The sequence below is a fragment of the Alosa sapidissima genome, chromosome 23 (assembly GCF_018492685.1).
Source record: "Alosa sapidissima isolate fAloSap1 chromosome 23, fAloSap1.pri, whole genome shotgun sequence".
Classification (NCBI taxonomy): domain Eukaryota; kingdom Metazoa; phylum Chordata; class Actinopteri; order Clupeiformes; family Clupeidae; genus Alosa; species Alosa sapidissima.
This window is the reverse complement of record NC_055979.1, coordinates 2,009,193-2,081,281: the sequence shown is the minus strand read 5'-3', so window position 1 is coordinate 2,081,281 and position 72,089 is coordinate 2,009,193. Positions and strand designations below refer to the sequence as shown.

Here is a 72,089-nt window from a genome sequence, read left to right as displayed (position 1 = left end):
AAGAAGAGACAGCGGGATGATGCTCACGCTTCGCTTGCCGTTAAGACAATGTTTTAAATAAATTTAAAAAAAAGGTTTGTAGCCCTTGCGTGTATGCATGTCTATGCTTATGCCAGGTAATACTACTACCGTCAATACACTTTGTAACGTAAACTCCTACTAGCCATGTTCATGTTCAAGTGTTAGGCCTACATTGCAAATGATTTGATGCTGGCTAGCTAGTTATTTTACATTGTGGATATGGATATGGATTATGTGTTTTTGAATGCAATTCAACACTTTCCTTTAACGTTAGCAATCGGTGCATAAGACTAGCAGTCCTTCCTCAGGTTGCTAGCTAGCAATGCTATTTCTGATTATGCTTAATCTGGGTTTGCTATTTCTTTGAGCCATCAGAGATATAGTCAGGTAACGTTAGCCTATTAGCCTAGTTTGTTTTGCATTTCAGGACACTTTTTTGGCGTTTGTTATCAATTATGATCAAACGATCTAATTGTGTACAAGTGACACTTTCACAACGTAATGAAATGATGATTGGGAACAACTCTTGGTAAGGTGAACTTTGGAAAAACCTTGCAACTGAACATGATATGATTTTGCCAAATTAGACAGCTTTAGATAAATTTACTAGTTGTTGTTCTATGCGGTCATTTCCAAGAGGTTCATACTAGGCCAAGGGCGACATCTGTTGGTGAAACTGCAATTAGAAAAAAAAACTAACTAAGAAATTCTGAATGGTTGGAATGGATGGAAGCACAAATGCCACCAAGCATTTGTGCTTAGGGCACGCCCTGGGCCTAAGAGTAAGTGGGCATTTCTGTTGCAGTGCGTTCTCTGTGGGAAATCGCAGGAAATTTACTCTTCTCTTCCAATTGACCGAAGTGCTGATTATGATTTTGTCAAGTCTGCAATTCTGCGAGACTATCAGTTGATTCCAGAAGCCTATAGGCAAAAATTTTGCAACCTCAAGAAGCTAGACGGTCAAACTTTCGTCGAGTTCTGCAGGGTGAAGGAGTCTCTGTTCGATCGCTGGTGTGCTGCGCTGCAGGTGAACAGCATGGCAAAAATGCGCAATTTAATCCTTTTGGAGGAATTTGTTAATTGTCTGCCATCTTCTATTGCGACGTACATCAACGAGCATAAACCCGAGACTATATCCGCCGCTGGTGTTATAGCTGACGAGTATGCGATAATTCATCACGTTACTAAGGACACTTCTCGTGTTAGGCCTCGCCCTGTAGCGCCTAACTTTGACCAAAAGCGAAATGGCACTAAACAGTCATCAGCTAAAAAGGAAGAGCGAGGTTGTTTTTACTGCAATAAACCTGGACATGTAATTTCCGAATGTTTTAAGTTGAAAAGAAAACAGACTAAGCAGGATACCGCCAAAGATGTCGCTTTAATAAAACCAGTGTCATCTCTGCAACATCGTTATGCACACGCTGAAAAAAAGAGCGACATGTCTCTTTATGACCCGTTTCTGTTGAATGGGACCGTTTCTGTGCCTGGCGCGCAACCTGTGCCAGTGCGCATTTTGCGTGACACCGGTGCAAATCAGTCCATTCTCCTCCAGGGGATCCTGCCCTTGTCGTCGAACACTGCCACAGGCAGCAGCGTTCTTGTTCGTGGCATTGAAGAGGGTATATCTGAGATGCCTCTTCACCGCATTTCTCTGCAGTCCGATCTCGCCAGTGGGGAAGTGGTTGTAGCCGTACGTCTCTGCCTGTCCCAAACGTAACACTTGCTGGGAAATGATGCCGGTCGTGGGAAAGTGTTCCGCGGCGATTCGCCATTAGAGGTTGTGGCAGAGCCTCTGGTGTCCGAGAGCCCGGATGAGTGTGAGCGTGCGTTTCCATGTAGTTACTCGTGCACAAGCGAGTAGCACAGTCGGAGGTCATGCCGGACGTGAGTTTAAATGACACGTTCATCGCTAAGCCTGAAGTGTGTGATAGGCTTTTTGAAGTTGAGGCACAACGACACAAAACTGCATTCGATTCTATGTTGCCACAAATATTGCCTGATCGTCCTGATTTTGCATTGTCTCAGTCAGAGTTAATAAGCATGCAAAAATCCGACCCAAGTTTATCGCCTTGTTTTAAATCTTTGTGCTTCAACGAGGAAATAAATGCAACCTCTCAGGGTTACTTCTTAAACAATGAAGTGCTTATGCGGAAATGGAAGCCCCATGGCCAATCCGATGAGTGAGATTGTGTGCACCAAATTGTAGTCCCTTCCAAATAATGAGCCTGGCTCATGATGGTCTTGCCGGGCATTGTGTGGTGACACCTCCACTCGTCACCCTGAGGCCATTCCCTTACGGAAAATCACTATGTAAGGAGGACTCCTTACAACTACAAGATCAATTGTTAAAGCGCTGCTTAAGTTTTTTTCCTTTGTGGGTCTACCCAGAGAAATTCAAAGTGACCAAGGCACTAACTTCACTTCCAAAGTGTTTTCCACAAGTCGCTCCAGGTTAGCCACCGTGTATCCTCCGCTTTCCATCCAGCTAGCCAAGGCGCTTTGGAGAGATACCACCAGTCGTTTAAACGGTTGCTTCGTGCGTATTGCTTGGAGACTGGTTCGACTTGGGAGGACGCGGTGCCGTGGTTGCTGTTTGCTTCTCGTGAAGTAGTCCAGGAATCAACCGGTTTCAGTCCGGCGGAGTTGGTGTTTGTGCACCGGTTACACATGCCGTTAACTGTGCTGAGTGAGCGATGGGTTGGTGTTGCCCAACCCCAAAACCTTTTGCAGTTCGTGAGTGATTTCCGCACTCGTTTATATAGAGCCCGTGCTATGGCAAGGGAAAATCTAGAGGGTGCCCAATTTAAGATGAAAACGTGATACGAACGCACAGCGAGGAATCATAGTTTCTGCCCTGGAGATAAAGTCCTCGTATTAATGCCGATTCCAGAAGCAGTTTTCCAAGCCAAGTACCGCGGCCCCTACAGCATTGAGAAGAAATTGTCTGACGTTGATTATTTGATATCCACTCCCAATAAGCGTTTCAGCTCTCGCGTTTGCCATATAAACATGCTGAAACCGTATCATACTCGTGAACCACAGTGTCAAGGCGGCTCTCCAGCCGAGTCCGCTGTTCTTCTGTCCTCTATGGTGGAGGGCGATGACGCTGAATCCTGTAAGAAATATATTTTTGTACCCTGCGAGGCAATTCGTGTGCGCCTTCCCTCTTTATGTTACTTTGGTTCATAACATGGTCTTATAACAGAGGTTTCAAGGAAACGTAGTTGTGCTGATGACAGAAAAAAATATAAATATCTAATGATGTTTCTTTGCTGTTGATTGATAAGAGCTCTATGGTGAATGGCCTGCCATAATCTTCCAAAAGCACACAAGGTTTCCCGTTACTCACACCTGTGAGTTTGATGGCTTTCCACAGGAACCCCCTTTTGTTGTGCTGGTTAAGGAGCCCAGGTAGTTACTGTACACTCCTTCAGTGTGGTGTGTGTACAGTATGTGTGTGTGTGTGTGTGTGAACAGACCTGGGTGTTAAATGTGTTTTTGAGTGACATAAGGCCTAGTAAGGTGCCTGTGGCACAGATACAGGAGGTTTATGTCATAACCATATTGTCATAACCCCCCCCCCCCACACACACACACACACACACACACACACACACCACTGCTCCACACTCCCTGACCCATCCCTTGCTGTGCTGAGACAGCCGTGGAGATGAGCAGTAGATGGTCAGAAACAAACACATGGCACATGGCCTTGCATGGTCACTTCCACATGACTGAGATTCTGAATGCACACACATGTGTTTTAAGTTTGAATGTGACAGTGATACATGCATGAACGCCACGGCGATTGACGGGAGAAGGAGGTGCAGCTGGCAGAGAGCACAAGGTGAAACGAGGTCAAGTGCGTGTGTTTTTCCCCTCCTCATCTTCCTTAAAGTGCACGCTTAGAATATCACTCTTTAATTTAGGTCTTACCTGGAGCAATGCAACTAACCAGAGTTAATATGCCGAGCAATTATCCTCATTATCACTTTGATTCAATCTGCAAGCTTGTTTTTGCCTGGAAATAAAGGCAAAGCCTCTGGTGAATCTGGGCAATTATAATAAGCAGAGTCTCTTCCTCTCCCTTTCGAGAGGAGCACTGCAGATGACACGTGAACGCAATGCTACAGAGGATTAGGCAGCCAGCCTGGCCTATTTGACTTTTTTTTCAGCGGTAATTTCCCATTGCCATTTGCGGGTGCCCAGTGGCCAGATATTGTAAAGATGTAGATTCACTTTTTTAATTTTCAGGTCTGAAGGTAACCGACGCACTCTCGCTGATGGCCTCCTGTGCTCAGAGGCAGTGACACTGCACAAAGGAATTATTCATCGAAAGATTATCTGCTCCTTCAAGGATATTAGTCGAGGTCCACTTGGTCTGAGCGGCAGGAAGGGCAAGTATAAATTCAACTGAGGCAGGCAGGCAAATGAAAATATGCGGATAGTTACAGAGATGGCTGTGCAACATAACATATGTGAGAGGATGCACGCGTATACAGAACTGTGCACACATACATGAGCACACGTACACACACACACGCATATACATGCATGCCATAAATCAATGAGCTAAGAGGTCAGAACACAAGGTGAGTTGACTTTATCCTTGAATATCTCACTGACATACTGCAGGGTCAAAAACATCAGAGATGCATTTTTTTCTCTCCCATTCAGTGGCACCGCAGTAGGTGAAGTATTGGGCTTGGTGCTGTCCTCGCACCAGCGGTAGAGGTTACACTGCCTCCAGACAATCAGACATGCACACACTTAGGACGGCCATAAATCCTTCGGCCCCACAGACACGCAAGGCAACACGGAGTGCAAATCAGTATAATGTCAACTCATGCAAAGTGAGTCACACCCTCTCCTCAAGTGCGCATCACACCTTCCTGTCACCTTCTCCCTCTCTTCTCTCTTCTCCTCCTCTTATTTTTCAACTCTCATCTCGTTTTTCCTATTCTTTCCTTTTCTTTTACTCTTTTCCTTCTCAGAGTATCTTTTTTTTTTTTTTTTTCGTTCTATTCTTTATTTATTTTTTTGCTCAGGGATGCAATTCCAAGGTGGTCAGTGAGGTCGGTGTAAGTTCAGGATCCCATATCACTACCAATCCTCCAGAGACCTTGGGGTAACCACAGCCAGCTGGGCCCACTGTAAATAGAGTTGAAGATATGTGTCAGTCCCTTAGCCCTCCCCAGCCCCCTACTTCCCCTCCAACCTCCACTTCCCCTCACCTCTGTCCACATAGCTCAACCTACCCTGCCACCCCCACCTCCTCCAACCACACACGTCGTCACCTACAACCACAAAGATGAAGTCACGCATTCAGTCATCAAGCATTAAAGGCTTTCTTTCTTTCCTGCCTAAAAAGAAGACGTAGAAGAAAAAAAAATACATCAGTGGATGTTTATTGTCACAAAATTTCTCCTAGCCGGATTCCATTAGTATTCCGGGAAAGCATTGCCAGTGACATGCAATACATCACCATCAGGAGGAGGCACTTCCCTGCAGCAGTACTGCCCTGGAAAATATGGAGAGCAGGACTTCTCTTCTTCTTCTTTTCTTGTGCAACCCCCTCTATGCCATCGCAAAACTAATCGGTGCAACAAGACAAGGCATGGATGACCCTTCCCCACCGAACCATCGTTACCCCAGGAGTTAAGGTGGCGTGATAGGTGGAATGACAAAGGTGCACCACAGGGATATTTTGGAGAAAGGGGTGGGTGGGAGGTGTGGGGTTGGCTCTCGTGAAGTCGGGCTGGTTGTCTGGCAGAGAGAGTGCCCTTGCCTCACCTTGGAGGCTTTATGTTGCTTTTATGGTGGGCATAAATTATGGTGATGGGTTTCCTCCCACCCAAAAAAGAAAAGATGAAAAAAATGCTGGTCTGTTTCACCTTTTTTAAGCTGGACCGACAAAGGAAATGCTTTGTGATGACTTTGAGGATGGACACTGACACCAACGTACACCACCGACTATAAATAACGCCAATATTCTCGTGCCAACCGGTGCCCGGAAGAAAAGATAACCCCAGTCACAATAACACATGGGGCAAAACAGCCATTGAAAGCAAGACAGCACTTGCACTGTGGTACTACATGGTCATCATGTTCCGACCAAAACACAAATTACCATATTTATGACATTTTCCTGCTGATGTGCTGAGGATTTATCCCAGAGAGGTCTGAGAATGAGGAAAACAAACACAACTTGGGGTCAGATGGGTGAATACATTTCATTCACACTGAGACGCAAGGCCAGTTGTCATGCCCACTAGTCTGGCACCCTCACACATCACAAAATGTTACACAAATAAACAAAATCATTTGTGAAAGAAATGCAAAAGATAAGTTTGTACCATTTATGATTGTAAAGCTTAACCCCCATGTTTAACTGTCCCCTTATACAAGTTGTTGTTTTCTTTTCTTATTATCCTATAAGCAAACTTGTAAAACTAAAATCACCGCACCTCTCATTCACAAAAGACACAGGACACCTCCCTCATAAACATGGAGGCTGAGCATAGAAAAAGTCCCCTACTTAACACTCCTCAACCCAGCGCTGAGACCCATCACCTGATAGGCACTAAGCAGCTCTGGAATAGTGCCTGTGGCCCAAACACCAGACGTGTGTGTCTGCCGTAGCACGTGCAGCTGTGAGTGAATGTGTGTGTGTGTGTGTGTGAGAGAGAGAGAGAAAGAGAGAGAGAGAGACGTTGGCCCAGTTAGTGCGTGCAGGCAGAGGAGGACACGTTGGACTGGAGGCAGGGGATGAAGCCTGGGTGAGTAAGAGGAGACCCAAAGGAGGAGGGGAGGGTAGTTAGGCAGGTGTAAAATCTGAAATGAGGGCAAAGCTTAATCATCCAGCACACATGCAGAGGTTTGTGTCTGTGTGTGTGTGTGTGTGTGTGTGTGTGTGTTTTTGTGTGTGAGTATGTGTGTGTGTGTGTGTGTGTGTGTGTAGTTCAGTGCATTTCAACAGCCATTCAAATCTCTCATATCTTAACAAATCCAGGCCCTTGGGAGGTTTTTTCTCACTGCGACCTGAGACCTTTACTCCCCTGACCAACAAGGTCACAATCCATCAGGCAGGGGGATGGCATGTCAATAGGGTATGACCGAGTAAACATCCACGACCCAGGGAGAAGGTTGAACCACTCGTCTGATCATCCTTCACTGAGTCGGCCTAGGATCACCTTGCGGAGATTAGGAGATTCTGCTGTATGCTTATGGATCAGTGGCAAATGTCCAGAGCAAGAGACTCCAAGGTCATCAGCTCCCGTTGCAGAAGATCCACCTCTGAAATAGCTCACCGCGATCGCAGAGTATTACAAGCGCAGCTCCGGGTAAGCAAGTGCTAAGCGCGGGAAATGCAAATTATATTTGATCGTCTCAGCGGATTGCCCTGTCTGTTTTGAAAATGCTTGTGCATTCGGGGTGTTTAAACCAGCTTTGGGAAGAAGCAACAAAAGAGCCCCTGAAAACGTGTATTTACACACAAGCCTGCAGGAAGGGAGAAAATCGGCAAACACACACACACACACACACACACACACACACACACACACACACACACATACAAAACAGGGACATGAGAAGAGAGAAACAAAACACAGTGAAGATGTGAACAGAGGGAAAATAGAGAGGGAGAAGAGAGAAGAGAGAGGGAGAGGAAGAGGTGTGTGTGCATGTGGGGGATGGGGGGAGGGCAGAGAGAGACAAAGAGCCCCTACAGCTGAGCAGTCTGTGGCGTGTGTGCGAGGCATTAGCGAGCCCCACTCTTCTTCATTCCTCTTCTCTCTGTAGCTCATCTCTGGCTCTGTGTTTGTCTCCTCCTCCTGTGTCCCATGCTTCTTGGCGGCCACTAGTGGGCACTGTCACCCCACTGAGCAAGGACCCGAGGAGGTGTCTGCTGCCTCCTGTGCAGAGGAGATGAGACACACCAACGCCACGCTACTTGCTCCACCGATGGAGAGAGACAGACAGAGAGAGAGAGAGAGAGAGAGAGAATAGAGAGGGAGAAAGAGCCAAGAGTGAGAGGAATAGTGAGAGACAGACAGTAGAGAGAGAAGGGTAAAGAAAGAAAGAGAGCAGAGTGTAATAAAGAGAGAGAGAGATGGAGAGAAAGAGAGATGCAGAGCAAGGGACAGAGTAGAGCCGTCAAGATGGTAGGAGGGGGTGTTGGGTTGTGTGTATGTGTGTGTGTGTGTGTGTGTGTGTGGGGGGGGGGTGTATGAAGAATTGTCATCCTGATGAAGGTTGCGAGGTGGTGGCATAATTAATTAATGTTTTGATTCGGTGGCATCTCACTTTGGTGGAGTGGGAGAGAGTGGCATTTAAAACGGCTCTGGTCATTAATGGCTGCAGGACTGTCATTAAAAGTGTTGTGTGTATTAATAAAGACATAGCCAGAGGAGAGAGAGGGAGATGGAGAGCGAGAGAGAGGGAGATGGAGAGAGAGAGAGAGGGAGATGGAGAGAGAGAGAAAGAGGCAGGGTTGATGAACAAAGAGACTTTTGGGAATGCTTTTAGGTTGTTCAAAATAGGGTTGAGGAAGTGACCAGAAAAAAAGCAGTCTGGGGAGCATGAAGAAGGAGGAGAAAAAGGGTAGGATGAGGACGGAGAGAGAGAAAGAAAGAGAAGAGAGAGGAAGAAGGATGAGTTCAGATGGAAATTATTCCCTTTCCCGTCATTCTGCGGTGACCCAGGATCCCCTGCATGAGAAAGTGTGGGCTCCGATTTAAATTCCCCCGTCCCTAATCTGTTATGTGTTTATCACTGCGCCTTCCGCTCTTTATTTATATTCTGCCGTGAAGTATCGGGGATAACTCAGTAGCCATCCTAAATTCATGGCTCATAAAAACAATTTATTACTCACATTTTATAACAAGAAAACATGTATTTCTTCCTGTTGCAGGCAAGTCACATGTTTCTTACATGTAAATCAGCAAATGACTTGCATCTGTGTTTCAGTCAGTGAGGTTTTCTCACTGTTTCAATATTTATTCCATAATTATCGCTGAGGCTTTCAAAATAATATGTAGTTTTCATTATATTGAACATTTTACATGTGCATAGCCTCCGTAATACACAGGTAAGAAGTTAAATTATATTACAGTATATCTTTGCATAGATTTGTCATCAAACGCCACATACATTTCTGGCAGAGGTGGAAAAAGTACGAAAATATTGTACTCAAGTAAAAGTACCAATACCTTGATGAAATATTACTCAAGTATGTTAAATATTACTCAAGTAAGTTAAAATACCGATCTGAAAATGTACTCAAGTAAAAGTAAAAAGTAGTTCATTTAAAATGTACTTTAAGTAAAAGTTACTTAGTTACTTTTTTTGGGGGGGAGGGTACCAGAACAACCAGTTTTACCAGAGACTTTCTAATGAGGAGATACAGCACTCAAAAAATCCTCCATAGTAATGCATGGGGTTAGTTTGTAACGCAGTTGTCTACACATATCACAACCCTTCCGCGGCAAAACGTCGACATGTGAATACATTGAGCCAATCATGTGGTGTGTTGTGAATACATTGAGCCAATCATGTGGTGTGCTGTGAAGACATCGTGCCAATCATCTGTTGTGACCTTGCCGCTGGAGCAAGATTGGTGTCGTGAAGCCTTACGAACATGCATTTCTGTCGAAATACTGTAGGTGCACGACAAGTGCCCAAAAAGCATTGCAATATGGCCACTGAGTATAGGTACTTGCCTAAAAGGACTTTGGTTCTAGCTCGAGTTGCTGCAGCCAGTGTGTAGCGCTGTAGCTGCAGCAACTCGAGCTAGGTAAAACCGATTGTTTCAGTTTTGTTCATACCGACAGTACTCGGTGACGTTGAGAAATGGAGATCTATGTGAAAAATCACTGGAGTTCTCCTTTAAGTTTAAGCAGTAATTGATTTTCAAAGTTAGTTGCACTCATCAGTGGGTCGCTTTGCAGTGAACAGTAATCCAGCACAACTGAAAAGCCCCTCAGGCAGCTGAGGCAGGCAGGCCAATGTTGAGTTGCAGAGAGTTTTTTTTATATTTGTATCGAACTGGGGGGGAAAGTGGGAAGTATACAGTAGGGCCCCAAAGGAGGAGAGGGCCCTTGAAAAGTGGAATACAGGGGGCACAAAATTTTAGCTCAGGTAATCCACACATAAAAAATCCAAACAACTCTATAAGTAGAGTCATGTGTAATGAAGTGGAATAACACAGGGAAAAAGTATTAAACACGCTAAGAAAAAGCATAAGGCAAGGAAAGGGAAGGAACGAGCTGGAATCTGTAAGTAGTTAGAGAGTAGTTATCCTTTCTATCTGTGCAAATTAATATAGGTTAGTAGCCTACATATTGATGGGCTATAAAAAGGTTTTTTATTACCAAGGTGTCACACAAGAAACATTTCATGATGGATAAAAGCACAAAGCTCTCCCAAGACCTTTGCAACGTTATTGTTGCAAAACATATCAATGAAACTGGTTACAGATGCACTTCAAAACTTCAGAATCTTCCAGTAAGCAGCATGGGAGCCATTATCTGCAAGTGGAAGGAACACCACTGCATCATCAACCGGCCATGCACAGGATCTCCTCGCAATATTTCTGACCAGGGAGTCAGAGGGATAGTCAATTCCAAGAGCCAGGGACCACTCGGAGAAAGCTCCAGAAAGACTTGAAGGCAGCCAATTCAATTAAATTCAATTAAACAGTTCTGGAAGTAACTAAAGATCAGGATTCACAAGAGGGACCCCTGGAATCTGTTTAGAACAATGGGCCAAAATCACACCTGATACTGCGACTAATAAGTTTTGTCATACAGGAAATGTCTTGAAGCTGTCTTTACAAACAAAGACTTATCCACAAAGTATTGAAGAAATTTCAGTTGACGCGTTTAATACTTTTTTCCTGTGTCATTCCACTTTAATATAACTCTTATGTTTGGATTTTTTATATGTGTTTCAATATAATGTGTCGTGAAAATTTTGAATAGACTCACTGGAAGTTTAGGCTAATTACTGGGGGGAAAAATTAAGCGTTCAATACTTATTTCCACCATATATTTATTTTACCTGAATATTTTAACTTCCAAATTAAATGTCAAAATGAATGTCAGACGAAATTTAAAGTTTGACTGACTGGATTTTGTATACAAAACATAGTGAAAACTGTCTAAGGTCACTCTCACTCTCCCTTGCTAAAGAGCTAAATGGTTTAGTCCGCCTGCACGATTCATAAGGTAGTCTATTGTTTATTTAGTTGAGCATCGCTAGTAGTGGACCGCTAATTGTTGTGCTGCTGGTGCAATGTCTTTCTCCAAGAAAGCCAGGTTACTAAAAACAAAGGCCAAAACAGGAAAAAGAGACATTAAAATGAGTGGAAACAACTGCTAATAAACTTCAAAACACGAAATCCCATGGTGTTTGCTTGAATATCTCCGCAAACATCAGTGCTAAAAACGAACTGAGACAACCCATTGAAATAGCGGAAAATACACTTTCATAGGTTAGGCTACACATGTAATCTGATGCATCTCGTGATCCAGCTCCATCTCCATCACTTTCTGAAAGATTGCATGGCGCCAGCTTGATTCATGTCCTGTTGTAGGCTACATGCTGATCATTATCACTAGGCTAATGGTTTAGGGCACGATTTTTTTTCTCTCCCTTTCTGTTTTCGTTAGTCTTAACTTTTTTTTTTACTCAATTAACGGATGGGATTTTTGATGTAGCGAAGTACAATACTTCACTCAAAATGTAATCAAGTACATTTTAAGATACCGATTTTATAAACTACTTAAAAAATACAAAATACACAGAAAAACTACTCAATACAGTAACGTGAGTAAATGTATTTTGTTACTTTCCACCTCTGATTTCTGGTTATGCCTTTTCAAAGTATGATCTATTTATGGTCTTCTGTCTGCAACATGCAACCCTGACTCTCCAAGAAAACGCGCTCCACTCCAAACATGGGCTAAATAAATCATTAGGGGACAAGAATCCTCTGGATTTCGGCAGTGTTTGATTTCATCACTTGGAGCCTAAAAGATAATGGCTGTTAACAAGGGCCTTGTTAAATGAGTGATAAGGGCTCTCCGTCATCCCTCTCCCACCCTCTCTCTTTTTCACTCTTTTCTCTCTCTCTCTCTTACTCTTTCTCTCTCTCTCTCTCTCTCTCTATGTGTCTCTCTCACACACACTGGTTGTATTGCAGTTCTCTCACTTCTCTGCCTGCAGTGCTCTGGGCTCTGGCAGCCGTGTTCACTCTGACTGGTAAATGTCTGCTGGGCTCTTCCGCAGTCTCAATTACCAGCCGAGGCAATCTGCTCCCGCAACCACAGGCCTCTCCAGGTGTCTCCCCCGAGGAACAATCTGGAGCATCTGTCCTGCTCATGTGTACTGTATGTGAGTGCATGTGTGTGTGTGTATGCGTGTGTGTGTGTGAGCGGGGGTTGGGGGAGAAGTGTGTTTCGAGTCATGTGTGAAGACAGTGTCTTATGGAGTGTGTTTGTGAGAAAGTGTCTTGCTTGACTTCAGTGCTTCAGGGTGTCTCTTTACGTATATAAGTGTGTGTATGTGAGTGTGTGCGCATATTGAATATGTGCAAAAGAGTGTGTGTGTATGTGAGAGATAGGAAAGCATTGCTGGTTTGGAAGACATTTGGCTTGTCAACACGGTTAGAGGATGCTGCAGGTATTTGTAAGAGCCTTCATTTTCTTTATAAGGATTTTGTGTATGTGTGTGTGTGTGTGTGTGTGTGTGTGTCTGTTTCTGTGTATATGTGTGTGTGTATGTGGGGACAGTGAAAAAAAGAAAAAGAAGATAAGATTGAGGATGCTCAGCCAGTGTGCCATAACGCGTTTGCAAGAGATTATCTCAATGTATGTCAGCCCGTGGGCATACGTGTGTGACTGCATGCACACAGCCACTGTATAGGCGAGTGCATCCACAAAGTGTCTCTGTCTCTGCGTGTGCATACCTGTGTGTGTACATGTGAGTGACCGTGTTTGTATCTGGGTGTGTATATGTATGTGTGCGCATGTATGTTTCTACTTTTGAAAGCTGTATATGTACGTGTATACATGTGTATTTGTGTGTCTGCATCTGTATGTGTGTGTGTGCATGTGTATGATTGTGCATGTCTGTGTGTGTCCACGTGTGTGTCTTTGTTGCTACCACACAGCTCTGCCAAGCAGTTGCTTCCCCCTCCTTGGGTCAAAAAACAGGCCCCACTTTTGGCCGGGCCACCTGTGGGTGCTCGGAAAATTGCTCCGTTGCCGGTTCGGCAGGTCAACACCGCCGGCTGTTCCCACGTGGCCGCGGCTCCCCTATCCTGCCCGTATTTGTGAAACACAGCGGTGTTAGCGGGGCCAGATGAAAAAAAGCACCAGGACGCCGGGCCGGCTTGGTTTCCACGTGAAAAATGTCATTATCGGCCTGGAGATGAAGGGGCCAGGGGCTCGCAACACCTGTGCTTACTGCCCACATACTTCCTCACTAAAAGGCTCAAGCATGAAAAGTCTTGTGTAAAAATGAAAAGGAAAAATCTACTGGAAAAACAACCTTGTTAAAGGGAAAGGCCTGGGACATATATATATATATATATATATACATTTCTTTGGTTGCTATATGCGCTGTGATATTTATTTGAATATTTGAATACACCACTGCCTTGTTTTGAGTAATTGTAATTCCATTGCAATTGATTGTTCAAATGACACAAACATACAATTGCTCGCTTTTATTAAAATCACAGAATTGTTCTTTTCCTATCTGTTAAAAAGTGCAAGTTGTTCTCAGATAACATTCTGGCATACTAACATGCTACGACTTCCTCTTTTCCCAGTAGTCAGGCTGTTTTCTTCCACTGAGATGCATTTCCTATTTCCATGCAATAATCTGGGTAAAAAAGAGCCCACTCTGGCTTCCATCGTTATCCGGTCTTGTTTGAGGGCACCAATCGATGTGAATCCTCCGAGCATTTCCACTCCGGCTGAAGAGATTGAAAAGCTGTGATCTCATTAGACTAAAACAGAGTTATGCATTTTCCGGCCTTACATCTAATGATCCTCACACACCCGAGGCAGTATTGGAGGGGATAGGTGAAAATGGGGAAGTTGTGGACATTGTGTACAAAGGGAAACGTGACAGCAGATCTCCGTGGCAACCAGACAAGTTTTGTGTTATCACCTTTCATACTTTTTTCGTCATTAAATCCATCTTCATAAATGTAACACTTGACATGGAATGTGTGGAGAATGATTTTATATTATGCGGCGCTTCATATCTGATTCAAGACGTTTTTTTTTTTCTCTCTCCACCTCAATTTGTTCAAAACGAAAGCTCTACCCTTAATGACTGTCATGTAACAAAAAGCTACAAAGACGCATGGGCATGTCGCCCCTCATTCGGTGGCAGAAACAGAATTTATGAGTCTGTGTGAATTTCAGCCTTCAGCACAGTCTGCGTATGATGCATGAACTAACTTTCGCACGCGGCACGCAGCACACTGTCTGCATGACTGAGGCTCAGAAAATAAATAAAAAGCCTCGACATGGGGGCCAAGAGTGGAAGCGTGATCCGCACGACTGTTCACATGCTGCGCTGTAATTGATTTCCGAGAGATGACAAGTTATCCATAAACGTTATTATGAGAACATGCAGTGTTTTTTCCTAAAGGGCTTGGAAAAGAGATGACATATTCTTTGCAGACAATAGCAGGTGAACATTAATTGGACAACAGACCAGTGAGCACCATGCTTCAGCCCAATGAATAATAAATAAAGGATTGATTTATAGGGTCTGGAAAATGTATGTGGCATATGTATGGATTTGATATATGATACACAGTACAACTGAGTTCAATTATAAAGATTTTCTGTATCCTGACCGCCACTGTCCTGCTGGAATATCCAAGAAAGATGATGTCTGTAATGGATTTATGTTTATTGGTAAGGGTTGTTTGAAAGCTATTTGCAGTATCCTCATCTTTCAATTTTGCATCATAGCTCATATTTTAGTTGCTGGTTGCATATAATGATACTGACACAGGAAATAAATAAGATGAAAGAAACACCAGAGACTTTGGATGATTGTAAGCTGCACTTTATCTGGATACATCCATGGTATGCTGGAGACATGAACCAAACCATAAACCAAACTAGCATACTATCCCCTTAAGTCAGACTCATCCGTCATCAAACTTGATTACAATTTGAAAGGCGACAAATTAGTCATTGGGTGAAAAGAACAGAAAAGGTTAGACCACATTATGGACTTAACTTTTATTCCAGACTCCTTCTAGCATAGATTCACTAATTCTTCTCAATTATCCCAAATATTGGCAGGTTCTCTGAACTTTGAGTTTGATAGCCAGACATATCAATTCAAATTTCAGAACGTTTTCAGACAATTTAAAAACCCATTTATTTTGCTGACAACAAGACATATGGCCCAACTATCACTGACTGCTCATGACCGACCCAAGGCACCTTGAATGAAGAACAGTCAGTCATCCACTATCATTTTGAATCACAGGACAAACAACACTAGTGGAAGAATCACTATGTTCACAATGAATTTCTTGGTTGTTTTGATGGAGTTATTTTTTTAATTCTTTTTTGTATTTGTTTGTTTTTGTGTCCTCATGTTTGACATTTTGACAAGCGCCTGACACATTTATTGATTCGATGATGGATGCCTAATGATTTCCTTTCAACTATGAAATCTTCCATCAGAACATGAATGCCTACTGAGAAGCTCCTCACTTCTGTATAGATGCTTTCTCTATCAACTTCAATCCTGCAGATTCAAAACCTGAACTCATTTAAGACATTGACTGGTCACATTCAAAACAAAACTGTATTCATGTGAAAGTCTGACAACAACTCCTTTGGTCATCATTGGCGGTGTGACACCATTAAGTCAAGTCAAGTCAAGTCAAGTCAAGTTTATTTACATTATATAGCGCATTTCATACACAGAGGTCATTCAATGTGTTTTACATAAACAAAACCAAACAATAATAACAAATAAAAGCGTAGAAGGGCAATATAGTCAAAGAATAGTTCAAAAGGTAAAGATCATAATAAAAAGAAAAAAGAAAACACAAAAGGTAAAATCATTTAAAAATAATAATAATTAGTAAGCAAAAAAAAATAAATAAGGAATACTATACATAAAAGTGGGTTTGGTTGGTATGACACAGATACATTAATTGTACCTATTATTTCCTTTGTTGGACAACCTTCACCAAATCATCGCTTTCTTTCAAGAACTTCAACCCATAATCTTTATATTTTTGCATCAACCCTCCATATAACGTATACCTATCCACATCAGTGCCAAATAAACACAAAGATACCGTATAAAAAGCATAAGGACAGATCTACTTTAGGGTGAGATATATCCAAGTTTCATTCCTGAAAAAAATCAAAGATTTGAACATTACCTTTTATTGCAGAACTTGGGACCAGCAAAGATGAAGAGTGGGAAGCTGTTGACTGCCGAGGTGAAAGTACATTTGACAGGGTCATATGCAATGTAGGCTGTGAAGGAAGACTGGGAACTCTTTGTGTCCTTAAACCTACATATTGGAATATTCTTTTTTCAGCATGTTATTGCAAGGGGGAAAACAAAACAAATATTTGTAATATTCTTTTTTCATCAAGCATGTTATTGCAAGGGGGAAAACAAAACAAATATTTTGAACAATATGGTTGACTAGTGTTGGTGTAGCGCTCCCCATCAATAATGGTTAATGAAATTATTTGTAAATCTGCCCATTTTGTGTTTCTTTGACAATAAGAACTACTTGATTTGTCTGGTGATTCATCAGGTGAGTTTTTTTTTTGTATCTGAAAATGAAACATGATAAACTGCAGATAAACACTTGTTAAATGAATTGGCTAATGTGACCACGTTGAATGCCACCTGTAGGGAGGTGCAACATCTGTGTCCCCTCCCCCATACAATTTGACAAGCAAGTCAGATAGCATTACAGTACTGTACATCTGTACAAATGTAAGTATGTTTACACAGAATCATCATGGCAACACCATTCCACCATTGTGTTACAATTTGCAATGTGCATGTGTTGAATGTGTTGAAGCTTTAGTTAATTGGGATGGCCTTTCCAAGTAATGAATGTCACGGTGAATGTTAATAAGAGTGCCACATAAGTATCTATTGTGCTATTTTTCCTTCTGATTTTGTGAGGACTCCCTTTCCATCTATCCACCCAGACCTCCTGCTCACCCACCAACACCCACCCACCCACACACACACACACACACACACAAACTCAGACAGATATTCACACACAGTGTTGGTCCCACCCCTGCTGGAATCTATTCCCAGCATCCTTTCCTTTTCCTCCATGTTGATGTGCTTCAGCACTAATGCACCGAGGCGCACAGGGCGGGCGAATGAGATCAGCATCCGCATCCTATAATCACTTTGCCAACAAAGAGAAAATTATACACGGATTATTAAAGAGGCTCACAATCAGCCAACCACACAGACACATTTTCACCTCAGTCAATCCAAGCCACATGCACCTCCAAGTGAGTAGAATCTCAACATGTTCTGCGGGGGCAAATGAAAAAGAAAAAAGAAAAGGAAGAAAGACTTTTTACCACAAACACATGCAGAGGGAAAGAAAAGAGAAAGGAGGGGGGCGACACAGCACCAAGTCGACCATGAAAGCAGATTATCTGAAAGAAAGAGCTACAGTAGAGTATGAAAACACTACCTTCGACAATGGTGATGGGAGTTTTTGCAAACAATCCAATGAATAACCGCTCTGAGATGAACTGAAGGAGGAGATTGAGCCCTCTGACTGAGACATTGATTACTGTCAGATGCAGTCTCTACCACAGTAATTCTTGGAGAACCATGGACAGCATCTCAAACCATATGTGAATATAGCACAGAAGACACGTATTCATTTACAACATATACGGTGTACCATAGCTATATATGTCATTGTGATATACTGTATTATAGCCTACTGTGTATTCTAATTTTAATTTAATTTCACTTATAGAGTGCCAAAACGTTACACATGTCTCATGGCAAGACATGAGTGTTAAAACAAACTATTCTATTACAGATCTGAAGAATAATACTGAATCAAGAGGAAAGTGGCTCTTTCCATATTGTTCTGTGTGACTTATTATGACCGCCGCGCAGCGAAGCGGAGGTCATATAGGTTTAGTCAGAATTATTAATTATTATTATTATTATTTTTTTTTTTCCGCATGCCCAAATTTCCGTCAATGATTCCCGGGACACTGAAAGACCGGGGTACACGAAACTTGGTGGGCATGTAACCCCACATGGATAGCATGGAACCATCGTTTTTCGTTTTGATCTGTAACCCCCCCGCTGGACTGGACCCCCCGAAAGGAGGGTAGGGCAGACACAGTTTTCTGTGAATATCTCGAAAACCGTAGGGTTTAGGAGGACCATTTTTTTTTGTATGTTGATCTCAAGGGGCCATGTCAACCCATTCCATAACCACTCATTTCATGTATAGCGCCACCTAGTTAAACACAAAAAAGTACAAATGAGGTGTTGTAATTGAAGGTATCTGTGACCTAACATAGTCAAAACTGCACGAAATTGTAAGTGTATGATCATTATGACACCCTCTGTATGCACGCCAAGTTTTGTGGAATTCCGTTCATGGGGGGCCACACAATAAATTAATTTATGTTACTATACACCAACTGGCCTGTAGGTGGCCGGAGACAGTTTTCTGTGAATATCTCGAGAACCGTAGGGCCTAGGAGGTCCACCTATTTTAGGTATGTTGGTCTTAAGGGGGCATGTCAACCCATCCCATTACCACTTATTTCATGTATAGTGCCACCTATTTAAAAATGAAAAAGCAAAAAATTAGGTGTTTTCATCACAATATCTCTGGCTGACAAGGTCAAAACTGCACGAAATTAAAAGTGTAGGATCATTATGACACCCTCCGAATGCATGCCAAGTTTTGTGTACTTTCGTTCATGGGGAGCCTTACAATAAAATAATTTATGTGTACATTTAGTGACGTACACCAACAAGGATTCCCGGGACACTGAAAGACCGGGGTACACAAAACTTGGTGGGCATGTACCCCCACATGGATAGCATGGAACCGTCATTTTTCGCTTTGATCTGTAGCCCCCCCGCTGGACTGGACCCCCCGAAAGGAGGGTAGGGCAGACACAGTTCTCTGTGAATATCTTGAGAACTGTAGGGCCTAGGATGACCAATTTTTTCCGTATGTTTGCCTCCAGGGGTCATGTTAACCCATTGCATGTGCACACATGTGCACAAACAGATACACACACACACACACACACACATACATTCACAGTAATCATACGTATGACACATACTCACACAGTAGACATTTGTACGCTTGCATGCACAGGCACATACGCAGGCACACACACAAGCACGCACGCACGCACACACACACACACACACACACACACACACACACACACACACACACACACACATAACATAACACAAACAATCAAGAATTTCTCAGAATTATGAACAGGCAAGATGGAGGTGGGGTTGTATAAAATTAATTTTATATGTGAAATCTATGAACTAATCATGTTTTGGTACTTGTTGTCTAGCAGATACCAGTGAGAATTGAGTGTGGATAATGCAATTTAGTGAGACAGTTAGAATCATATAGGCCTTTCAGCGTGATTTCTTTTTGTGGAAAAAATGTGCTGGACTGGGCGGCGGTCATATTTTGTACCGCTCTGCGGTACATCTAGTTTAAATAAGATTTAATTCTGAAAATGGTCCTTAAAAACAACTTGCTTGACCAGATTTGTGTAGTGCCTATTAGACAGAGCAAGAGGCACTTTCATTTGATGTGGAACAAGATGGCTGCCCTCAATGACTTGGGAGAATTTCACTCTAAATACATCATTTTAAGTAGTACAATTAAAAGTTAAAAGGATTGGACCTGTTCCTATTTGAAATAAGGTTCTATCTGCATTCCTATCAATCCAATACCAATCCCATATTCAAGTCCATGATCAGGATATGATGCCTTTTTAAAGCTAGTTTGAGAGGCCTGATAGGCTAAATTATTCACTGCTGAAAATCTTAGTGGATGTTCTGGAAAGTGTACAAAGTATTCAAACGATAGGGCTTCTTTCCTGGCAAGCAATGCGGACAGTTTGAGTTTGTTAGAGGCTGAAAAGAAATGCAGTAGCTCAGAGAGAAGCTACATGTAGCAAACTCTTGCTCTTGCCTAGCCTTCTAGGAGGAACACCTGCCTTTCATCTGATGTAGTGAATTAGCTCTGCAGCTCAAAACAGGTTATGTTTTGCCTTTTCCCCAATCTGGTTTCCACTTTCTTTCCCAACATCTGTTGTGCTACCCCAGAGGTCAGTTCGCTGGGGTTGGAGCTAGTCTTGCAGCTATACCTGCCATGACGTATTACTTCAGCAGTGTGTTTCTCAACTGCTGCAGAACAATCCTCATGTTTTGCCAGGTTTCATTCACTCTTGGTGGAGGCAAAAATGGCTGGAATTTCAGGGTGATTAAGACTGTGCAGTGATAGCTTTAATTAACCTAATATGAATTCAGAGTCATTTCTAAGGCAAGGCAAGTTTATTTATTTAGCACATTGCATACACAGGGGTAATTCAATGTGCTTTATATAAAGAAAAAAAAAGTAATAGTACATAAAAGCATAAAAGGGCAATAGTCTAAACGTGTTTAAAAAGTAAAAGACATAAAAAATACTTAAAAACAACAACACATTACTGGAACACAGCCAACAACTTAACATTATGCTTTATCTATCAGCACACAATAAGTATGCCCTTTATGAAACTCACACAGATTCTCTCATGTTTTGGCATAAACAGTAAAACAAATGATGAGCACTGATTAACAGCATAAAAGCATGAGGGCAATAGGGGGAAATATATATATATATAGTGATATGTTTCCTTTTATGGCCTACGCAGATTACACAATTGTTTTGTCTTCCACAAAAAACTTTGGCCACATTACAAGATCATGTAGCCTATCATAGCCAACTCGTGGTTTGTCGTCATACTGTCAGTGTCAATAGGGGAGTTGTAGGAAATTCCTCAAAAATTCTAGAAATAGTAGACTTTTCATATTCGGGTGCTACGCTGGAAATTTGTTGGCTGAGACAAAATCGTGGCAAAATCGGCTTGAAATTGTGTAATCTGCACAGGCCATTAGGGCCAAAATGTCCAACCAGTTATGCCTAATAGTCCATGTAGACTAGAGTGATTAACACCCAAGTAGAGTAGTTAACACCCAAACAGAGGTAGAGCCGTAACAGCCATGATAGAGCCGTTACACTCTCAGAAACTATGTCTGTTCTGTCTTTTCTGTGTAGAATGACAGGGTGACTACTTCACAGAATCTCCCTTTATCCAGCTAAGGACAGCAACACTACTACAAGGAACAGTGCTACTCACCCTGAAGAGTGGTCTGTAAACTGGGTAATGAGGATCTTACCACAAAACTGCAGACTAGAATTTCGGACTATGCCAAATAGTATAGGCAGGGATTCAGACATGTTAGTGTCAGACAACGACTGCCTTTAACAGACAATCACAAAGCAGCACAAAATTACACAAAGGATGGCATGACATACATACACATAACCCATGGGTCAGAATCAATTACAATTTTAGCTGAAAGACTTTTCCAGATTAGACATTTCTAACTCAGTGATAATGATCCTAGTCAAACACCCAGTGAACAGCAGCACTCTTAATGGAGATTCTTGAAGTAGCCTATTTTGTGCGCGCACACATGTTTCCTTTTAGGGCCAAAATGTCCAGTAATACCAGTAACCAGTAATACCCAATCACAGAATCCCCTTTGCCCAGCTAAGGACAGCAATAGTACAGGCAACACTAGTACTCACTCAAAGAGTGTGTCGGGCACTACTTTGTGGAATATCTGAAAATGTCAAAGGTAAGTTAATTTTAGTTAATTAACTGATAATGTCCCCTGTAATATCGAATTATCTAATTGCTTTGGACCAAAGAACATTCATACAAACGCAGAGAGACAAACTGATGATCTTGAACTTTTTTCCCCTCCAAGGTGATCCATTTCTCATTTGAAAAAAAAATCTGTTTACTTTTAACCCGACCCGCCACCAACTTTCGAATCCTAATCTGTGATTAAACTCCTGGAATGGGATCTTGGAATAATTACAGTTCAATCAGGTGAATTGACACAGCTTAGTCAAAGGCCCTTTGAAGTGTGATGAAGCCTGATGCTGAACAAACACGACAAACTCGGAGCCTCTCCCCTTTCCTCTCTATTTCATCGTAATGAGATTTCGGGCCTTGCTTAATTAAATAAGACCCACGTCAGTGACACGAAGTGACACGTTGTAATGCACTGGCTGGTCACTAGTCATGCAGGGGGCTCTTACTGAATAAAGACAATTACTAACCCTATTACTGCTCACACAGTGTGATGTCCTGTCTCTGCATGTTGAGTTGGTGGTGACATTTCTCCATATTCTTTGCTTTGTTTCTTAAACAAACATCGCCTCATTCTTTTTATATTTTGTACAGGATAATACAATAGTATTCATGGTTCTCCATTCTCTGTGCAAGGTTTCATTGCCAAACCATATGTGGCATGAGTTCAGGTTGCCTTTGTGATGTAAAATTGTTTGGGTAGCTGAAACATAATCTTGGCTGTTTTAGAAACCAGTCTTTGGAACAGATTTAAAGCAAGAGTCACACAACCAGAAACAGGCACACACACACATAGCCACTTGTGCAAACACAAAAATAATCACAAACACAAACACACAGAGAGAGAGAGAAATAGATAGAGACAAAAGCTATTTTCTACAGTTAGCTCTCACCTCAATTTTGCAGTAGTGCTCCTCACCATTGAAGTTTACCAGCTGGCTGCTTTTAATGAATATCAATTTAAGTGTGCTATGAGAGGACGTCTCAGCCCCATATCTTGCATATGTAACATTGGCTTTAGCAGGTGATGCCAGGTCTTAGATACAGGGCCATAGTCACCATGTGCCTCCCCCATATTTAAATATGACCAAAAAAATATACGGACATAGAAAAATAAATAAACAGTTAATGTGAATCATGGACAATAATCAAAGAAAGGAATTTCCGCCTCCATTCACCAAATAAAGGCTGTAGTAATGTTTCTACATAATGTAGAATAACATTAACAAAATGTAATTTCTGTCAGAAACCAGGCTATAATGCATGGGGTAACATGAAGTAAGTCAGACAGAAGAGGGGCCTGTCTCAGTAGTCTATTCCTGAATCCTGTCACTTACTTAAAAAAAAAAAACCTCAGGTATAAGTAATTAGCCATTGCATTCTATGTAATACAAGTATAGAGGTTAACAAAGATACTGTGGCGAGCACTCGCGGAAAGATGCAAGTGAGTCAGATTATCATAATTTACAACCCTTGCGTCCCTTACACCACACGACCACAAGGTGTACTGTATTTATTTAGAATCAGACATGAACACTCAATACTGGCCAGACATAGCCAAACACACTAAGATACTTGCGGTGGTTAAAGTATTAGTAAAAGTTAACTTGACACTATTATCAGTCACACACACACTGGAAACCACAGAAGGCAAGTGATTGTGCACATAACAACACTAAAACATGACTTTTATCTCATAAACAGTCCCATGAGCCTTTGTGCTAACTAGCTCAACTAGAATGATGTCTCCCCCCTCTGGTCGCTACATAGCCCCCACCTGAGGGGTCAGCCGTCCTCGGCGACCCCATCACTCAATACAAAGTCCCTCAAATGTCCAGGCTGTCTCCGCTGTCGAGCAGGCCGTCTGGGGCTCACAGGAGGAGAGGGATTCTGATCAGCCTGCGGACAGATACTGCTGTCCCCCTCTCCATCTAGAGATGGGGCAAGGGGTCGGTAAGGTGAGAGTCTGTCCCGGTGCAGCACCACCTTGCACCCCTGGTCGATCCAACACCTCCCCGGGCCCTTGCCAGTGGCTGCGGAGCTTGGGAGAAACCCCCTTCTTGCGGACAGGACAATAGATCCGTACCTTGTCCCCTGGTACAAAGGCCTGCCCCTGACATCGCGTGTCGTAAGCCCTCTTCTGTCGTACCCCAGCCTGGGCCTGGGCCTGGCGGGAGTAGTCATGGACCACCTGAAGACGATCCCTCAGTCTACGAAAGTAGTCCATTTATTTCCCCCCAGCAATCTCGGGTTCAGGCGGGGCGCCAAACACCAAGTCAACTGGTGTCCGGAGCTCACTCCCAAACATAAGGGCAGCAGGCGTACACTGGCTGGACTCCTGGACCGCAGTGCGGTAGGACCACAGGACTATGGGCAGGTGGCGGTCCCAGTCACGCTGGTGTTGACTGGTGAGGATGGCGAGTTGAGTGGCCAGGGTGCGGTTGAAACGCTCCACCAGCCCATCGCTTTGAGGATGAAGCGGCGTCATCCTCATCTTGTTCCCCCCAAACCGTCAGCAGACCTCACCGAAAGTTCCGCCCCTGGTCACTGTGGAGCTCGGCAGGGACCCCGAAACAGGCAAACATCTCCTCCACCAACCTCTCTGCTGACGTGGGGGCGCTCTGATCTGGCACAGCATATGCCTCGGGCCACTTCGTGAAGTAGTCCATGGCCTCAAGGACATACCGGTTGCCAGAATCAGTGACTGGGAAGGGCCCAAGGATATCCACTCCCACTCGCTCCATCGGAGCTCCCACTAAGTACTGCTGCAGAGTTGGTCCTTTTTGGGCGGTGCAGGGGTCACAGCAGTACACATGTATCTCTACATCTCGTCGGCAGCCAGGCCAGTAGAACCTCCCCCTAAGGCGGTTAAGGGTCTTGGCGTTCCCATAGTGCCCCGCTCCTACTGAGCCGTGGACGGTCTGGAGAACCTGGGAGCGGAGCGCCTGGGGCACTAGAAGCTGCAGGAGGTCATTTCCTCTTCCGCCCTGCTGAGTAGTAAATGGGAGCAGCCCCTCTTCATTGGCAGAGAGGTCGGCAGTTGCCACCACTGTTAAGGGCAGCCGTGGCCCACTGGTTAGCACTCTGGACCTGTAACCGGAGGGTTGCCGGTTCGAGCCCCGACCAGTGGGCCGCGGCTGAAGTGCCTAACCCCTCACTGCTCCCCGAGCGCCGCCGATGTAGCAGGCAGCTCACTGCGCCGGGATTAGTGTGTGCTTCACCTCACTGTGTGTTCACTGTGTGCTGTTTGTGTTTCACTAATTCACCGATTGGGTTAAAATGCAGAGACCAAATTTCCCTCACGGGATCAAAAAAGTATTTATACTTATACTTATACTGTTGTCAGTTGGCCCCGTTCTGAAGCTGGCCCCAGTCCAATGATGCACGGGTCTCGGATGTTGGTGAGCCAGAACTCGTGCACCAGTACCAGGCTTCCAGCCTGGATTCTCAGTCCCTTCTTCCCTCTCATGTCTGCTCTCTCTCCTGTCACTGTCATCAGCTGGGTGTTAGTTGGGGACCACGCCTTTGGGAGGGGGCCGATAGTGCACCAAGGAAATGGTAGACCCCGTGTCTACCAGGGCCCGGCAGCGTTGGCCATCGATTTGGCAAATCAGGTGCATACCAGTGCATACTGGCCTCGGAGAGGGGTTGGCGACTGGAGTGGTGGTCCCCTCACTGAGCCACTCCACTGTCGTTTCCCGAATGGTGGGTGGCCCTGGTCTTTGGTGCAGGGGCTGGGCAATTTCGAGCAACATGGCCAGGCTCCTCGCATCGGTAACAGCGGTCTGGCTGGCGAGGTGGACGACGCCTGGAGGGTGGAGGCCACCGCTGAGACCGTTGTGGTGAAGGCTGGACTTGATAAACCTCTTCAACCTCCGCCTCTTCCTCATCATAGTCAGTCATCTTGATGTCTGCCATCCTGACGTGTGGTTGTGGTGTGGAACCCTTTTGAGGAGTAGACCGTGTCAAGACCACCACTTCAGCCCCGTTCAGCTTCACGTAGGGCCTCACTGAGAGACTGGGGTATGGCGAGGCGAACATGCTGGCGCAACCTCTCTGGTGCGAGCCCCCGCAGGAAGGCATGGAGGGCCAGCTCCTCTTAGGCAGCAGCATGGAACTGTGGGTAGCCACATTGGGCATGCAGCTGCACATCTGCGGCGAAGGTACCTAGGCTCTCTCCGTCTTGGCGGTGATGGCTAGCTAGCTGCTCCCTGCTCTGGTCGGTGAGGAGTCTCTGCCCGAACAGCCTCTGTAGCGCCATGGTCAAAGCCTGTAGGTCTCGTTGCTCTGCTGGGGCAATGTCGAGGAGCACCTGCAACACTTTTCCTTCCAATGCAAGGGCCAGGTGAGTGGCAGCTTCTTCGTCGCTCCAGCCGCCGTGCCATGCTGCCAGCTGCACTTGAAAGAGATGCGTCAGCCCATTGTACTTAGGAAGCTTGGCTGATGTCCTAGGCATGGCTGCAGGGTGTTGTGGTCTGGGTGTGGTTACCAGTGGTGGTGGTTCATTGGCGACAGCGAAAGACTGTTGATGTCCCGCGCCTGTCGCAGACAGCAGGGTGTCATCAGCGGTCGTCCTCCTCGCCACTAGGGGGCGGCCAGGGACAGCAGGCAGCAGTGATTCTCCCGCAGTAGCATTACCAACCTCTAGGGGGCGGTATGGCCGTGGTGCACTGGAACCATCAGGGTGGGTTGTAAAAGCGATCTTTTTTAGCAGGACCTGACATTTGCCTCTCCAGGAGTTTAAAGTTTTGCTCAATGGCTTTCTCTAGCTCTTTAGTATGTTTCTCCATCTTTCCTTTTTCTTTAATTTAAAATCCCACTTCTCACACCAATGTGGTGAGCGCTTGTGGAAAGATGCAAGTGAGTCAGATTATCTTAATTTACAACCCTTGCGTCCCTTACACCACACGATCACAAGGTGTACTGTATTTATTTAGAATCATACATGAACACTCAGTATTAGAATACTGGTCAGACATAGCCAAACACACTAAGATACTCAGTCGCGGTGGTTAAAGTGTTAGTAAAAGTTAACATGAACTTTACACTATTATCAGTCACACACACACTGGAAAGGCAAGGCAAGTGAACATGCACATAACAACACTAAAACATGACTTTTTTCTTAACCATAAACAGTCCCATGAGCCTTTGTGCTAACTAGCTCAACTAGAATGATGTCTCCCCCCCCTGGTCGCTACAATACTCTAGTTTGTAGCAAGTCAGAGGCGTGTTCAGTCCCTTTGGAGAATTGTGAAAAAAAAAGATGTGTTCTGGTGGGTGCTCTTTGGTTCAAGGTTTATCCAAAATTAGTTGAAAAGAAAAAACTTTTCTTCACCAAGGCACTCCAAGGAGTATTGTAAAATGTCTTTATTATTATGACATGTCCACTAAGGACTTTAAAGTTGTCTACGCGTAGTGGCGATTGGGCCTTCTTCAGGGCATAGTGAAAATGAAGCAGTGAAGTCTTTTGTATGAACAATTCTCCAAAGGGACTGAGCACGCCTCTGACTTGCAACAATTGTTACTTTTTGGTCATATCAAGGTTGACCTGTTTGGCTTGCTGCTCCACTCAAACAAGTGAGTGTTTCCTGATTTTTTCCTCTGTGATCAAACATGTCACAAGATAAGGGTTGAGGATTGAGGAAGGCAACAATATAGTTGTACCTGATTCCCTTCTGACTGGCACCCCTCTACCAAGTTCATCCAGTAAAGATTTGGATCGCATGTACACAGATTTTAAAAGACTTTGTGAAAAAGACATCAGACTTCAATGGCACCTTATCAGTTTATCGGATTACTGGAGAGAAAAGCGTATTCCAAGAGGCCACGGATTAAAAAATTTCCCTCTTTTGGATTGGAGGATGCTATCTTTCGTGAACAGTGGGAGGGCATCTTAAATAAATGTTCTTTTGACCTTATACTACTTATTATTGAACAAACAAAAAAGAGAAAGAGAAGGTACAAGAAAAAATGAATGAGTTAAAGAGGCAAATGTTACAAGCCAGCAATGAATCCCAACAATCTTCCTTTGAGGATGAGCTGAAGGCAAACTTGGAGAAGTTCACCATGGACTACACGCTGAAAAAATTCCGCCGAGATGAGAGGGACTACGCTGAAGGCAACATCTACCAATGGAAGGAATCCACAAAACGACCTCGGAGGCGAACGGTATCTTTTAACCTCAGTACAAGTGAAGAGGAGCCTGATGCCACCCATGAAGACACACATGGCGGTTTTTTAGGAACCGGACCATACACCAAAAAAGGCCCCCAACAGAAACGCCAACAAAGAAAAAGATCAGGAGGGGGAGACATAGATCCAATAATTTCAAAGGACAGCCTACGGAGCCGAGCCAGAAATCAGCGGTAATTAACATCTCCAAACATACATTGACACAAGATTCTATAAATGTCCTGTCTAAGGGACTCACTTTTGCCCCCGTGTGTAATGCTGCTGAGTTTAAAACAAATGTGGATCTCTTCAGATTCTATAGAAACCTCCATTTAATGATGTGGTACCACCAAAAGAATAAAGACACCTTTTACACCTAAGTCTACTTTTATGCCAATGTGTAACAATCCAACTCTGGTTGCCTTTACAAAGAAAGTGTCACATGACATGAATGAAATGTTCAGTAAAAGACAGAAAAAAATAAAAGACAATCTAACAAGAAATGAAAGGGTGGCACTTGAAAACCTGTCAAAAAATGAACAAATTATTATCAAACCTGCGGACAAAGGGGGTGCAGTAGTGGTAATGGACACTAGCTATTATGTTACTGAAGCACAAAGGCAACTGGGAAATGAAATTTACTATGAACAACTGAGCATGAATCCCATTGAGTCCATGAAGAGAGAACTTAGGGCTATACTGTCTAATGCCAAACAGTCGAACTGGATCTCTGACAAATAATTCTCTTTCCTGATGAATGAGAACCCACAAATGCCGTGTTTCTACATGTTGCCCAAAATCCATAAAAATCTGGAGCACCCAGAAGGGAGACCAATCATATCAGGAAATGGCTCATTGACAGAGACATGTTCTCAGTTTGTGGACTTTTTTATAAAACCTCTTGTGCGGATTTTGCCTTCATTCATTGAGGATACTACAGATGTCTTATGTGCATTGATTAACATTATAAATGCCACAGGCTGCTACATGGTGACCTTAGATGTAGCCTCTCTTTACACTAATATTGATCACCAGGAGGGCTTAGAGGCCTTGCAATATTATTTGTCTTTGCGCTCTGATGCCACACCACCAAATGAATTTTTATTGTCTTTGACAGAATGGACTTTGCACAACAATGTATTCATTTTTCAGAATTCTTTTTATAGACAGCGGAAAGGCACAGCAATGGGTGCATGCTTCGACCCTATTTATGCAAACCTTTTCTTAGGCTACTGGGAAGACACATTTGTATACAACCAACAAAATATTGTGTTTTTGGACAAGATCTTGTTCTATTGTCGCTTTATTGAGGATATTTATCTAATATGGTCAGGAAGTGAAGGTGAGCTCTTAGACTTTCATAAGTATTTAAATTCAACTAATGGGAACATCAAGCTGTCACTTGAATACTCTATGACATCTATAAATTTTTTGGACCTATCAATTTCCATTGATAGTAGTGGATCTTTACAAACTACTATCTATAGGAAGAGCACAGATAGGAATACCTTACTCAGATCTGATAGTTTCCATGCCAAACCACTCAAAAACAATATTCCGGTCTGACAATTTCAACGTTTAAAACGGATATGCAGCAATGATTCAGATTTTCAGACCAAGGCCGAAGACATGAAAACAAGATTTTGTGAAAGAGGTTATTCCCCAGCAGTGATAGGCAGTGTGATGCAAAAAGCCCAGTCCCAAAACCGACCTGACCTCTTAAAAAAGTGAAAAAAAACCCCAACAAAAACACAAAGGACCTTGCTTCATCACACAATTCAACAGCTGTGCCCCAAAGATGCAACAAATAATTAGGTCAAATTGGAAAATAATCCAAAGTGATCCGCTTCTGAGAGAAGTCTTTCCTGATCCACCTATGACGGTGTTTAAAAGGGCACCCTCCATAAAAGATAAACTGGTCAAAAGTTACTTACATGTACCAGACAAGAAAGAAAAAACATGGTTACAAAAAGACCTCTACGGTACCTACAAATGTGGTTCATGTAAACACTGTGAGGGTATCATCCAGTGCAAAACCTTTTTAGATTTGAGAACACAAAAGGAATACAAAACAAATGATTTTATTAATTGTAACTCTGAATACGTTGTATACCGTTTGCTATGTCCTTGTGGGTGTTTTTATGTGGGGAGAACAAAGAGGAAATTAAAAGAACGCTTTTCTGAACATAAGTATGCTATTAAGACAAACAATGAGGATTATCCAATGGCCAAACATTACAGAGAAATACATCACAGTGACCCATCATCTTTAAAAGTACAGGGGATTGAAGTTATTAAGAAAACTGTACGGGGTGGGGACAGATTGAAAAGGTTGCTACAGAGACAAACATTTTGGATCTGGAGCTTCAAGGCAATGGAGTACCCAGGTCTAAATGATGAAATAGATTACAGACCTTTTTTGTAATAATGTGGTCAATTGTTTTAACTACTGCTACTGTGTCTAGTATACTGAATTTCTATTTTTGAATGTTTAGTATACTGGATTTGCATTTTTTGTATTTCTGTGTTTGTTATGTTTGTTTTCTAAGATCTGTTTGAGGGGCGGGTCTTAGTAGCTACACTCTAGTCGGAGATGGGGGAGGGGTCACTATTTGTGGGAAATTAAGCAATCAACAGGTGTGCTGTTTGTTCAAACAAAAGACTTCACTGCTTCATTCTCACTATGCCCTGAAGAAGGCCCAATCGCCACTACGCTTGGGCAACTTTAAAGCCTCTTTGTGAAGTTGCTTCTTCTCCACCCTTCTCTTCTCTTTCCATAAAACTCACCAGAAGTCATCATTTAGGTGGGGGGGTCTTTTTACATCTGTGCCCAGGGGTTCATAATCCAACCATACCTATGTCTGTCAAAAGTTTGGAATACCCTAACTGACTACCATATTTTCCGGACTATAAGTCACTTCAGTCAAAAGATGTGTCATAAAGAGGGAAAAAACATATATAAGTCGCACCAAACATAAGTCACATTTATTTCGACATTTCCACATTTCACAAAATACTAGACCGAGAACAGACAGACTATGTAACTGGACACAGAGGCCAAAAAAATTGAGAATTCTACCGGGAATGTTAATAAAGATGAAGGAGTGAATGGCGGCAAGCTGGGCGATAACGAAGACCAATTTACAAAAGATTCACAAAAATGCTGATGTGGTACATAACAATTTAGCTAGAAATATGGCGAATGCAATGCAATCAAGCATTTTGGGCATGTGGAGGCACGAGCCAGCAGCAGAGCAAATGCTCGGGAGCAGGGATGTAGTGGAGGCTAAACGCAAGGAAACACAGTTTATCCACCTCTGAAATTTCAGAAATAGAGTTTATCCACTTCTTATTAGAGTTTATCCACCTCTCAAAAGAGTTTATTCACCAATTACAACTTATAATATTCAAAAACCACACTGTATTATTCTCATTCACAATATGTACACTCATCAACACTATAGGAACCATTTAAAGAACCACTATGCTGGTCTGGTTATTCCTTCACTGTTTCTGGGTTTTCGCCAGATTTGGGCTCGCATTTTTCACTACACAGCTACCCCTGCAGCTTCGGTAGCAAGTGACTGCTACGCTAATCCCCCACTAGCTAGCAAGCTAGTCATCAAGAAACCAAGCTAAACACATACAGGGCTTACAATAAAACGGTCAAGCAAACACATTGTTCGAGAGACTATCAAACCACATCACAAAGATGAAGTTCACCCAAGAGTAGGCTACTTACAATTTCAACAGCAACAAAGCCAAGTCGGAGTCCGTTTTGCAGTCTTCTTCAAAACTACAATCTGACTACATTTTCGAGGCGCGATTGGATACTTCCGCTGTATGTATATAAGTATATGTGAGTATGTATGTATGTATGTGCATTAATGTATGAGTGTGTGTCTGTGTATGTTTATTCAAAGTATGTCAAGTGTGTGCACAGCAGCCAACGAGAGTGGCACCATTTTGAGTTACAATCTCCCTCATTGCTTCAGGTGATTCAGTGGTGCCAGTTCTTTGTGAGAAGAAGTCGCGGGTGTGACACTCATGCATGGAGGCACTGCATGGGCCAAAAGCCCTGGAACGAGATCAGTGCGCAGGTCCCAGCAGAACTGCACCGTGCAGGAACAAAAGAAGCATACCAAGCTCAGTAGTCTGTCCTGAGAAGGCAAAACATGTGGCAGCAATGATAAGCATGTTTGACAATTTGGGTAGGTTGCATGGGGTGAGCTTGACATGCACATGCAGACATGTATAACACACAGACAGAGAGAGAGAGAGAGAGAGAGATACACACACTCAATAGAGCTGAATGACGAATATATGTTGGCGTGCCATCCATTGTGAGTGCTCATGCTTAGAGGCGAAATGATATTATTAGGGCCTACAGCAGTATATCACTTGTCCCATCTTAACTCATAGTCTGCTATCTCCTTACACTCAACTCCAACCAGGATCCATATCAAAAACCAATTCCACCAGTCCTGACATCTGCTAAATGGCTCGTGAAGGTTTCAAACACAGTCGGGGAAAATGTCAGGCAACACATAACCGGGCCCATCACATAAACATAGACAGGCACCAGTGTTATGACAAGTTACAGACATTATTTGCATGGTCTCAGCCACTCTCAGCCAAAGCATGAAATTGCTACATGTATTAGGAGACATAAAAGGTGCACTGTAATACATTATGGCTATGACACAGCGTTATTGATCATTACAGTGCATTGGGGGGAGTGTCATTTTTACTGTGACCACATTGGCTTGGAGTGAAACTGCACACAGATGTAAATACTTCATCACTCTTGAGTGTTTCTTTTTGCTGTTTCTTTTTCTTTGTTCCTCTCCTCTGCTCTTTCTGATGTTCCTCCCAACACAGCCGAAGCCTGATGACTTTTTCGAGCTGTTGAGCGTCTTCCACGTGAGAGACTGGCGACTTTGATGTTTGACAAGGAAACATTTATCACTAGTGTTTCTCCTTGCGCGACACCTCTCCCTCTCCGAATGCAAATGTGTCACATTTCTTCTCTCTTTCTCTTTCTCTATCTCTCTCTCTATCTCTCTCTCTCTCCCTCTGTCTTATTCTCTCAGGCATCTCCCCTGGCGGCTGTTGCCATTCGCGCTAGAGCGACGGAGCTCCTCCGCTCAGATCACAGAGCCCACGGAAGAGCACCTTGCTTTCATTCATTAATTACCCGAGGTGGGCTCGCATTTGTCAACGCCAGCACCAATTATTCCTGCCGGATGATGCTGACGGATGAAGAGACGGCAACGAGTGTTGAAATCAAGGTGCCATCGTCCTCTGTCGAGCGGCATGGGAGACGACAGGCGTGCTCGTTTGAGACTTACGCGACTTGAAAAGACTGCCACGGGTGATACGGGTTTCATCCGTCCACGCCTGTCCACATCGGGTAAGGTGTCCAACGGGTGGGTCTAATCAGATGTGTCAGTCAAGCCTCAACTTCAGAGAAGGCCCATCCCCCCTACTAAAAGCACATGCTGGGATAGCTTAGCATGGGTGTGCGACAAAGTAACATGTCAAAGATGCATCACTGTCGAAATCAAAAGGGAGTTGTCTCGATGTGTTTTCAAACTTAGTGCTCAGTTTACCTAGAAGGGCTACATCTCTCTCTCTCTCTCTCTCTCTCTATCTATCTATCTCTCTCACACACATACACTCACTTTTTCTCTGTGATTCTTGAAACAGGTAAACACTGCATGTTCCTTCAAGGTAAAAAAATGCTTTATATGATGATGATGTGTACATAAAACATCAAAAGTTTGGAAGGTGAAATGTGTGACTGCAACTGTATAATATAAACCCCTTAATTTATGTCTTTATAATCATTTCACTTTATATTATGTTACATACTTTAAGTGTACTGTGTGCTCCATGTAGTCAATTTATCTTGCCACCCAACAATGAAAATCAATTCATCTTATTTATCTTGCCACACAACAATGCAAATCTAAACACTATAATTCAACAGTGCATTTAAACCAAGTGCACTGAAAGTCCCATATGTTCAGATAGCAGTTTTGTATTCATGTTCATGTAAAGCGTGTCACAATTCTTTATTTTAGCCTCCTCTCTCATGACCTTTCCAACTGCAGACTAATTTGTGTTTTTGCATACGCTGCAAAAAAGATTTCCCGTGCAGCCAGAAGGACAATTGTTCAACCCCCCTCTCTTTTTCCTTTGTTAAATGAAAGGTGAACATTTTGAATCACAAAACTCTATAGTGCCACAAAAGAAGGGAGAGGTGATATGAATAACATGAAAAGGATTCAGAGAGAGTGAGAGGTAGGAGCTGGACTGAATAGGTGTCATGTTGAATGAGGGCATTAATCTTAAATGACAAAAGGTCACACGTGTAGAGGATTTACAGTTAATAGCAGGTTTTATCAATACCTTGAGATGTTGCCATCAGGTGTAGTCCTCCACCTGATCTCATCAAACTATATGACTCCCGTCTCAAGGTCCTGGAAAATGTTACCAGACATTAAGGTCACATTTGAAGGCATTAAACCGTCCCTTGCTGTTCGGTAAGTAAGGCCCCTTTGATATTCATTTGACTTTCCCTGATACTGAGTTCTGTCAAGATGATCAAGCAAATTAAAAAAAGGCCGTGCAGGCATAAGATAAGGGCCGGCAGTGACCAAGGTCAGATGACATTAACGCTAATCCGAGGTGCTTTGAAATTCTTTTAACACCTAACATCCCAAGAGTGGCGTTAGTGTCCTGTCTCTGCAAAGCCACGCCTGAGGTTCTAAAACTGCTGCCTCCATTCCCTAATCATCGTCTCACTTTCATTCAAATGCTTCAGGTGCCACGTTTGTCCCTCTGAATCATTATTTATGTGCAGAAATTAAAAACGAGAATGAGGCAGAAGGAGGGAGAGAGACAGAGAACGAGAGAGAGAGAGAGAGAGAGAGATAGAGAGAGAGAGAGAGAGAGAGAGAAGGGGATCAGGAGGACAGCAAAAAATCCAGCCACACCGTAGCTGAAAGGAGAATACAAAAACCTCTTTATACCAGCATGTCACCATCAGGCAATGTAACTATAACTCAAACTTACTGATTATTCAAAGGATGTTGCACAGCAGTGTCCAAGGACAGAGCCCTGCTGGGAGCCTGTGGAAGCAAGGAAGCAAGGAGTAGGGCCGGGAATTAATGAAGGAATGAGACCGCTCTCTCTCTCTCTTACTCTTTCTGTCTCTCCAGCAAAAGAAAAATAAAATAAGTAGGGCGCAATTTCTTTTTTATTCTTGTTTCTTTTCTCTCTTCCACTTTGTGGTAGCCACCATCTTGCTAGCTTGTAACGTCTAAGACCTGTTTGACTACTACATCCATTAGACCGTGTAAAGGTGTGATGTATGGTTGGGATGCACCTGAAACCAAAGCAGGGGTCGTTGAGATAAATGCTAATGTGTTAACAACATTCTTTTGTTTGGGCTCACTTGACAAATGCTGTCTGACAAATGCAGGCATTAACATGATTTATGCAATATTTATTCTTTCTACTGAAGAAGTAATATTGCATAGAGATAACTATTTATTCTTTAACAATACAATTGATCAATGATAAAGCATATTCTAATGAGTTATTAATCTATTACTCCTGAGAGAATATTTGCAAAAATATATGTATTTGAATAATGTGAACGTCTAACTTTTTTTTATCAATGTTCTTCAACGTCTCTTGTCAAATCTGGATAATACTGTTATATTTCTCCCTGCTGAGAGAAAGTCTGAATATTACCATTTAAAAGAAGTTTTAGCGAACATGAATAGTGAACTCCCAAAGGGAGGGAGATTCTACTTTTATTTATTGCATATCAGTCATCTCTGATCTATCTAATCATCTGAGACATATTTGGAAAAATCCATGGTGATTTCACAGACATAACACAGTGTGGTTTTGCAGCCTGCAGCTTAAATTGATCATAGATTATACAAATAAAGCAGGTAAAAGTAGGAAAAAGCACCTAAAAGAAAAGTCAAATAATTCATTATGATATTGACATGTGCTGGAATGTGTTGTATTTCTGATGTCTTCATATACTGTACAATGCAGGTGTTGTCTTATAGTGCATAACACACATACCAATCTTTTCCAAACCAAACAGGTTCCATGTTCCGTGAATAGGTTCCATGAACAGGTTCCATGTTCATCAAGGATTTGTGAACGAGCATCACAATAGATGCAATACAATGATTAGCATTGTAATAACATGGTAATAGCACTGTGTAGTTCATTCTAAAAGTATCCCCCACAATCTCCTGTAACTAGTGATCTTTGACTGTTCCTTACTTTTTAGGTTGCTCCAGATGGGGATCACATTTGAAATAATAAAGTGGTAGCGGTAAAGCTTAACACAGTGCTCATACCACTTTTAAGCATGTCCGTGTTGTCGTTGTTGCACTACTATTTTGATACAAGATCACGTCAAAATCGTTATTTTTAAAATAAGGCTCGACACAACATGAAACCTTGATCGAAGTATCATCAGTGTCTCTACACATGACCTCCAGCATTGAGAACATTGTTGGTGTACACAGAGTTCACTAAAAGAAAAGTTTTGAACAAATCACTTGGTTTTTCTGCTCGCCGCCATCTTGCCAGTCAAGGAGTGAGTGGTCCAAAACCTTTCTTTTTAGTAAATTATGTGTACACGAACAATGTTCTCAATGCTCGAGTTCATGTGTAGAGACGTGCACACACACACACACACACACACACACACACACAATTATAATAATCTTTGGCTTTTTACTCCAGCTTTTTTGTGGGTTGCTTTATTCAGATCACATGTTCTCTATAAAACATTATCTTTGACCCCAAGCTTGTTTAGTGTTTTCATGCACACACACACACACACACACACACACACACACACACACACTAACCACAGGCCCTTTTAATCAGAGGCAAAAAATAAAACATACAAATAAGTAGGGGTGGAAATAAATGAAGGCATTGTGATATGCTAAATGAGTTCAAGAGAGTGTCACTGTCACCTATTACAAGGGCACAGATGCATTTAAACACTTTGGGGGAGAGAGGGCGAGAGAGAGAAAGGGGGAGAGGGAGAGAGAATTGATTGAACAGATCCAATGTCCCGCTCATCTCATTAGACTCATTTCTCAGCTGCCCCAGGTTAATCACCACACACACGAGCACACACACCTCATGCTGTTGTTCCAGTTACATCATAATTAGTGCAGCAGGAAAAGCAATCTCCAGCTTATGAAAATCACCCCCCTTCCCAATGGCCCCACCACAGCACACATAACACATACTCACATCTCTATATCTCACTGGATACCACCTTTATTACTATAGCCTTCTACAGTGTGACACCCCTACTACACACACATATCTTCTCTCACACACACACTGCCTCCACCTTAGAGGCAACCACATTTTGGGGATTGATTTAATGTATTAAATGACACACATATCTCACACACACACACACACATCTCACACACACACGCACACACACGCACACACACACACATATCTCACACACACACACTGCCTCCACCTTAGAGGCAACCACATTTTGGGGATTGATTTGGGGACTGCTGTCCTAATCATCCAGCGTAGACTATTGATGGTGTCATTGGCACTCGGCCATCTGAGAAGGAGGGTGACTGTGGTGATGACACTGGCCAGAGGGGCTGCAGCCAATGGGAAGCCACAAGTGCTCAGCCCCTGACACAGCTTTGTCTTTCCTGGCTAGCAAGGATGAAATGTACGTACGTGTTGTGGAATGGGGTTGGTGTTGCTGGGGGTATTAATGACCTCCAGTGGGCTAATTTCTCTGCTCGCAGTTTAGACCTGAGACCTCACCACCTCTCGCCGGAGTCCAGAGGGTGATTAGCTGGCCAGCGAGGCAGACATACTAACATGTTTGTTTTCTCAAACCCTAATATTGAAGTGTCCCTGACCACCAAGGACACGGCTAATAGTTAATCGGTCTTGGGGACAAACAAGGCACCTAATTATTAGAGAGATGGTTTAGATCAAAATAGATTCTCTGAAGGCAAACCGTAATAGCTGTCTTGACTTTGGTTTAAGCAAGACAGCTATTTGGTTTAAGCAAGCATGAAGACCATTAACATTGTAATATTGTGTAAGGGAGAGTTCCCTGTCGCAGGAACTGCGACCTATTACTCAATGGGACTTGATCGCCAGATCAGGGATCTGTAACCCAGACGATAATATGAAATTAAAAAAAAATGTATGTCTGAACTTGATATGATATGAACTATATGAACAGTAATGTCAGCTCAGATTTTTTAGTCCTACTGAGGGCTCGAGAAACCAAAGGTCCATGGGGCTTTCTGCACTTTCCAAAAAAGAATTTAAGTGCCATGCATTGAGTCAATTATTGTACATTTTCTGAGGTGTAAAATCAAAAGAGTGAAGCTCATTTGTTATGGATAGCTTGAAATTCAACATCATTTTTTGCTTTTATCTTTGTTATAACTGTTTTAGCCTTGAGTCGTGCCTGCGGCAAAGAGATGGTTTCATCAATAAATCAAGCTGCACTCATATATAATTTCTTACTTAAGGTTACAGGAGAAATGACAATGCGTAGGCACACTTTGCACCTATGAAAAGAAAAATGATGCACTGCCTTGGAAATGTTAATATGTGATGAAAGTGATCTAAAGAAACAAAGTGCTTGTTTGTGTTTTTGTCACCAGAGCGTGAAATTAATCACATTTCCTTGGCTTCACACGATATCCACACTCTCCTCTCTCTCCCTCTATGTGCTCTGCATGAACAGTGAATGAAGCAAGTCGAAAACCAAGTAGGTCGATCGATTTTCATCATTAGTACGATGCGTGGAGTTTACAGAGCCTACAGTCTTATGCAAGGCAAACCTCGTGACCTATATATTATTTGTATCGAACTTGTAAGCTAAGTTGCAGAGTGTCTGGAAGGAAATAGTAAACGATGGACATACAGTTATCTCTGCTTTCAGGTTTCTCAAGTTTCAGGAGTAGACCATTGAGAAGCGAAGGCACCAGTGCTCAGGTCAGCTTTAGATGAGGCTTTCTGCAAATATTATTTGCACTTAATACTTCAATCAATCAACTGTGGGACTCCCGCTGCACTTAAACATATAGGGTTTCCAGGCAGGGAATAGTGGCTTGTGGCTAGCAGAGTGTGGTCCACAAGCTCTGGCCTTCAACGGCAAGGTCAGCATGTGGTTGCCGAAGCAATATCCCCACTCTAATTAGTCACTTCAGGCAAGGTTTAAGCACAGATGCATGGTGGGAAAGGATGCGGGTGATCAGATGGAATGCAGTCCTGGTCTGTCCATGCGTCCTTGCTGTGTCTTTAACTAGATGTATCACATAGCCATATAGAAGGTGTGTGTGTGTGTTCTGTGTTCTGTGTGTGTGTGTGTTTGTGTGAGTGTGTGCATGAGTGTGTGTATGTGAGCGAGAGAGAGAGAGAGAGCCAAGCTGGACATTTCCTCTGTCAGCTTCTAGATAGTGGTGTAGAGCCAGTTGGTTCAAATTCACCTAATTCATAAATTGCAGTAGCCTGGGTGCCATTCCGAACTTAGTCCTCCCCACATTTGAGGTTGGGAAGTTCGGTCTGGCATTGCTCCATTGTGGAGCAAGTATGCTCGCCCTAGATCGGGCGGACCAATCAAATTGGGCTTTACGATGATGGACAGGTGAGCAACAGCGCCTGGTCTATCACGTCATCTGAGCACGCTTAGATTAGGCTTATGTTTGAAACAAAAACGCTGTGGCTAGAAGGATACATAGCTTTTAAGACCCCATATGGAAAATGCATATTATTATGACCGCCGCGCAGCTCATGGCCAATTTTCCGTCAAGGATTCCCGGGACACTGAAAGACCGGGGTACACGAAACTTTGTGGGCATGTAGCCCCACATGGATACCATGGAACCATCATTTTTCGTTTTGATCTATAGCCCCACCGCTGGACTGAACCCCCCAAAAGGAGGGTAGGGCAGACACAGTTTTCTGTAAATATCTCGAGAACCGTAGGGTTTAGGAGGACCACCTTTTTTTTGTATGTTGATCCTAAGGGGCCATGTCAACCCATTCCATAACCTATAACTCATTTCATGTATAGCACCACCTAGTTAAAAACAAAAAAGTAAAAATGAGGTGTTGTAATCGCAGGTATCTGTGACCTAACATGGTCAAAACTGCACGAAATTGGAAATGTAGGATCAGTAAAACACCCTCTGAATGCACGCCAAGTTTCATGTACTTCTGTTCATGGGGGGCCATACAATAAATTAATTTCTGTTACTGTACACCAACTGGCCGGTAGGTGACACAGTTTTCTGTGAATATCTCGAGAACCGTAGGGCCTAGGAGGACCACCTTTTTTTTGTATGTTGGTCTTAAGGGGCCATGTCAACCCATCCCATTACCACTTATTTCATGTATAGCGCCATCTAGTTAAATATGAAAAAGCAAAAAATTAGGTGTTGTAATCACAATATCTCTGGCTGACATGGTCAAAACTGCACGAAATTGAAAGTGTAGGATCATTATGACACCCTCCGAATGCATGCCAAGTTTCATGGACTTTCGTTCATGGGGGGCCATACAATAAATTCATTTATGTGTACATTTAGTGACCGTACACAAACAGAGTTTTCTGTGAATATCTTGAAAACCTTAGGGCCTAGGATGACCAATTTTTTGCCATTGTTTGCCTCCAGGGGTCGTGTTAACCCATTCCATATGCACACATGCGCATAAACAGATATTCACACACACACACACTTACATTCACAGTATGACACATACACTGGGGGCAGCCGTGGCCTACTGGTTAGCACTTCGGCCCTGTAACCGGAGGGTTGCCGGTTCGAACCCCGACCAGTAGGCACGGCTGAAGTGCCCTTGAGCACCTAACCCTCCTACCCGAGCGCCGCTGTTGATGCAGGCAGCTCACTGCGCCGGGATGAGTGTGTGCTTCACCTCACTGTGTGTACACTGTGTGCTGTGTGTGTTTCACTAATTCACGGATTGGGATAAATGCAGAGACCAAATTTCCCTCACAGGAGCAAAAGAGTATATATACTTATACTTATACACACACAGCAGACATACATGTATGCATGCATGCACATTCACACACACAGGCACACCCACAAGCACATGCACACAAACATAAACACATACCCACACACATGCACACAATTTAAGAATTTCTCAGAATTATGAACAGGCAAGATGGCAAGATGGGGGTGGGGTTGTATAAAATGTATTTTACATGTGAAATCTATGAACTAATCTTGTTTTGGTACTTGTTGTCTAGCAGATACCAGTGAGAATTGAGTGTGCATAATGCAATTCAGTGAGACAATTAGAATCCTACATGCCTTTCACCTTTTGTTTTTAGCCAGCAGCCAGACCAGCAGATACCCTAACTTTGCTGAATTACTGAAGCTAAGCAGGCTTAGTTAGTACTTGGATAAGAAACCTCCTTGGAAGAGTAAGTTCCTGCTGGAAGCGGTGTTGGTGGCTGGACAGTAGGTGGCACTCTTTTCTGTGTCCAAAAGCCACCAAACAAATATCAATCCCAATGTCCTATTGCAGTGGCAGGGACACTACTGCAGAAGATGTTTTCCTTTGCTTGAATGTTAAATTGAGGTCTTGACTCACCATGGTTGTTAAAGATCCCATGGCATTTATCGCAAAGAGTAGGTGGTTCCCTGATTTGCTTTATTTATGTACACATACATAAAGACACACACACATAAAAACACACACACACACATACACACACACACTACACATGCACACACACATACATGCACACACACGGCACACACAAACACATAAACACACATACACACACACATGCACCCACACATACCTCCAGTCCTGTTCACCCTGTACACATCTGACTTCTGCTACAACACCGAGTCATGCCACATGCAGAAGTTTTCTGATGATACTGCAATTGTGGGGTGTATCAGGAACGGGCAGGAGGAGGAGTACAGGAGCCTGGTGGAGGACTTTGTGCAATGGTGCAAACTCAATCATCTTCAACTCAACACTTCAAAGACCAAGGAGATGGTGGTGGATTTCCGCAGGTCTAGGCCCACTCTGCTACCAGTCCACATTGATGGGGTCAATGTGGAGGTGGTTGGCACCTACAAGTATCTGGGTCTCCACCTGGACAATAAACTGGACTGGTCAGCCAAAACTTATGCACTCTACAAGAAAGGGCAGAGCAGGCTGTACTTCCTGAGGAGGCTGCGGTCCTTCAATGTGTGCAGCAAGCTCCTCAGGATGTTCTACCAGTCTGTTGTTGCCATCGTCCTCTTCTATGCAGTAGTATGTTGGGGAGGAAGCACAAGGAAGAAGGATGCGGGGCAAATTGACAGGCTGGTAAGGAAAGCTGGCTCTGTAGTGGGAGCTGAAGTTGAACTGGAGTGCATCACTTCACTATCTGACAAAAGGACCCTGAACAAACTGATCAACATCCTGGACAATGAGTGTCACCCACTCCACAGCACTATTGTTAAGCAGAAGAGCCTGATCAGCTGGAGACTTCGCTCACTGCCTTGCACAACAGACAGACTGAGAAAGTCATGTGTCCCCAGGGCCATTGAACTGTTCAATGCCTCACTTAAGGGAAGAGGAGAGATAGACTTCTCTGCATAGTCTGTCTGCCTCTTCACCCCCTCCATGTTTGGATACTGTCTGTCCACTAGCCACTTTTACCACTGTCTTTATGCCTCACTGTTTGTGTGCTATATTAGCACATTAGCACATATGCATAACCCCTCCCTCCATGCCACAGTCGAACTGTGGCCACACTTTTACCTTTTCTTAAAATAGTTAAATATATAGATATATAGACTTTACTTTACTTTATTTCTGCATTGTTGCACTGTTGGACTTACTCATTTGCACTATTACCATGACCACTATCACCATTGCACTATCACCATGACACTCATTCACACAGAGCACCTTACATTACCTATGCACAGAGAATCACAGGCTCAGTCCCTGCCTCAGTCATTGCAAGCGCCTCTGATTGATTAATCACCACTATGTGGATACTGTTTTTAGAATGGATTTAGATTAAGTGTTAGTTAGTATAATTTGTATTTTAGTATATTTAGCATATTCTTTATTTTCTACTGTCCTTATTGCTTAGTTGTGTTTTTATATTATATACTTTAATTACTCTTTCTGCTGTTAAAGAATGTGTTTGTGTTGTCTGTATGCTGCTGAGACCTTGAATTTCCCCTGGGAATCAATAAAGTATCTATCTATCTATCTATCATACAAACACACCTACATACACAAACACACGCACACACACACTCACACACAAAAAAACACACACAAAACACATATACACAAAAACAACCACACACTGCACACACTTAATTACAAACACACAAAAAAGGAACAAAGTAGGAAAACTGTGTTTGACAAGCGTGACTTATTTTTCTGGAAAAAAATGTGCTGGACTGGGCGGTGGTCATATTTTGTACCGCTCTGCGGTACATTTAGTTTAATGAGGTTTTATCACTGAAAACGATTATTTCTGAAAATTTTGGCAAAAGTTGAGATGTGGGAAAACTTGTGGTTTAGCTTTCATCAAGGGAAAACAGCGCTGTTGCATTGCAACATGTTCCCTCGTTCGTTTGAAATATCTGATTGACCACCTGTTCGAGGGATTTGCGACAGCCTTTCCCAGCTGTATAACATGTTTGTAGCATATCAGTGTTCAACGGAATTATTTTTAAAAACGGAGGGGATATAGGCTATCAGTTTTTTCCTAATAGCCTAGGCTACCCTACTACGTATCTCTTAGATTTCGCTAATGAGTGTTGTAGGCTAGGAGTTATTGACGACACTAACTTTTACAAAAGACCAGAAAACAATGAGGCATTTGAGGAGAAGAAGGATGGTTTGTGTGTTTTCTTCCTACACCTCACGGTAAGCTATTTTGTTGCTCTGATTGGTTAGGTCTATCCAATTGAGTGCAGAGGCATTCCCCCCCTGTATCGGTTGAAACACGCCCCATAATTATGTCCCAATGGAGCAGTATCAGACTCATATTCTGACTAGAATTGAGTATGACTACATCAGGCTAAAATTGCAGTGCCCCCCATGGATGAAATTGCCGTGGTAATCCTAGACAAATTTTGTGTGTTTCAGAACATCTTATGACAAGGTACTGGTGTTTGAAGTACCACAATTTTTCATTTATGCCTGTCACTCAGTGGCGTTACACCACAAATGAATGCTTATGGGATTTGTTGATGCAGCTCCTTGAGACCAACCTACCACACATTTTCATCATCAACCTACTTACCCGGCTTTCAGGGGGGCCAGTGCGGGGTTGGGGGTGCTGCCTCAGACCAAAATAATTCCTATAAGCCTTAAGAAGTCTAATAATTAGCCTATAAGCCTTAAGAAGTCTAATACCTGACAAGTATGTCAGCATTGTTAAGACAACATATGTTGGGATGCCATGCCAGATGCTTTACAGAGGGACCTCAACAACTGTGCTCGAGGTTCGAACTGGCATTAGACAGGGAAGTTTTTTCTTACTGTCAATCAACTGAGTGATGAAAGAGACCTGAGCGGGAAGAAACAATGACATTCAATGAACCCTGACATAACAGCTGGATGATCTTGACTTTGCGGATGAACTAGCTGCAATGTCACATACTGGAGACCACATGTAGATCAGTACTTGAAACAATAGCTGCAAAGTTAGGAATGAGGATAAACATGGAAAAACCAAAGTTACGATGATCAATAACAACAGTAAGATCAACATCAGAGTCCAAGATGAAGAGGCGGAGGAAGTAACATAATTTACATACTTTGGAAGTGTAGTGGATAATGATGGGGGTGTGGAGCAAGGTGTAAAAGTGTGCATAAGGAAAGCAAAGACAGCATTAATCATTCTCGAATTCCAAGGCAATATCAACACGCACAGACACAAAAGTCTTCAACCCTAATGTCAAATCAGTAATGCTATATGAAGCAGAGACATGAAAAATAACACTATATAGAAAAATCCAAAGTTTCCTTAATGGATGCCTACGGAAAATATTGAAAGCATGGTGATTCAAGTCCATTGCAGAAAGTGCAAATGCACCATAACTTTTCCATCATTTCTTGCACCTATCCTGCATTGTTAAGGCAATGGTTGTTGTTTTTTTGAATGACAATGATAACTGACAGCATAGATATACTGATAGCTTTCATTAGGCCTTAGAGAAACACATTTAGTTAGAGAGTTAGACAATGCTTGGCTAACAGTGACAGTAACAGTTTAAATGGACATTAACCTAGAATCATTCCAACATGACTGCACTTGTTGCTGAGCATTGACCTTATATCAAAACAAAAGTAAATTACATAGACTCTGGAAACAGAAATATATATATATATATAGCATCAATAATAATAAATATTCACAATCGACAATAAACGGAGGAAATAACCATGGCCTGCACAATAAGTTGTGTGGCATATTGAGTTAGATATGGTCTAATCTTCCCAATATTGTACAGGATAAACCAACAGGATTTAGTATCTGAGGCTACATGCTAAGACAAATTTAGTCAGCCATCAATTGTGACACCCAAATTACATCCACCCTAGTCTCTCATTGCATGAGCTACAGTATGTGAGTCTAAGCATGGTCTCTCTAAGAGTGGGCCTTGGAGATGTCACTGAGATCCAGCCAAATCTGGTCAGGGAGCCATGTTCTACTTTGATCTTGATCTCTTTGAAAGGAAGTGCTGACATTTTGACCACTAGGCCTTAATCAGATTCAGTATCGTGGAAGCCAGTCTGTTTGCTTATTAAACCTTGTTTACATAATTGGGCATATCAAAGACTTCGATGAGCTATATTAGCTGGCTTGCATCTCATTTTGGCACACATTTTACACATGAAAGCATCTTTTCCGATTAGATGTGCAATGTAACATTATGAACCATGCTTAAAAACACATCGACCACTCATAGGAATATGGTAATGACTGAGATCTGTGAGGATGTGCTGTATATATTTTAGAAGGTCTATCAAAGGCAGAAAACTTTATCTTTTATTGCTAAAAATACTACTTGTTTTCCTTTCATGCATCTTTGATTAAAGCTGGAATAGCCCATGCAGATGGGACGTTCATGTTTAGGAGCTTGGCTTGAGGAGATATTCATTAGAATCATAAAATGGAACATCAGACATGGGACTGAAGCTGGACCTGATGATGGAAATTCATTTGAAAATAAGTAAATAAAAACAGTAAAAATAAAATCATCATTAAAAACAGCAAAAACATATTTTAATCAGCTTTCTCCAGCTAACATAAGTGTTAGGACATCCCAAGTGTTTAAAACATGCACACTTTTATTATTGTTCCCTGTAATAAATGTGATTCTGATGAACGACTGGCGCCGTGGATGTGAATTGTTTTTGAATTAATAAAATGTTTGCAGTGAAGTGCCTAATGGCCCGTTTTGCAAGTATCATTAGACTATAAATCCATGCCAGTAAATCATGTTAAAACATGTCCAGGCCTTCTGCTTAGAGATGAAAAGTAAATAACATTAATACTAATTCACATGCATCTCACGTCGATGACAAAGACCCACAGCCGTATGACTGCATCTGAGTGTATGCGTTCTGGGTCAATTACTGCTGAGTTAGCAATTCATAAATAATGTAGCTTTTATGCCCTCGTTTTTATCAGGAAAAAAATGCAAACATGAAACTAAAAATACGACAAATTAAATCATTTTTTTCCCATGTCCCAATTTTTCAAAAAGCCAGTCCACTTCGACTTTTTGTGAGACAGTGTTCTCACATCACGCTTCTGTCTCTGCCTTCTCCCTGTTACCATCAGGCAGTGCGAGGCTGCAAGTTGTCAGCCACTGATCCACTTTTAATCATGCAGAATGAGAGCACATTTAAAAACTAAACCCTTTTCTCGTACTCACATCCTCCATATCAGAGTTAGACTCTGAGGCCTGGAAGCTGGGATCACATTTCTTATCAGACTGCTTTTAATAAAAAAAATGTCCTTCATAGACCTCATAAAAATTGTATGAGCTTTGCATGATACCCCTGCTTTGTGTGTGTGTGTGTGTGTGTGTGTGTGTTACAGGGTTATTTAATTTCTTGGTCACAAAAAAAAAAACAGCAACAAATGTCTGGCTTTGGAACAGACAATATAATCATCTATATCTCTTTGCCTTCAATACCTGATAATAGTGATATAAATGTTCCATGCCCATGGATGGCAGAACTTCTATGACATTTCAAGATTTAATAGAAAGGGCATCACAGCAATGTTAAAAAAAATTAAAAAAAAAAAAGTCTTTTGAAAAATGAAATAACAAGAGAGCCACATTGACCAGTGACGGTGAATAAACCATTTGGACCATATGATACCATTTTGACCTTGACCATGTTCATGTGGTCATTCATGTCATATCAAAGTTACATAGGCCAATTTATGAAAGTGTTCTTATTGCAATATAAGCAAAATATGCACACAACAAACCAGAGGAATCGCCGTAAAAAATAAATACACTTTTTTTTATCTTCTAATTTGAACATCACTCATTAGTGCAATTAAGCATGCAGACTGACAAATTAGTGTAATCCATCAAACCATGATGCAAGGGCAAACAAGGACGAAAACGTATATTAAAAATGTACTTAAAGCAAACCGGAGGCCAATCAAATATGACCACTGATGCGGTTAAAATCAACAAGGTGTCCTCTGGAGATAGCATTAGTCGGGAGTCTCACTCCAATATGAATGAAACAGCTGAATTTTAATTGTAGTTAACATCTTTGTTAGGATACATTTTATCTCATGTTTCAAGATATCATTGACAAGACTTTCACATTTTCCATTTTGGCTACATCTGTCATATAAAATTGATATGCTAAAACCCTTTCAGTTTTATTTATTTATGTATGGGCATTAGCAATGAACATTGTCTCAAGGCACTTTACAAAGATGCCAAAACAACTACAGGACAGCTTCTAAAAGCACACTTAAAAAGCACAATGCATGGCATGACTCAGTGTTTACTTGACTTGTGGTTGGAATGGTAATTTTAATATCCATTATTATGATAGGCCAGCTCTCTACTGACGCACCGCTACTTTCTCTGTCAATATGCGTTCCTGGCAAATGGCGTAATACGGTTCAGAAAGTCAATTGAATGCATGTTTCTCTGACACCGCTGAGCCCAGCATAATGCCTGGAAATATGGTTAATGCCATTTGAGAGAGTGCCAATCTGTCAAGCCTGGCTCCGAGGACATACAGCAGCACATGTGCAACACGGTAAGACATGCCCAGAAATTGTCACTTCCGTGTGTGAGGCACGTGTCAAAGCATGACAATCATACAGCAGACAGGTGAGATCTAAATAAATGCATGATGAACAGGGTTGAGTGAGGGGAGCATGTGGGACCCATTTTTTGTATTGGCATAGCACATGCAGCTTTGCTTTTTCTAAAAACCATACAGCAAAACACCCACAGTCAGGACGAACTTTGCAGTCAAACAATGTCTTCCTTCGAAGCATTAATCTTCCTTCTTACTCCTTAATTTCCACACATTTTCCCTCTCATCATCTTAGCCTAGATTATAAGGTCGCACACAATATATGTAAATACAGCTCTTTGGTAGCACAGGCTTTGGAAGATGCCCCCCATCCCCCACCACTCCCCAACTTTTCTCTGTCGCAATCAAGAATGACAATCTCATTAAATAGTCATTTGGCCTCCGTAAGCTGGTGGGTCTTGCTGGAGATGTGTCCTTTGAAAAGAAGGAAAAAAAGGCTTTAATTGAAATGCCCAGCCTCGGTGACCTTGGGATGTTAATCTGGGTGCCGGAGCATTTATCTCTGCCTTGTCGCCAGTTTGTCTTCTGATCAAACACGTTGGGGAACGCTAGGCATCAATCATGCACCCTCAGCAGCCACACACACTCACACATTTGATTTATGGGTGGCAGCGTCATATGTTATTTTAAACAGTTTAAAGGTGTGTGTGTGTGGGGGGGGGGGGGGGGTATCTGCCTGTCTGTGTCTGACTCCATGTGTGTCTGTGAAAGAGAGAGGGAAAGAGAGAGACAGGAGAGAAAGAGAGAGACAGGGAGAGACAAATGGAAAGAGAGAGAGAAAAAATGTGTGTGTACTTGTGAATGTTTTGCTCATTTGTTATCAGAAAAAGACCTGGCAGGTGGTCCAAAGGTTCCTTTCTACATCCCTTCTACTCCTCCTCTGCTTGTTTACTGAAAAGGTGCGGTGAAATCTGACAGACGTGTTTGATTGCTTTCACAAACACTGTGGTCTCTGTGGGCTCTCCAACAAGCACACTGTGAGTGGTTGAAACTTACTAACCGGACTTGAAGACCCATTACTGTGGTCCTTTTCAATCACTTCAAGTAACAAAGACTGATTAGTAATTGCCTGTCAACTGCTTTGTTACCAAACCGCCTCAATCCACGTAATTATAGGCCCAAACAATAGAAATTCAATTACATTAACATAATCCCCCTATTTACTCATTATAGCCTTGTGATTGTACAAGCATCTTCCTTCACATAGCGAAACACTTGTTTCTGCCACAGCTTCAGTGACACAAACAAGGTCTGCTCTGCCATGGTAGGTATTGATTGCTCCTCATTGCTGTTGTGTGCATGGACACAAACTCAGTGCTGTGATCGTGTCTGACCATCACAGAGCTAAAGGAGGGAGAGAAGGGGGGAGAGGTACTGTAGGTATGTGTATTAGAGAGATGGACAACAGTGTGAGTCTGCATGTGTGTATGGGTATGTGTGTGTGTGTGTGTGTGTGTGAGAGAGAGAGAGAGAGAGAGAGAGAGAGAGAGTCGGGGGGGGGGGGTAATAGAGCCACACATCCACAAAAGACCCCCCCCCCCCACACACACACACACACACACACGCACACACACACACCAACACAGACAAACATACTGCTTGTGTGACGTGTGATCAGCTCAGCCGGGCTCTGCTTGTCCTCACTGGGGCTTGTATTGTTCTATCTAAGGGCCATTTACACTGTGTGTAAGGAAGAAATTGTGGGTGCAACCCGTGTCCAGTTTAACACGCAATGTCAGCGTGGTCAGAGAATTGGCTTTGAAAGCCCAGGCCCCGCTAAAAAAGAGCCTGCGTGATCTCCTTGCTAATGCCTAACATGTTATTTACCAGGGAGATACAGGGCCTCCACTGTATTAGGCTATAAGGGGGATGGGGGGCTCCAAAAACAAATACATAAACAATGCAGGACATGGTATCACGTGGTATGCAATCAAGGGTTTGGCTTAGTGCACACTTTATTTTATAGTCATGTGTCTTTTACTGATGAAACATTTCATCCATCGTATCAACTGGATACTAAAAATATATATAACATTTATACAATTATACAAAAGGATATACTTTGCATGTAAAAGCAATTGAGTGCTTTAGTATGCTTGGAAGGAGAACAGAAATAAATTGTTATTAGCAGTATTCATATTCTGAATTTATTCCAAGGAAACATTGCTTTTAGCTGGTCAGACTTTTAAGCTGCTATCATCTGGTTACAGTTATTGAAAAGGATGGCATTAAGAAACATGACTCTTCAATGATGTCCATTCTGCCCTACTTACTCTGGGGGGGTAATAGGGTGAGTGTGTGTGTATGTGTTGAGGTCCAGTGGTGTGTGTGTGGGGGGCTGTACCTGTGTATGAGTATGATTGTGTGTGTGTGACAGTCCTGCCTTTCAGCAGAAAATGTATTTCAATTTCTCAAGATCTCCTATTTCATTCCCTAGCAACAACCCCCCTCTAAACAGCCCCATCTGAGTGGTTACGGGCTGGGCTGATGTGACCCCTTGAGATCAACATAACACAATGCCATCACCTTGGGTGCAACGTTTCACTAGTTATCCAGTGAAAACTGCATTTGGCCTGGAATCTTTGACCAAATCGTTTACTAACTACACTAAAATAAAACTAGATGCACCATAGCGGTACAAAATATGACCACCGCACAGTCCTGCACGCTTGTCAATTTGTAATTTGTCTCCATCTCCTACTCAATTCCCTATCTTGTTTGTGTGTGGTAATGGTGTAGGGGGTGGGTTATGCTGTTGCGGTATGCTTTTGCATTTTATTTTTTTACTGGGGGGTGCAACATCACAAATGAGTGATTATGGCTTAGGGTTAGTTTTTTTTTAGACTTTTGGGGGTCCCAGCATGGGGGGGGGGGGGGGGGGGGGGGTGGAGTTGAGTGGCCCAACTAAACGTATTAGTTTCGGTGACCCGGGAATTGTTGACCCAAAGAGTTGGAAAAAAAAAAGACAACTACAGTATATGACTGCTACGTGAACTACGCTACCACAAGTCAATCTAGCAGATACAGTAAGATAACGCTTCCGCTGCACAGTACTGGCAGCATCAATGAGTATCAGTATGATCAATTGGGCAGAATCAAGACTCACTGAGAATTCTAGTCCTATTTTGTAGTCAGCGCATATTAGAATTTTCCTTCCACTAGGTACATGTGCGCCCACGGGGCCGTTACGGCGCAAACGGTCCCTGTTGATATTTTGCAGTTTCAGAAAACAATTCCGCCACAGACCAGGAACCTCCTGGTCTAAAGTCAGTGGCGCAAATTCAGATGCTATTTTATGGGCGCATGCATGGCCACAGGCCTGCAGAAATGACTGCTATGCACACCGATCTATAGACACCCTGTGCACAGATGGAAACATTTAAAGCCTTGATAATATGTGTCCGTTTCCCTTTAGTTTTGTTCCAATTTACCGTTGTGTATGGCTTTAAACATCGTGTGCGCTTTAACACCAGCCTATAAGCATTATTCCAGCTGCGCTAAGGTTTTGACAAGCACCACAATTTTGCCTACCTTGTTGTAGCCCATCTGAAACAACTCCAAGCTTTGCTATGTTCCCTCCATCCTTTCGTTGTTTTCAAAAAACGTTTTATATCCATGATGGCCTTGAAGTCTTGAGTTTGTGAATTAGCTTAAATCAGCTTATTATGTGCTGTTAACCAGCAACCATAGATAGTAAAATAAAGCAGCAAGTAGCCTTGGCTACAATTTCTGTAGTTGCTGTGTTTGTTATTCTCTCTCCTGCTCAAACTAAAGTTGTGCGTGCATTAAGTTGATGATAACGTGTTTACAGACTCTACTTTACATAAAATATTGTGAATAGCCTACTGTCATGCAGTTAATGGGATAGTTGGAAAGTTACTGTAGGTCAACTTGGAAACTGTTTCTCTTGTTGAGTTGCCTGATGGTAAGGTACAGCCGGGGCTTACATCTGCAGGAGCGCTTGCTTGGGCACCTGTGTTGCGCAATGCACTTTGCTCCTCATCTATACGACGCAGTTCCCATTTCTCCAAACCATACATAATTACAAGGACAAATATTGCTACACGAGGGAAATCAGTGTGGTGTCCGATGTGAAAAAATAGGTATAAATCTAGCGTACATATTCCACGAATCACGGATGTGTTGATGACTTAAATTAGGAAATATTAGAGGACTTAATGAGACATGATGTTGAACTGCATGCCGATGCCATTTAACCCAAATGCCCCACACACAGCACACAGTAAACACACAGTGAGGTGAAGCACACACTAATCCCGGCGCAGTGAGCTGCCTGCTACAACAGCAGCACTCAGGGAGCAGTGAGGGGGTAGGTGCCTTGCTCAAGGGCACTTCAGCCGTGGCCCACTGGTCGGGGCTCGAACCGGCAACCCTCCGGTTACAAGCCCAGAGTGCTAACCAGTGGGCCACGGCTGCCCCAATATGCTATAGAACAAGCGTGCCTGTTGTTAAAGGGAATGTGAGATGACGCTCTGATTGGTTTATTGCACGTTACGCCCAAACCACACCCATGAGTAATGTAGCTACTACAGACCACCCCATTTTAGATTTGCGTCGGGCGCAACAGTCATTATCCCGGCGGTAAAATAGCATCAGCGCCCAAGATCCGCCCACAAAGCGATTTGCGCAAAGTCAATTGCGCTGAAGTGGAAGATAGAGCCCATAAAGTGACAGTTGCATTTGAGAATGCAGCTATATTGACAGGAAAATCATTTTAGAACATCATATCCCTTGCAGAAACGAGGGCAACAGTTATAGTATACTGTAAGCTGATATGTAAATGTATCCTCACTTACAACCTTAAACAGTTCAAGTAAGTCATAGTCTCAGAAATCAACACAGGCATCTGTTATGTAAATGCAGTTTTTATACTGAGGGAAAGAGTCCAGAGGTTGTGTAATGCATAGCAGTTTACAAACATTTGCTTGAATTTAATACCAGAGAACAATATATAAAAAACATAGACTGTTTTGGGGTAGGATGGCATTGATTGGGGTGAAATAAGCTGAAGAAGCTTTGATGATAATTTAGCTTGTGTCATCAACATGATTAATGGTCAAAAATGGTTGAATGTAGTAAATTAATAACATTTCCCTCAAAGTAAATTTTATTGGGAAATATTAATGATCACATGGCCAGCAATCTTGCATACAAAAGTGTTAGATGAATGAGAGAGTCTGATTTTCCTCAGTGCAATTACATTACGCAGTGACCCTAATCTGAAGCTACTAATGACTATAGATCTGGTGAATTTGTCATTCTGTCGAGAGGCACAATAAAAAGCCAAAAGTACCCTCAAAAACAATAGCCTCCCCAAGTGGTTCTGTCAGCATCACGTCCTCAACACAATGTTTGGAAAATGGCTGCTCTTATCCAAGCCAAAAAACGCTGGGCTTTGCCATGCATCTGGGATAAAGGTGGGATGACAATACAACCTCGAGGTAATTATCAATTTGACACACTTTGATTAATATATCCTCCTGGTTTGTTTTGCTTGGCCATTGGGGAGGAGAGCGGCTTCCGAAATTGAGATTCCCCTTGCATTGCGCGAAGGTGACATTGACTGGAGTTAATTAAGCAGGAAGTTGTATTGGTTTGACCTTTAACCCCCGACACTGCTCACAGGGACATTTACCAACATGTAAACAGTGCCGGCAAAGGTCGCCTCTCGCCAGAACGTCCTCATTCATTAGAACATCATGGCAGGAATAAGTGTCTCCTTGCCGAGCACCAATCAAATGTGGCCATCAAGCAGATGTCTTTTTTCAACCTACACAAACACATAATGTCCTCCTTAAACACAGGAAAGCCATTTGAGCGAGGCCCAAAGTGACCGATGAATGATGGCAGTAATTGCTCTGGTAGACTGATAAACATTTAGTTCACCTTCACATGAGAAACAGGCAGGATGTGGAACATTCACCAGCCAGTCAGATCTTTTTGAAAGGGTATCTGCTGAAATGATAATGATTCACTATAGAATGAATCTGTGTCAGCAGAATGTAGCAGATCTCTACCATAGTCTGCCATGCTTCAGCTGAAGGCCCATTCTCCTGCTTCCTGCATCACAAATCCTGTTTACTTTCCAAGAAGTGTGTAACATACTGGCCACTGGAACTGTGCCAGTGATGAAATCTGCCCCCTGTTGGATGGGGGTGGAACTGTTCAGTAAGTCATAATTGGTTGCTTCTGTAACCAGTTGCCCCATGCTCACTCCTCTCCAGACCAAATCATGTTACCCTGGCTCTGCCACTGTGGACACGATGCTGTGGATTACATGTCGTTCCCTGTGAGTTCTGCCCGCTTAGCCATCGTGACAGCAATAATCGCATTATGTATGCCGACCACCCTCTCTCTTTTCTGCCTGTTATGAGCCGCCCCCAACCCTCTTCACCCCCACCACAGCCACCACCACCCACCCCCACCCCTAGCCACTAAACAAAAATTCAATGTGCCATTGTCTACCTCCCCTTTGCGCCTGCTCCCTCATGGAAACATGGCAGTTTACAAAAGGTGTGTGAGCCCCATTATCAAGTGGCTTTTATGAATGTGCCACGTTCATCCACATAATGCCAAAGGAGCTCGGCGATGATTCATTGTGCTCGGAGCCACCAGGATCAAAAGGTAGGCTGTAATGGGCCTTGTTGTTTTCCACTTTAACTTTAAAGAAGCTCATGCCAAGTTTTCTTTTCTTTTTTTTTTGCTCCTTTCCAAAACCCTCTTTGATTCCTTGTAGATCAACATCCCTTGCGAACAGCTATGCCAAAGTGCATTACAAGTAAGGCCACACATTTAGATTAAGTGATTCAAACTGCACGCTGTCAGGTAGTTGGCTGAGCAGTCTCAAGAAGAAAACTGGAGGGATTGCAATGGCAGTATGATTTGTATTCCAACAAAGATGTGAAAATAGTAGTTTGCACCCTTTCATTTTGCTTTAGCATTCAGCATAATTACAACAGCCACTGGTTTTCCAACTGCATAATTTGACATTTTGTGAGGTGAACACAGCCAAAACCCAGAAATGCAGATCAACTATTAGAGTGTATAAACAAAATGATTATAAATGAATCTGCAGAGATGCCTACATGGTAATACCCGATTTATTTTCAACATAATTATTAAATATTATTGAAGAAAAAAAAAACACCAGAATACTAAATTGTTTGGACGCCTTATCTTCACTCTCAATACTTCTACTCAGGCCAGTCAATAAGATTAAGCAAAGACAGACAGCAACAAAATGCAAGATACTGTATTATCAACCATAAAATAGGACTAATCTATTTTAATCTATTTCATTCATAGTGTTCACCTGGGCAACACTGGTTCCAGAAAGTGTCTGGAGGAGGTACATGTAGAATCCAAATGCTAGACCTTCCTTACTGAATCCTTACTTGCCCTGAATGTGTGAGTCATATCACAGTGAAAGAACGTGCTGTAGGAGAAGAGAGCATCATACAGAGAGAAAGAGAGATGGAGAAAGAGAGAGAGAGGGAGAAGAAGGACAGCCAATGTCGCTGACATCCTCTCCTCTCTGCTGGAGCCCCTGGCCTGATGGCTGGCATTATCTTCTATTAACTAATCACCCGGCATGGCCAGTGAGCACTCCCCGGGCCCCTCTTCCACTGATGGGAATGCGGACTGACAATATGGCGTCTCAGCGGCGACAGTGGCAGGAGGATGAGCATGTTTCTGTGTGTGTGTGTGTGTTTGTTTGGGAGATGGGTGTGAGCGTGGAAGAGTGGGAGTGTGGGAGCAGTGGTCATGGAGTGGAGAGAGGCTGATTAAAGGCGAGAAGAGGGACCCCGCTGTGACTGCAATCGCCTGTCCTCCAGGGGGGACGCCATTAGAGATGATTCTACTTGATTCCATGTCAAAGGAATGTCGCATGGACGTTTAACACGTAGTCGTTCCGCCCTGCTGCTACCGGCCAGAGACACTAGCACAGACACGGTAAGTTATAGAGAAAAGACAGATGGAATATTTACATCTTGGGACATTAGGTGCAGTCATTTCTTTGTCAACAAAGTAGTACTAATTACAGATTTACTACAACCACGTTATCAGTAAAGAAGCACCTGGAAACCTGAGGAAGTGCCTCTTGGAGCTCGATTGTTTTGTTTCAAGTTAAAAATGAAATGCAGAGTGTGTGCTGACTCTAACCAATAGCCAATACATGATTCAGTGTGTGTGTGTGAAGGAGCATGCCCTGATTGTGTTTGATCTCATTTAGTTAAAAAGCACAGGTCCCTGAGCTGGGGAGCCCTGAAGAGCAGACTTGCAGCATCTCAGTGCTGGGTGTCGGCCTCATGTTAATGCTGTCTGGATATTAAAAAGAAAAACGCAGACTCTCTGAGCTCTCTCCAACACACACACGCACACACACACACACACAATATCTCACACAATATCTCACACCACAGCCATGCATAAACACACACACACACTCCTCACATTATTCTCCTTGTGGCATGTAGCGATTCCAGGACTGGAAGGTCTGGCTGAGCCTTCATTTGTGACAGTAATGAGGTGGCCATTACAGCCAGTTTAATTAGTTTTGTGTCCTCCATCACTTGTCCCGCCGCACCGTCCACGACCATGTCTACAGGGCAGCTATGCAGATGAGGCCAGCCTGAGCCTGTGACTCACACGTGGACCGGGCATACAGAAATAATAAAATAAAAGAGTGAATATAAATGTTCCTGTGTGTGAGCATGAGAGTGGGGCTAGACAAAATATTTGCTTTTCTGAGGTTGTTTCAGATACACAAATTGACTATTAGCTATTGTTCCCATGACCAGTTTGGCAGAAGCATCTATGTTTGTTTGACCAAAGGCAGCTTTAAGCTTTTGTTGGAGCCAACCGATATGTGTTTTATTCATCATAGATACACTCATTTGTGGCAAACAATGGCGTTGCTGATTGGTTTCAGCCAATCACCTTCTAACACCCCCCCCAGCCCAGCTTTTTCAGTTATGCTAGTTAGACACCATACAGCTGTTATTCCCTGAAATGCCTCTGTTTATTAAAATGGTGTCATGCAGAGTTATCTGGCTCCTGTGAAAAAATTGTGTCGGACTTGGATCATTTGTGACAATCTGAAAGAACATTGAACCATCTGAACATCAAGAAACAATTCCATGTATTGCTTTTATTTTATTTATTATTTTCAAAATAGGCTTTGCTGTTACTGGACTAAAAAATCTCACACAATAGAGGTGTGCGATATATTTTCTCTACATTAATATCTTAATTGTAGTTTTATCTATGTGTGAGCTGACGAGTAGCATTAATTAACCTATTACCGGTCTGCAACGAGGAAGCATGTCACTGCTAAAGGCAAATTATGCTAGGTATCATCATTGAACTTTCAATTTCAAGAGTCTGCTTTGAGTCCGCATTCATAGTGTGAAATATGCTTAATGTTTCAAAACAGAGATCAACGGTGACCAAATGTATCTTGACGTGTTGTTCCAAACACTATACATCAAAAAGTATGGATGTTATGTTAAGGGCTATTTCCTCATTTAATCCCTTTATAAGGAAAATATTATTGTTCCAAAGTTACATGCATGGTCACCAAATTTGCCTGACATCACACTTTTCATTTTAGCATCATCTCCCATAAAAAAAGCAAAACAAAAAGCAAAACTCCACACAAACAATATGGTTAGGATGTCAAGGCCACATTACATTAACCTTTCTAGGTGCTTCTCTAACTTGGTCACATGTATGCACTGACTGAGGCACTTATACACCCTCTGAAAATAATTTGCGTCACCCTGACCCTTGGCTAATTTGCAGTGCTGATGAAGTGTTGTCAAAATCAGTGAAACATTCAAATCTTCCTAATGTACTTTCTATCCTAATATCCGAATGTCCGAATATTTTGATGTTTCTCTACCTAGATATGTCAAGGTGCAGATTAAAAATACATCACAAATAAATCCCACAGACACTTACAAACCCACTCTTAGTTGTCTATGCCCCATGGCTACCTTTGCATTGCAGCAAACAAAGGCTTTTAATATTTTATTTTCTGACCTATAACAACCCTGTTTTTTTCCAGCTTCTAGAAGTTTCTGCCGGCGCCTCACACACCTGCTAGCAGAGGAGGAGTGGTCCGCTCGGCCAGATAAGCTTCTCTTTGGATTCACCATCACCCCGGAGACCACTGGGGCCTCGTCGCTCGACTAATGAGTCGAGCCAATCAATGCCCAGCCAGATGGCGATGATTGATGCCTTTGAAGAGACAAAGTGTCATGACAGACACCTCTCAAGACACTAACGGGCGAAAGCCGAGAAGGAACAGACTGGAGAGAAGAAGAGGGGGGTGGAGGAGAGGAGGGCGGAGAAGACGAGGGAGGAGGAGGTGAGGCAAAAAATAGACTGACCTTTTTTGAGCAAGAGGTTATGTTGAACAACCAAGTCATCGACTCAGCCTCATCCCTAGATGTTCTATTGTTCTCTTCCTGTCCCTGTAGATGTATGGTGGACGTTACAGTACATGCCCTACAAAAAGGTGCCACTATCTAACTTAAGGAAAAGTCTCATCTTGTCATATGAGGGCATTTCTAGTCTAAATCAGGGAATAAGTCACAACAGGGTGAAGACAAAGTTCTGCTGTTAGAGTTGTGGTGCTGGCATTAATTGGGGAAAGAACTGACTTAAAATAGCTTATTTACCCAGAGCATTCTGGCAGCGGAGATGGCCTATGGGGAAGCTGCATTACAACAGTTAATCACTGAGGACAGCACAACCATCTGGTTTGCCGATCCCCACAGCACTCAAGCCATGAAGCTATGGCAGCCAGAAATCACAAAGTCCTAGAATAATGGATTAACTCACATACCTACTAGCTGTACCTGGTCACACAAATAGTTAATAGTTGTGGTAAAATCTAAAAGAGATTGAAACAATGGTGAAGTTTTTCAGTCCCTACTTGTCTGAGCCCCTTTGTTATTTGCATGCCTGCTTTTCAATACATTTCAACATACACATGCAGAGCTTTTTACAGTATACATATTTGCTGAAGTCATTAATTATGTTTTCTAATCAAAGTTTGGGAGGAGCTCATAGGGTTGAGCAATAGCTGATCGATCACTCACCCCACTTCCATTTGTAGGGAATAAAACCCTCCTTACTGCCCATTACGTCACACTGGAGTTGCAAAGCCTCCTCCGCTGCTCGTCCATTTCACTATTAGCCTCCCCTTACCACTCATCCATAGGGGGTGTCAGCGGACATCACTCGCATGTGATCTCCGCTATTGTCATCCCAGGACCATGGCCAGCTACCAAGCCAAACTTGCTATTCTCTGCACTCGGTCTAAGCAATCCAATGGGCGAACTAGTGAGTGAATCCTTGTCACATTAAAAATGTGTTCTGAATTGACTCTGGAAAGGAGTTCACACTGATCTGTCAAGAGTCCTCCCAACTTCAAAGCTATCTGGGCAATCAGTCTGTCCAGTTCTGGGAAAAAGGACCTCTCAATTGACAAGTCTTTAAGTCTTGTTTAAGAGCTAATAAAAACACAGGCCAACAAAAAGAGCTATTGTGAAGGCCTGTGAGACGGTCAAGAGACAGATTAGAAAGCTGTGTCATTGATTTCTATATTAACGTTTTGACAAAATCATCTTTTTTTTAAAAAAAAGTTTATTTTCTTTTCTTTCTTTATACACTTGTGTGACTCTTTTTGGATGGGGTGCACCATACGACTGCTTAACCTCTTTTTTCATTCTCTGGAATTTAGAGGTTCCTCTTTTCTCTGCCCCCTTCAAAAACCCAATCAAATATTCAATCCTGGCTCTTTCTCTTATCAGCTGCGGCGCAGACCTCGACTGATGGGACTTCGCTGAGGTCACAGGCATGCCAGGAATCTCAAAGCAAATCCACCAAAACAAAGCTGGCCTCCTCAAAAAAAGAGCCACTGTTCACAGCAAATCAATAACTCCCTCAGCTACACTGACATTTCTCAATTGCTTCATTGAATTTGGGTGCCTTTTTCCTCCTTGGGTCTTGTCCATCGTCCCTCTCTTTAACACCTCGCTCTCTACCTTTCTCAATCTCTCTCTCTATATCCTGTGCTGATACAACCACTGCTATCATCCTCATTTAGAAACCCAGATGAGGGAAATAAGGGCATTTGTCCATTATGCATGAAATGCCATGAACTCTTGTCTTGTTGAACTCACTGTGGCAAGAAATTGGGTCCTTTTCATGACACAAAAGAGGTTAAATTGATTTAATTTTAACACATGCGGCAGAAAATGTTCTGTCATCACATTTGCAACCCAAAGCTCACATGTACGTGCAGGGAAAACAATAAAATCTAATTACGACACACTGACACACTATCGCCTGGAAATTGAAAGTAATCGACTCTGAAGGGTCGGCATTGTTGATTTGGCAGCGCAACATCGGTGGAAGGGACGGTGCTTTTTTTCTTTAAGCCATGTAAACTACAGACAACAGCACACACTGGCCACTTTCTTGAGCAGCTTTCTTTGTCAGTCTCAGTGTAATAAAGGATAAAGAGACTGCTATTTATGATCAAGTACTTTTATGTTTGTGTGTTGTGGGTGTGTAATGTGCATTTTTGTGGCTTTCCACTGTAAATCTGTAAATGCAAGGCAAAAGGAAATAGATGGGTCTAGGTAAGTTTCTGCAGAGATCGTGTGATCACGTTAGATTGATATTCATTTGACATATTATATATATATAAAAAGGCATCTTTTTGCAAAACTGGTGCCCCAAATACCAAATTCCACTGTTTCTGATAGTTTACAACTTGCCCTTCTTTGCTTGTGCTACAGGCAGACTGAGACTTTACCCAAAAGCTGTTTGTTCCTACATAAGTCATGTTTTAAGGCATATGTAGCAATGAAATGACACCTGAAACAGGTGGTAATGCCATAGTATATGCTCTCAGATTCAAAATGCTCTTAGTCTTAAAGTTAATCACTGACAATTATCAAGTTGCATTGTACTTTATGAGTCCAACAAAAAACAAAGTGTATTAGAAATATTCTGTGCCATCAGTCGCCAATAAATGGATTCATATCACTCTAATAAACAGCTCACACTCAGTTCACCGGTGTCACTAAAAACTAAGCATGATACTTCACTTCTGATGTCTTATATGACCATTTTGGGGCCATCAGAATTCAAAATGTCTCTCTGACTCTGTCTCGAGTGGCATCTCTACGTTTTGTAATGATACATGACACAAAGTAATTCCATATTTGGCACTGAGGAGAAGCAATTACATTACAAAGCTCGTTGCACTTCCCATCTCACTCTTATACAAGTTTAATAGCCAGCCCCCCCTGTAAGCTAATGGACTTCATGCTGTGTCAAAGCAATTACTTTATAGCACAAGATGTATCGGTGATACAACAGATTTGACAAGGCTGTAAAGGTTGAATATATATTCAGAGGATTGAAGATTTATTTCATCAAAACCATTTCATGCATTTCTGAGTCTTGATGCAATGCCTGAATTACAGGAAAAGAGAAATGTCAACAAAAAAGAAAAAGGAGAGAGAGAGAGAGAGAGAGAAAGAGAGAGAGAGAGAGAGAGAGAGAGAACAAAGCAGATAGGCTGCTATTAGCAGATTAAAATGTTTATTTGATCAGACACCTTCTCATTTTCTCTGTTTGTGATGTTTTTTTTCCATATTCATCCTTACACTTTCTGTACAAAAAACTTCTCAATTCCAATTTACCAGGAGATAATGACAATTTATATGCTCATACGTGTACAACAAAACAATGACATTAAGAACCGCAACAGTTGACTGCACAAAGAAGTAATCCAACCAGAATGTAATTTTCTACAACATATTCATCTGCTTAATTTTTTTTAGATAATTACTATAAACAAAGTCTTGACTATGCTTGCTGACTCCTCTTTGATGAGTTGTATAATGCTGAGGAAGATTATGTTTGCTACTGTCCCTTCACCCTATTGTCCAGCTACTAATTCTCATGTAGTAGGGGGCTGGGCAACACTTCAGGGGGGAAAGAGACTTGAAAGTGACATTTTCAAACATTCAACAAACACTCTCCCTGGGTGGCTATTGCTACAGAATGGAGGATGGAGATTAATCAGCCTGTAGCTGTGGTAAACCATAGCACTGGCATTGCCTACACCAGAGACTTCACCAGTTGCATAGCATTTCCATGCTCTTAAAGTCCACTATAGGGGCAGAATAACTGCATAACACAAGCATCTCCCATATGGAGATTTCAACCACCACCACCCCCCCCCCCCCCCCCCCCCCCACACACACCTTCCTGTTGGAGACTGCCACACAGATGTACCCAGCTGAGCTGATACAGTAGGTAGAGTCCCTCGCCATTCCCTTGCTCGAGGGCCACAGGGTGTTTAAAATGGCCGCTGTGCCGGTACCCAAATGTTAAGAGTCTCTAGGCGTTTTTTGCACTCGATTTAATTGCTTGACATTTGCATACTGAGAAGTTTATCAGTTGTGCATTGCATAGCTCAGATATGTATAATAGCATTCAAATCACCAGAGGGATGGGCCTGCTTGGGGCAAAAAACACAAACAAATGAACCCCTCCTTCCTCCCCCCGCCCCCTTAAGAAAAGGGTCTTGACTGCAATGATGGGTGATGGACAGAGAATGCCAATTAGTTGCTCCGGTGTGTGTCGAAGCATTCTCATTCGCTGTGCCTCCTGTTGAGTCACAATGGCAAAATGTTGAGGCAGATGAGGCCGGATGGGGCTTTGAGTTAACTTGTGTGCTGTGTTGCATTCTGGGTTGCAGGAACATGCTGTTCTAGTAACGTTTCTGTTAAAGAAAAGTGTTCTAGAAAAGTTTCTGTTAAAAAAAATCTGAAGGTTGCAAAAGAAGAAAGAGAAAAAAGCTATTTTCGAAGTTCTGAAAATTTATCACAGGAGCTTGGAAAAACATGAATAATGCAGTGTAATACACTGTTATTTGGATATATCAATTATCCTGTATGGACCCTATTACTATCATATAAAGAAAAGAAACACACATTTCACCCAAGTGTTGTCATTTGAAATAGCATCAAAATAGCACATCTTCACATAAAATCCTTGGTCCTTGGTCCTGTCATTGTGTCAGCTTTACAGTCCAAAACACATTAAACAAAAAGCCAATGTCTACATTTTAAACAAAGCCACAAAGAACTTTTCAACGTTTCAGGAAGGAGGATAACATTTAATAGTGTAATTTAATCTCATCAGTGACATGTATTCTTGTTTGACAGGATTGATATATTGACAATATATCAATATATTCATTGAAATTACTCAATTTTTTACATCTCTGAAGGTGACATCAATATTAAACTAGATGTACCGCATAGCGGTACAAAATATGACCGCCGCTCAGTCCTGTACATCTGTTCCGCGAAAATAAATCACACTTCAATTTGTCTCCATATTTTACTCCATCCCCCACTCTTGAAACTTTTGTGTATGCTTGTTTGGCATGCCTGAGTGTGTGTGTGCGGCTGCACAGAAAGTAGCCTACTGGTGCTGAAAAGGTGAATAGATTGTAGAATAGCCAAAGAAGATGTAGCATTGTTATAAAACCTTTAAAATCTCTAAACAATCACAAGTAGGGCAGTTCATCACAGTTCATCCATTGCAACTGGATTGATGAAAGGTCACTTACACCTGTAGGCTACATTGTATTTGGGAAAAGCAAAAGGTATCAGCATAATGTTATTTATTTATTTATTTTTTTATGTATTTTGAAACAAAAACATCTCTGTCAGTTCCATGCCGTTTTCAACAGCTATCAAAAACAAAGGTCATTTTTGGATGGATGGATTTTTTGTGAATGTTTCTTCTTCTACATAAGATTTTAGTCATCTTTAGTTCATGTAATACTTTATTGTCAATGCACAAATTAAGTAACAGTAGTCTGAAACGTTATTGTTAATGCACAAATTAAGTAACAGTAGCCTAGTCTGAAACGAAATGCTGTTTTACATCTAACCAGTGGTGCAAATAACTGACATGTCCAAATGGGCCTTGATGAAATGCGTCACTAGACTGTTCATACACATTTTAACGGGCTTATTGTTAGTGCAAATATAGGCTGATTCATGTTCCCTTGCATTGTTTAACTGAGGTCCATGGCTAGTCTGGCTTTCATCAGACCAAGCTCAATCTTTTAAGAAATCAAAAAATAAATAGCGGGCAGATCAGGCTGGGTTCACCCAGCCTAGTCCATAGGCACCCGATATTGTTTAATTTTCCGATTGAGATATACACGCTCTGGCTATTCTAAATGCAAAAATGCATCAGGGAGTTATGACAAAACGGTAACTAACAAACTAGATCCTAATAGAAAGCTGTTAGCTTCCCTAAGCTACAGGTAGGATTATAAGGTAGGCCTATTTACAACATAAATTGTCAATAGGCTATGCTGGCGACACAAATAAAATCTCCTTTGGAAACCAATGGCTTACGCCTTACAGTATCAAGCAGACTTAAACTGTCATATCGTGGCGAAAAGTTGTAATAACATTCACGCAGCTCCATGAGTCAAGGAAAGCGCGAATGAAGTAGCCACTTCTAAATGGGACCCACTACACAGTAGCTTAAGGTGTTTTGCTAAAGCAGCCATAATGAAATGAAGGTGTCATTGTTTGGATACTTCACACACACGTGCTTTTTAATTTCACAGACTACAACTACCAAGCTGTAATCAAAGCACATCGATTCCCCTCTCACACCCTGCACGCACTTAAAACAAAATAAACAGGCGTCTCAGTCTCACGCATGTATAGGCAAAACTGTATCAGACCGGTGTAACGTTGGTAAATCTTCCATTGCACAGAATGATTTTGTAGCACGTGCAATAAATGACAGTCGAAAGATACAAACAGTGCTGCTATACATTTGCTTGGTATAACCGCATTTATAGTTTTCTACAAATGCAATAAATCAAATGCCTCCATCACTCAACCAACGCTAACGGTAACATTACCTAGGTCCTTATTGATATTACAAGATTAACGTACCTGCAGTAAAAACCAAGCATGTCCGATAAACATCCTCAGATTTATTTCGGCTTCAAGAAGAAATGGGAATTACACTTCATGTGAACATCGTCCTATCCTTATTAGATGTTCGCTGCGGTAAATTACAGTCCTTGTATGAAGCGTCCATTGTTTTTTCCAACCCACTTTTAACTTCCAACAAAATTACGTCTCACTGCAACGATGCGCCATCTAGTGGACAAACGACTACTTCTCGCCAATACTGAAAATGCAGCCATGATGATGATGATGAATATTTATTTTGGCTTTCTTTTAATCCTACTGAATTTGTAATTATGTATCGGCCGTTCTAATACCGATAGTATGTGGGTGCCTGTGTGTGTGCATGTGTATATGTGTGCACCGCCATTTACAGGCCAATGAGTGTACAGTCACTAAATGTACACATAACCTAATTTTTTTAGACCCCCCCCATGGATGAAATTCTACGAAACTTGGCATACCCCCGGAGAATGCCAGGTCAATCATACACATAAAATTTGGTGCAGTTCTGAACATCTTAACTGAAGATAGGGTCGATTAAAGCAGAATAATATTGCATTTTCATTTTTTACCGGGGGGTGGGGGTGCAAATCACAAATGAGTGATTATGAGCCAGGTTGATGTGGGCCCTTGAGACCAACATACCATAAAAGATTCTTCATCCTCAGTGCCACGGTTCAGGTAGTTATTTAGGAAAAACTGTTTTTTGCGGTTCAGGGGGCCCAGCACGGGGGGGGGGGGTTGGTGGTGGTTCCCCGGGGACGAAATGAAATTTGTCCGTAAAAGTCTAGTGGGGCTACATACCCACCAAATTTCATGTACCCCGGTGGTTCGGTGTCCCGGGTATCAATGACCAAAAATTCAGGGAGTAGATGACGGGAAAAATTCTTGAATTGTGTGCATGTGTGCGTGTACAAATTTATGTTTATGTGTGTGTGTGTGTGTGTATGTGCGTGCTTGTGTGTTTGCCTGCGTATGTGTGTTTGTGCATGTGCATGCATGCGTACATATGTCTACTGTGTGAGTATGTGTCATACGTATGATTACTGTAAATGTATGTGTGTGCGTGTGTATCTGTTTATGCACATGTGTGCACATGGAATGGGTTAACATGACCCCTGGAGGCAAACATACGGAAAAAATTGGTCATCCTAGGCCCTACAGTTCTCAAGATATTCACAGAGAACTGTGTCTGCCCTACCCTCCTTTCGGGGGGTCCAGTCCAGCGGGGGGGGGGCTACAGATCAAAACGAAGAATGACGGTTCCATGCCCACCAAGTTTTGTGTACCCCGGTCTTTCAGTGTCCCGGGAATCCTTGTTGGTGTACGTCACTAAATGTACACATAAATTATTTTATTGTAGGGCCCCCCATGGACGAAAGTACACAAAACTTGGCATGCATTCGGAGGGTGTCATAATGATCCTACACTTTTAATTTCGTGCAGTTTTGACCTTGTCAGCCAGAGATATTGTGATGAAAACACCTAATTTTTTGCTTTTTAATTTTTAACTAGGTGGCGCTATACATGAAATAAGTGGTAATGGGATGGGTTGACATGCCCCCTTAAGACCAACATACATAAAAAAGGTGGACCTCCTAGGCCCTACGGTTCTCGAGATATTCACAGAAAACTGTCTCCGGCCACCTACAGGCCAGTTGGTGTACAGTGACATAAATTAATTTATTGTGTGGCCCCCCATGAACGGAATTCCACAAAACTTGGCGTGCATACAGAGGGTGTCATAATGATCCTACACTTCCAATTTCGTGCAGTTTTGACTATGTTAGGTCACAGATACCTTCAATTACAACACCTCATTTTTACTTTTTTGTGTTTAACTAGGTGGCGCTATACATGAAATGAGTGGTTATGGAATGGGTTAACATGGCCCCTTGAGATCAACATACAAAAAAAAAATGGTCCTCCTAAACCCTACGGTTTTCGAGATATTCACAGAAAACTGTGTCTGCCCTACCCTCCTTTCGGGGGGTCCAGTCCAGCGGGGGGGCTACAGATCAAAACGAAAAACGATGGTTCCATGCTATCCATGTGGGGTTACATGCCCACCAAGTTTCGTGTACCCCGGTCTTTCAGTGTCCCGGGAATCATTGACGGAAATTTGGGCATGCGAAAAAGAAAAAAAAAAAAAAAAAAAAAAAATCTGACTAAACCTAAACCTTCGCTGCGCGGCGGTCATAATAAGCTATCATGTTGCTGATAGTTTCTATTATCAGCAACTTGGTAGACTTAATAGACTTTATATAGAGAGAGAGAGAGAGAGAGAGAGAGAGAGAGAGAGACCCCTATCTGGCTCTTTTGTGTTTGGAGGACTAACTTGAATTACTCTCTTCTGCACCAGTTTTGTTTAATGCCTCAAACAGGGTTTGTTTTGTCTCTGCACACACACACACACACACACACACACACACACACATATGCACACACAATCATATGCACACATGCACAATCACATTTGCATGCGCATATGCACACACATTGTACCTATAATGCTTTAGTTGATATGTTGTTCATGCATGAGGTCATGAATGAGAGACTATGAACTTATGTGAATTCCTGATGATTCATAAGATATAAAGGAATGAAGTGATACATAACTCATGAATTAATTCATGCATGAATTCATGATAATTCATGTACCTTACCGTAAAGTAATACCCTCCCCTTCCCAACTCAAATGCTTTGGCAATACTATTCAAAATTAGGCTTGACACTAAAGCTTCACTAAAGAGAGAGAGAGAGAAAGAGAAAGTTATAGTGATTGATATATATACCAGACTGATCCTTTCACACATAATTAGTAACAATCAGAATGACTGTCACCTACATATGCTGTACAGGCATTGTGCAATCTTAAGCATGCTAATTTGCAAGATTGCATATTATGAGTGACATAGATAAGCACCAAAGAATAGCCAAGGGGGACTGATCCAGGTTTTCTTCAGCATGTAGACTGGCTCAGTTGTTAACCTATATTGTTGTGTCCCCAGATAAAGGGATTCATCTGCATACAAGAAGTGTTCAAGACTACATAGAGGAGGCCTCATAAGTATATATACCCTTTTGATCATGTCATTTTGATCAAATTTGGTCTCTGCATTTATCCCAATCTGTGAATTAGTGAAACACTAATCCTGATGCAGTGAGCTGCCTCCTACAGTGGCGCTCAGGGAGCAGTGAGGGGTTAGGTGCCTTGCTCAAGGACACTTCAGCCGTTACTGGTCGGGGTTTGAACCGGCAACCCTCCAAGTCCGAAGTGCTAACCAGTAGGCCACGGCTGCCCCTTATTGGAATCTTTGGAGATTCTACCCAGTTCCAAGAAACCAATGGGCTGAGCTACTGAGCAGGAAGCTCACACAACACAACACAGGAAAGGCAGAACACACAGAAATATGTTTTAACAGTTTTCCTGAGGTACAAACACAATATCCTTACAGAGCAACATTGAACACCAAATGCGCACATAAGGCTACATACTTACACAGCAGCCATTGAACCACCAAATACTCACACAACATCATTGCATAAGACAATGTCCGTACAGCAACAACTGAACACCAAACAGGCCTACTCACATCAGGCAGTATCTCAGACCAATCAAAATTATACTTTCTAATAAAGTCCATCTGTAGTTACCATATATTAGCATGATTAGTGATTGGCTGTTCATATTTAAAGAGCCCAAGATGTAAAAGCCTATTTGTCCCATTTTACCTGATGCCCCAATTTACCTGACTTTCACTTTTCACTCTTTAAATCTAAAAATGGCCATTTGAAACCCAGAAGATACTGTGACATGCTTTGAAGTTGAAGTTATTGATTGGATGTGATTTGCTTAATGGGTTTCCTTTTAGAAGCCATGGATATTTTTTTAATAAATGATAGGGGAAAAAAGTCAATTTCAAAATACAGTTTCCACACCACCTTATGTTCATGTTACAGCAGGCAGATGTGGAGGGAAACTGTGGTGTGACTACCATATGACTTGCAAGCACAATAGCAAGAATCTCATTTGTGTGCGTGTTGATTTTTCCTCTTCATTGCAGTATTGCAACTGTTGCTATTTTCTGCAAGACAAATCCCGGTGTCTGCCCCAGGGCTTAACTAGAAGAGAAGAGAAAGAGGTAAAATCATTGGAACTCTTTATTTGCTTGACAGCACCACTTAGTCTCAAGAGCATTCTGCATCTAAGCTCACATCCCAAGCCTTGCATTATAGTATACAGAACCAGGCATAAGTATGAATGTATGGATATATTCACAGGGGAAACAACACTTCCCGCAGCATTATGGGAAAACTTTGCTCCCTGACAACTTGGCATTTACAGGATTGGCAACTTGGATTAAAGTCCCCCTAAAGAGTTTTTTTTTTTACCTTCAAATAACGTTTCCAAAATCATTTTGATGGCACAAAAACTGTTAATAGGGTGAACAGTACTTCTGTAGCACTCTGAGCAGGAATTTGGAGCTCTCTTCCTCTAGACTGCTGTCAGTGCTCTCTATATTGTATCAGAGTTAGTTGTTGCAAAGATGCACATTTAGTTTGTTTATTATTGCACTTCTCAACTGTAGGGGGAACATGAGAGGAAATCTTTAGTGTTTTTTAAGAGACAGTGAGTGCATAAGTGTAACTGGTACACACACACACACAATATATATATATATATAATATATAATATATATATAGTATATATTGTTAACAATAACCACTAGGCCTTTTAACCATCACTCACATATTGTGGCTATGACACTTTGCTGACAGTGTGCGCCTTGGCTTCTCTTGGAGCCCTCTAGGAGTAAAATAAACATGAAAGGGCCATGCTGCTGTGCGTGACACCTCCCGTCACACAAAGTGTCCAAAGTGTCAGCCCAGTGGCTCCGCCAACCTTCATGGCTGGGGCTAAGTTGTGGCATGAGGAAGCGCGTGAGCCGATGTAATATTGATGGGAATGCTGTTAAGAGCGGATGGAAATTCTTACCAGGCCAGGGAAGGAGTAAAAAAGGAAGCTTGTGTACTGTAGAGCAGAGAAAGTCGAGGGGGAGAAATGAGAGAATTTTTAGAGGAAACTTTACACTTTGCAGAAGTTGAAACTATACACTGGTTCGTGCCTTTGTAATTGTAATAGGGCAGGACTTCAACTGATAAAATGATATTAGATTAGATTAGACTTGATTCAACTTTATTGTCATTGTGCAGAGTACAAGTACAAAGACAACGAAATGCAGTTTGTGTCTAACCAGAAGTGCAAACAAGCAGAAAAGTGCAATGTGATATACAAAGTATAGACAGGTGGTGCATAGACAGGACAAGATATATAGTAATATATGCAAAATGTCCGCATAATGTTTGTCCCTGTCAAGGTTACCATGGTCATGGACACCTTAATGATGCTCCGCACCTTTACACAAGCATCGCATGCTCTGGATGGCCTCGATAGAGGGGAGTGAGGAACCGGTGATGCATTAGGCAGTTTTCACCACCCTCTGCAGTGCTTTACGGTCGGAGGCAGAGCAGTTGCCATACAATACTGTGACACAGTTGGTGAGGATGCTCTCAATGGTGCAGCGGTAGAAGTTCACCAGGATCTGAGGAGACAGGTGGACCTTCTTTAGTCTCCTCAGGAAGAAGAGACGCTGGTGAGCCTTCTTGATCAGGGTAGAGGTGTTGAGGGTCCAAGAGAGGTTCTCAGAGATGTGGACACCCAGAAACTTGAACCTCAATCTCGCTCAATCACAGTCCCATTGATGAGAATGGCGATGTGTTTGCCAGCTTTAGACTTCCTGAAGTCCACAATGAGCTCTATGGTCTTCTTGGTGTTGAGAGCCAGGTTGTTGTCAGTGCAACACGATGTTAGGTGCTGGACCTCGTCCCTGTAGGCCGTCTCATCGTTGTTGCTGATGAGACCAATCACTGTAGTGTCGTCTGCAAACTTGACAATGGTGTTAGAGCCATGTACAGGTGTGCAATCCTAGGTGAAGAGGGAGTAAAGGGGAGGTGTTATGTTCCCTTTCCCTGGTGGCCAGCCAACACTGGGAGTTGTATTGATATTATTATTAATATTGTTCATTTCGGGCTCCCTCTGCTGTCATCTGTGTTCCCAGTTCTGTGTGGGTGTCATAATGGCTTCTCACCTGGAGTTTTTGTTTTTGTTTGCTTGTTCAGCTTGAAGGTCATTATTCTCTGTGCAGCGATTATTGTTTTCTATTTTTGTGTATTTTGTACCTCTTTTCGAACAAGCTTAAAACCTGTGTGCATCTACCCTCTTATATTGCGGCTAGCCGTAATATGAGGGCTCAGCACACATCCCTGTGGTACGCCGGTGTTCAGGGTGATGGTTGAGGTTAGAGGTTGTAGTTATCTAACCTAA

General features: G+C 42.5%; 1 long non-coding RNA gene across 1 annotated transcript; it reads right to left on the bottom strand.

The window, feature by feature from the left end:
- Positions 1–26,214: 26,214 nt before the first annotated feature.
- On the bottom strand, positions 26,215–49,767 carry LOC121698363. The gene is made up of 3 exons (XR_006026755.1): positions 49,757–49,767; positions 44,954–44,958; positions 26,215–26,292 (listed from the first exon to the last, which is right to left on the bottom strand). It is a non-coding gene; the product is annotated as an uncharacterized LOC121698363 (long non-coding RNA).
- Positions 49,768–72,089: the final 22,322 nt, after the last annotated feature.